This window comes from Triturus cristatus, chromosome 8, assembly GCF_964204655.1.
Source record: "Triturus cristatus chromosome 8, aTriCri1.1, whole genome shotgun sequence".
NCBI classification, from domain to species: Eukaryota; Metazoa; Chordata; class Amphibia; order Caudata; family Salamandridae; genus Triturus; species Triturus cristatus.
The window spans coordinates 1,517,151,691-1,517,223,779 of NC_140591.1; positions in this window are offsets into that span (position 1 = coordinate 1,517,151,691).

Here is a 72,089-nt window from a genome sequence, read left to right on the forward strand (position 1 = left end):
AAAAGAGGGGTCCACCCTGAAACCTAGTGTTTGTTGCATGTTCATCACTATCTCAAATGGAGGTTTCGGAGGCAGAGATTCCTTTGTGTTGATTCTCATGTTGTGGAACAGGCGTCTGCATCAACCCCAGCTTTCTTTCTTTCTGAAGATATCTAAAAACATGGCTGTTTTGACATCCCATAGTTAAACCATTTGATGTTCGAGTGGTCTACGAAATCTAATGATAACTAAACACAGCATAAAATAAAGTAGGCTATATTAGGGATTAATAACATCCTTAAATTCCACAATAATTTAGTTTTACGGCTATAATCTCATGCCATTTTGTCAAACAAGGACAGCACCTTCTTGGATGGTTTCCAATCACTCAGAAGCTCACAGACGTCTCTTGTGAAGACCCCTGTAGTCCAGAAAATTGGACCTCAACCCAATAATTTTCTGGTTGTGCCTTTAGTATCTGGGACTCTGTCCCTTCTGCTAACTGGGCAAATTCTTGCTCTTCAGTTTTGAAAATAGCCTTGAATTGCCTCCTTTTGTTTAGAGGTATATCCATGTGATTTATGGTAGAGAGGCATGTAGGGCAGTAGAGTGGAAAGGCGTCACATAGCGTTGACTAAATGCCATAAATTGAAGTGGCGTCTTGTAAATTACAGTGGAGTGATGTGTCATAGAGTGGTGGAAACTATAGTAGAGTAGAGTAAAGTGTTGTAGAGGCGAGTAGAGTACATGGTTTTTCAGCCTAGTGTAGGGGCATAGAGTGGAATACAGTGTGGTATAGTGGCACAGAAATTAGTACAGTCTTATAGAGTGGAGTTGCAATTAGTGGAGTAGAGTGGAGCAGTGTAGAGTTATACAGTAGCAAAGAGTTGTTTAAAGTGTTATTTAGTGGCGTAGAGTGGAGCAGAGCCCAGTGAAGTGGTATAGTGTAGAGTTGAACAGTGTTTTGTAGAGTGCAGTGGGGTAAAGTGGAGTGGCCTGAAATTGCATGCAGTGGAGTAAAGTGTTGTAGAGTGGAGTGGTGTGTCATAGAGTGGAGTGGACTGGTGTGGTGTAGAGTGTTAGAAAGTATCATAAAGTGGACTAGGGCGGAGTGCCACAGAGTGGATTACAGTGCTGTACAGTGGAATAGAGTAGAGTGCGGCACAGTATGGTAGAGTGGGGTGACATAGATTGTCACAGAGTTGAGTGACATAGAGTACTGAACCATGGAGTGGTGTAGACTGCATTAGTGGAGTGGAGTAGAGTGGAGTAATGTCTCATAGAGCGGAGTATACTAAAACAGGGTGGAGAGGCATAGAGGAAGTTGTATAGAGTGTTGTAGAGTGGAGTAGAGTGTCGTGCAGTGTCATAGTGGAAAGAAGAGTGTTGGAAACGTGCATTCGTAGGAGTACATTTTTGTGTAGTGGAGTGACAGAGTGAAATATTGTGTGGTAGAATGGAGTGTTGTAGACTATTGTTGAGTGGAGTGCAGTGTTGATAACTAGAGTACAGTGGAGTGGTGTGGAGTGGAATTTGGTAGAGTGGAGTGGCGTGCACTGGAATAGCATAGAGTGGAGTGATGTAGATTGGAGTATGGTGGAGTGGAGTGGCATAGAGTGGAATTGCATACAGTGAAATAGCGTACAGTAGAGTGCCGTACAGTGGAGTGGCATTGAGTAGAATAGCATAGAGTGGAGTTACATACAGTGAAATAGCATCAAGTAGAGTGGAGTGATGTGCAGTGAAGTGTCATAGAGAGAAACAGTGTACAGTGGAGTGGGATAGAGTGGAGTAGCATACAGTTGAATAGCGTACAGTGGAGTGGTGTGCAGTGAAATAGCGTAGCGTTGTGTAGCATAGAATGGAGTGCTATACAGCAGAGGGGTGTATACTGGACTGGTACAGAGTGGAGTGACATAGCGTACCTTGGAGAGGCATAGGCCCACATGCATCAAGCTAATTTGAAATCGCAAACGTTGCGAATCGGAAAAAAATGCTGCTTGCGATCTCCAAAGAGCTTCATCCAATGCATGAAGCAAATTCGCAGAAAACCTTCTTTTTTCGCAAAATTTGCAATTTCCTAATCTCTGAGTCTGTAATAGCGATTCTGTATTACGGAATCGCAAATAAGAAATCGCAAACTCAAACGCAACAAGAATTCGCAAATACAGAATAAGGCATGAATCACAAATTGATCTCCTAAATAAGAAGAAATCATATCAGGTGGTAAAAATTTCACATACAACAATCAGGTGTGAATCATTGGCAAACTACTTAAACAGTTCCAGAATGCATCAGAGTGTCTCACAATGGCAGCGCTCTACATCATAGTGAGGAAGATGAGGCTAAGAGCAGCAGCACAGAGAAGAAGGAGGATACAGGAGAGAAGTGTGTGCGTCACTTTGCTTGGAGGAAGAGATTTATGATAAATATAGGCTGAATGCTACCACAATCTTAGATCTCATTGCTGAGTTAGACCCAATACTGCAGCATCAGACTCGCAGGACACATGCCATGCCCACCCATGTGAAGGTCTTATGCTCACTGCATCTCCTAGCTTCAAGAACCTTCCAGGGAGTAATTGCAACAGCTGGCGGTGTCTCTCAAAGTGCCCTATTGCGCTTTTTCAATGCTTCCCTAAATGCCGTGTTGCAGAGGATACACCACCACATTAGGTTACCCACAACACTACAGGAATTGATGCAAACCAAATTAGATTTTCATCAGGTTGCAGAATTTCCACATGTCATTGGTTGCATTGATGGAACGCTTGTACCCATATGTCCCCCCTCAGTGAATGAACATATCTACCAAAACCGCAAATAATACCATTCACTGAACATTCAAGTAATCTGCAATTCAAAAACAATAACCACAGACATATTGGCAAGTTACCCTGGCAGTGCACATGACTCCTACATCTTCAGGCATAGTGGCATACACAGACGTCTGCTGGTGGGTGAATTTGCAGAAGGATATTTGCTGGGTAAACAGATATCTTACTATCTTGCACACCTGTCTGCCATGGAGACACTAGCAGTACCTGATGTATGTCTATTTTTCACATCCTGTAGGTGATAGTGCATACACTGTGAGGTCTTTCATCCTCACTCCCTATCTAAATCCTACAACATGAAGGGAGCAGCGATACAATCATGCACACATTGCGACATGCAATGTTATTGAGAGGATATTTGGTGTTCTCAAATCCAGTTTTCGCATCCTCCACAAAACCGGTGGAGCTTTACAGTATAGGCCGGAGACACGCTGTTAAATCGTCGCTACATGTGCTATGTTGCACAAAGTTGCAACCGATAGGGGCATTTCCGTGGAAGACTCTGATAGCAAACCAGAAAAATAATCCAGCCAAGACAACCACACCAAGCAACACGCAGTCCAGATGCAGCAGAGGGGAGATGGGCAGAAATCACGCAACATTACTTCTAAGGTGAGTAATCAAGACTCAACACATTTTTTTCGTAAAGGTTTATTCTGATAGGTGGGTAGTTGTGTTGATGCACACATACCATTGTCAGACAAGCACACTGTGGGTGCAGACAATTCCAAAGTAATTGTCTTGGCACTGCAACATCAGTGTGAAAGAGAGTCATTTTTCTAGTTACGTCACCAGATTGGTACAGGTCCAATTCACTACTTTTTCCTGCCACACACTCCTATGGCCCTGTTTGTAGGCTCTGCTACCCCCGTCATTGACCCCTCTGTGCCGTCTTGACTCCTGGTACTGCGCTTCCTGTCATGTGACACTGGTACCAGTAGGCTGCTCAGGCTAGAGCCCTCCTCACTGTCCCCGCTGCACGCATGTGGCTTCCACTAGCTGCTGCAGTCTGTAGTCCTTCCACAGCAGTGGTGACCTGGATGAGGCCCCTGGCAACATCCCGGCAGCAGTGGGCCATCTCCACCTGCATGCTGACTGCACACCTTGAAAGCTGAGCTGTGGTGTGACTCAGCCTATTAATAACCCTGGTGTAACTTTGCATGCGTGCATTTGTGACATGCTCTGCCTGAATGACCCTGCACATATCCTCAATGGCAGTCGCAACACGGTGTATTCTCTCATTGCTCGCCCTGTGCCCTTCCACTACTGCAGTAGTTAGCTCCCTCAGGCAGTCATGAATACAAACCCATGTGTATTGACATTGTTCCCAGTTGACCCTGCATGTGGCGGATATTCTTCCCTTGCAGGTGCTGGACCCTCAGAATCTTGGACTCCAGGACACTTGCGGTGGGTTTGCCATCGTCATCAGCAGGCGTGGGGATTGCCCTTGGCCTTTGCCTGCGGAACTGTGCCACATTGTGGGCTCTGGTGTTGGTGATGGTGGGATATGTGCAGGCTGCTGTGTGTGGGGTCCTGTGTTGCTGTCCTCATCACTCTCCAAATCAGGGAGTGGTTGTACTCTTCTCCTGCGGTGAGTGGGAGCAGGTATGGGTGAGGATGTTGGCATTTCTTGTCTCTCATCATGCTGTTCCATGTCTCCCTCTGACTCATGATCGTCAGCCACATCACTGTCCTGCGCTGCATCTGTGATTGGAACAGAGCAAGTTCAGTTAGTTTTTGTTTGCACTTGTTTGGAACATTGCACCTGCACAGTTATATTAAATCTACTTCTGTCATGTGAAAAGTCTACTGTTGTCACTTCCTTGCTGTACTCTGCTGCACTAGAGCTTTGTTGGTCCCTCCATGCCTTGCCGTTACATTTGTCTGCATACAACTCCCAGAATGCATTAGGGTGTTGCAAGTAAAAGGTGGACTGGATTCAGGTGTGCTCCACTATGCAGGGTATGCATTTGGGGCAGTTTGTGATTACATTTTACATACAAACATGTTTAGCTGTGCTCTTACCTTGGGAAGTGCCCGCATGTCCTGAGGTGTCGATCTGTGTCACAGCAACAACTGCCTCTGACTGCAAAGTGGATTCCACCATATCCTCCAGTGGGGTGCTAGGGCGCTCGCTAGATGGTCCCCCTCCTGTTTTCTTAGCTGTGGCTAGCCTGTCTGCCACCCTCTCTTTGGCACGGCTGTGAAGGTCATACCATCTCTTCTGCAGGTTAGGTATGTCACGGTGTGTCATCCCCACAGCATTTACCTTAACTTGTATCCCAAGCCAAATCTTCCTATTCACTGACTCTGCAACATGCAGGGATTGTTTCCCAAACAGCTGGTCATGTCTCTGGATAACTTCCTCAGTGAGGATTTCAAGTTCCTTGTCACTGAACTTGATTTTTCTCTTCCTGCCTTCTCCTTTTTGTTGTGCCTTTTCAGTGGCCATGGTGTGTTTTTCTCACATCTCCTGTTCAGCAACACTTCCTCCAGGATGTGCTCCACCAGTCTTCCTCCTCCTCTCCCTGTGTACAGGTGTTTTGAATCTGTGAAAGACTTCCTGGTTTGTGTTGTCATCACAATGCAGCAATATGGGTAATTCGCAATTTCCGATTCTGTAATTGCGAATTCACAATTATAGATTCGGAAAACACGGAATCGGTAATGATATTTGCAATTTTTACCGAATCGCAAATATTTACCGATTTCATTGCTGCATTCGATTTTGTGAATACATAATAGCAATTCCTTAATTTTTGCTATTATGGAATCGCAAACACAATTTTTGATGCATGTGGGCCATAGAGTGGAGTGATGTAGAGTGGAGTGGCGTAGAATGGAGTGGCACAGACTGGAGTGAGGTATAGTGCAGTGGCATACAGTGGAACAGCATACAATGAAATGGTGTAGAGTGGAGTAGCTTGGAGTAGAGTAGCTTAGAATGGAGTGGCACAGAGTGGAGCTGCAAAGAGTGGCGAGAGGTACAGTGGAATTCATACAGTGGAACAGGGTACAGTGTAGTGGCATTGAGTGGAGTGGCATAGAGTGGAGAGGTACAGACCGAAAAACCATAGCTCGCTCTGGTGTAGAGTGGAGTTGCATTCAGTGGAATATCGCAGCATGGAGTGGCGTACAGTGGAGTGGTGTAAGTTGGAGTGGCGAAGATAGAAGTGACATAGAGTGGAGTGCTGCACAGTGGAAGAGTAAAGTGGAGGGTTATAGAGTAGAGTGCGGTGGAGTTTAGTAGCATACATAGAGTTGAGCAGCTTACAGAGAACCACTCTAGTACCTACAAAGTAGCCCGCTAGTTAAAGGAAAAAGAAAATATATATAAACAATGAAAAATACATTGTAGTGCACTACATTAGTGAAATATAATGTACTACAGTGTATTTCTAATTTTTATACAAATGTTATTTGTTTTTTGTTTTTTTAAGTAGTGTATTAGATTGTAGATATTGCAGCCGTATAAATGTTTTGAAGACAAAGAAATATGTAAAGAATCGAAAATACACTGTAGTACACTATATGTGAAATATAGTATTGTACAGTGTATTTAAATTATTTATTTTTTTACATTTTTAAGTACAGCGTTACTTACTAGGTAGTAAATGGTTCTCTGTAAAAGAAATTTAAAATATAAAGAAATGTATAAATAATTTTCCTTCCCTATTACCACTTTCACAAAGTGGTAATAGGTAGGGAAAAAAATATAAAACTTAATACTTACTTACCTATATTTAATGCCCTAACCCAGAACACAGCCAAAGTGTCCTTAAAACAACATGGCTCCCTTTAATGTTTGTAAAAGGAAGTTTTTAGCCGATCATATAATGTTATGTCATTGGCATGTATCGTTGTAGTTTCGCGAAATGTTGTTAAACTATTGCGCAGCAGGTATCACTAAGTTAAAATGTTATATAACTTTAAAAGCACTTGCCCTACTTACATGTACTACCAGTAAGGATCCTCTCTATACCATCATCTGTATATCATATTAGTTAGATACCATTGATATGCTCATAGGAGAATAAATAATAGTTACCATTTAAGAAACTACTTATACCTGAGCATGCTCGATAGTGTATTTATAGCCATTTCAAGATGGTGCGGATGTAGTATGCCATTACGGTGCAAACGGTATATTCCACGTTGCACAACACATGCATATTGAGGAAATGATAAAAACAGTTAATTTTTGGGTCTCTGCTCATTGGTCTCTCTTCATATGTGTTTATTGTATTAATAATCTTAACAAACACTCAAGCAAAATCCAGGCTCGAGAGGAGGAAAGATGGATATTGTTAGAAATGGGGGTCTCTAGTTGGCAATGGCTGGCCACTGTCCAAGTAGGGACCCTTCTTCCTAAGTCAGAGTAAGCAGCCTACACCCTTTGACAACCCCTGCTCAACCCTGTGGTAACGTAGCACGAGTAGCTAGGCTTATCTCAGAGGCAGTGTGTGAAGCATTTATGACCATACACAGTAATATAATGAGGAACACTACAAATGGACACCACTCAAGTAGTTATGAAAAATAGGTATTTTTATATAGACTTAATCACAAGACCAATAACAGTAAAAATCCACAATACTATAAAAATATAATTACTTTAGAAATGCTGCAAGGAAAAATAGTTCAGGATGCACAAAATGATGTTTAGTTCAAGGCAGGGGTATCTGCGACCCTTTTACTCACAAAGTATCTGGTTCCTGGAGCAAAGCAAAAAAAATGTCGCTAAGGTGTTGTAGCGATAAATTTCCTCACGCTAACCAGCGATGCGTTGAATCCTTACCGCGAGGGAGGATGATGCGCTGGGTTGCGGGCAGGACAAAAGCGACAAACTTCCTCACGTTAAGCCGGTGATGTGATGAAATCCTTGCCGCGAAGGGAGGATGATGCACCGAGCCTGTTGAGTGTGCGATCTTGCTGCGTTGACAAAGATGGCGTTCCGCGAGGAAGCGACGATCCGGATTCGATGCGGGGAAAATGGCAAACGCTCGGCGTCCGCGCTGCGATGATCCTGTTGCGATGATTTCCAGATAGCAGGCGTTTTCAGGCCCGCAGACAGGTACTGCGACGATCTTCGGATAGCGGGCGTTTTCAGGCCCGCAGACAGGTGCTGCGACGATCTTCGGGGTTAGCGAGCACTCGGCGACAGCGGAGCGGCGATCTTTCTCAAGCTCACCAGCTGCAGCGGCTCGCTAACGGAGGTTAGCGACGATTTTCAGCACTCTCTTCTCAGCAGTAGAACTAGAGGCCCTGGAACACACAGGAGCCTCACCTGCAGATAGTAATCCTCGCTGGGAGGACACAGGAGGCTGATGGTGGAGTCTGATGTGCCTGAGACTCCAGCAGGAGGCTAGCTCTCTCCTAGCCCTTGGGTGATTGCTGTAGCACAAAAATAAAAGTCCACTCAAAGTTCTTTTCCTCTTCCTGAAGTCCAGTAGTAACAGCTGCAGGCCAGTCCCAGAAACAGCACACAAGGCACAAGGACAGTCCTTCTCTTGCAGATTCCTGTAGCCACACGGACAGAGGTTCTTCTTGTTATCCAGGAGCAATACAAAATGTAGGGGTTTGTGAACAAATATTTATACCCCCAAAGTCTTTGTTCTTAGGGGTCCCAAGTCTCTGAACCCAGCCAGAACCAGTTCTGCCCAGCCCTGGAGCACTTTGTTGATCAGGCTGCATCCTTCCTTTCAGAAAGAGGGGGTCTGCCTCAGACGCACAGTGGGAGGTGGAGCCAGCATTCACCTTGCCAGGCACAGTCCTATTCAAGTGCAGGAGCTACCCCTCCCCTCACACCAAGGCAGGTCGCTCTATTCAACCCAGGTCTGACTCAGCCTGCCCTGTCTCTCCAAAACCAGACAGCCAATACACATCATAGCAGAGCAAACTGGAAGGCTTAGGCAAGAAAGTACCTATACTCTAAAAGTGGTAGTTTCAAACACAGAATATAAAAATAACCTTTTCTAAAAGATGTATTTTAATATTCTGAGCTCAGGCATACTAGATTCGTTTTTCTACCATGTTCTGTGGGTCAGTTAGGACTATAGAATGTAATAGCCCAGACCTCCTATTCTGGCCTATGGAGAACAGGTAGCCTTACAGTAGTGAAAAACGAAATGGGGTGTAATTCACTACTAGGACATGCTACATACATCAGGGCATGTCCTACCTTACACATACAATGCGCCCTATCATAAGGGGGGCTTACAGGATGCCAAGGGAAGGTTTAGGGGCTGGGAAGTGGGTGCACTTCACAGCCAAGATGGCAGTTCTGGACTGCATGCAGACACTGCAGTGGCAGGTCTGACACACACTCTACAAGCTGCTTCTGTGGGTGGCACAAAGCAGTGCTGCAGGCCCACCAGCAGCATTCGGTTTACCAGCCCTGGGCACACACAGGCCACGCTACTAGGGACTAACAGGTAAACCAAATAAGCCAATCATGGATGTACCAATTCATATGTCATCTTTACAAAGGGAGCATTCGCGCTGTGGCACTGAATGGCAGTGGCACAGTGCCCAGAGCGTCTATAACCAGCAAAAACAGAGGAGACACAGCAAAAAAATGGAAGGGAGACTCACGCCAATGGTGCCAGGTCTAACACACGTCCCCTCCAGCTGAAATGTGGGGAGAACTACCCATCTCCTGGGAGGTTCTCATCACTAAGGCGGAAAAATCTGGACAGACCATCAGCATTGGCGTGTTCTGTACCAGGGCGGTGTTCCACCGTAAAGTCCATACCCTGTAGGGAAATGGACCACCTTAACAACTTGGCATTCTCACTCCTCATCTGCATTAACCACCTGAGGGGCCTGTGGTCGGTCTGAACCCGGAAGTGAGTCCCAAACAGGTATGGTCTCAGCTTCTTCAGCGCCCAGACCACAGCAAATGCCTCTCGCTCGATCGCACTCCACCTCTGTTCCCGTGGAAGTAACCTCCTACTGATGAAGGCTACAGGTTGGTCTAGTCCCTCCTCATTCATCTGTGACAGAACAGCCCCCACCCCATGCTCTGAAGCGTCTGTCTGGACAATAAATTCCTTAGCAAAGTTGGGCGCCTGGAGTACGGGTGCTGTACACATGGCAGTCTTGAGAGCATCAAAAGCTTTCTGACAGGTGTCAGTCCAGTTCACAATCTTGGGCTGCTTCTTGGAAGTCAGCTCAGTCAAGGGGGCAACAATGCTGCCATACCCCTTGACAAACCTCCTGTAATAACCCGTGAGTCCTAAGAAGGCCCTCACCTGGGTCTGGGTCCTTGGGGGCTCCCAAGCTAGGATGGTCTCAATCTTGGGCTTGTAGAGGGGCCACCTGCCCACTCCCTACCTGGTGTCCTAAGTACACCACCGAACCCTGCCCAATCTGGCACTTACTGGCCTTGATTGTGAGGCCTGCTCTGCGCAGCGCCATCAACACTTCCCAGAGGTGGCGTAAGTGGTCCTCCGATGAGGAACTAAATACGGCAATGTCGTCCAGGTAGGCGGCACTGAAATCCTCCAGCCCAGCCAACACCTGGTTGACCAACCTCTGAAAGGTGGCAGGGGCATTCTTCATCCCAAAGGGCATCACACGGAACTGGTAGTGCCCATCTGGGGTGGAGAATGTGGACCTCTCCTTGGCCCCATCAGTTAAGGCGATCTGCCAGTACCCAGACGTTAGATCAAACGTGCTGAGGTACCGGGCAGCCCCCAACCGATCTATGAGCTCATCAGCTCTGGGGATGGGGTGCGCGTCGGTCCTCGTGACCGAATTGAGACCTCGGTAGTCCACACAGAACCTAAGTTCTGGAGTGTCACCAGGCGCTGCAGCCTTTTGTACCAAGACCACGGGGCTGGACCAAGGGCTGCTAGAGGACTCAATCACCCCCAGGGCAAACATTTTGGAGACCTCCTCCTTAATGCAGGCCCTTACCCTGTCGGTCACCCTGTAAGCCTTGTGCTTGACAGGAGGACTGTCCCCGGTGTCTACCTCATGGACGCACCAGTCAGTGACACCAGGTACCAGGGAAAATAAATCTGGGAATTGCCCCAACAGCTGGTGGCAATCTCTCTGCTGTTCTGGGGTCAGTGTGGTGGAGAGGACCACACCCTCCACTGACCCATCCTTCTCTCCTGCACACAGGAGGTCAGGAAGAGGCTCACTCTCCTCCTCCATCCCTGCATCTGTGGCAAGAAGCATGCCCACTTCAGACCTCGCAAAGTGGGGCTTTAGGCGATTCACATGCAGGACCCGCAGGGGGTTCCTGAGAGATTTAAAGTCCACCAAATAGGTAACTTGACTTTTTCGCTCCACCACCTCAAATGGACCGGTCCACTTATCTTGGAGCGCACAGGGCTCCACTGGGGCCAGTACCCAAACCTTTTGACCAGGTTGAAAGTTGAAACTCGACCAGAGTGGCATTCTGGTCGTGCCAACGTTTCATCTCCTCCTGGCTAGCTTCCAGATTTGCCTCAGCAATGTTTCTGAAACGCCGAGTTTGGTTCCTGAAGGCCAGGATGTAGCTAAACACATCCTGGGGAGGTTTCCTGGGAGATTGCTCCCAGCCTTCCTTGACCAAACTCAGAGGCCCTCTTACCGGATGGCCATAGAGCAGTTCAAAGGGGCTGAACCCTAAGGACTTCTGTGGCACTTCACGGTATGCAAACAACAGGCATGGCAAGAGGACGTCCCACTTATGCCTCAGGGGCTCCTCTAGGCCCATGATCATGCCCTTCAAGGTCCGGTTGAATCTCTCAACCAGACCGTTACCCTGGGGGTGGTAAGGAATGGTGAACTTGTAAGTCACCCCACACTCCTTCCACAGAGACTTCATATACTGGGAGATGAAGTTGGTCCCCCTGTCGCTCACCACCTCTCTGGGGAACCCCACACGGGAGAAGATCCCCATCAGTGCACGTCCCACCACGGGGGCCGTCACTGTCCTGAGCGGGATGGCTTCAGGGTACTGGGTGGCATGGTCCACCAATACCAGGATGTACCTGTTGCCCATGGCTGTCTTGGGGTCCAGAGGCCCCACAATGTCAATGCCCACTCACTCGAATGGGGTGCTAACAACTGGGAAGGGTTGGAGTGGGGCTTTGATCTTCCCCCCACTCTTCCCACTTGCCTGGCAAGTCTCACAGGTCCTACAATACGTATCTGAACTCTTGCGCATCTGGGGCCAATAAAAGTGGGTGACCAGCCTTTCAAAGGTCTTGGTCTGCCCCAGATGTCCTGCCAATGGAATGTCATGAGCCAACCCCAGTAGGAAGGTTCTGAAGCACTCGGGTACCACCAGCACACGGGCTGACCCCGGCTCAGCAACCTTAGGCTCGCTATACAGGAGACTGTTCTCCCAATAAATAAGATGTGAACCGGACGTATCACCTGCTGCCTGGGCCGCAGCCTGTTGCCGCATACCCTCAAGAGAGGGGCAAGTTCTCTGCTGTTCACAAAACTCCTCCCTGGTGGGCCCCCCTTCCTGCTGCCACTGGGTCAGCTCAGGCAGGTCCCCCAGGTCGGTACTCTGCTCCCCGGTAGGCTCCAGGGCATACCCCTCAGGGCCTGCTCCCTCCTGGGCCGTGGGAACCAAGGGGGCCGGTTTCCCGCGCCCCCTGCCCTCTCCCTCTAAGGCAGGGACCTGGGCCATATTCTCAGGCTCCAGGTCTTTCTCAACACTCTCTCTGGCTGCCATGGACCGAGTGGTAGCACAGGCCCACTCAGGCAGTCCCAACATTTGCAAGTGAGCTCTCCTCTCCACTGTAGCCCACGGTGAGTTCTCTAAATCATTGCCCAACAGACAGTCCACAGGCATGGCGGGCCTCACAGCCACCTGAAGAGTTCCTGAGACCCCCCCCCCCACTCAAAGGGAACCTGAGCCACCTCACATTGGCTCTCTGTGTTGTCTGCAGACACTACTGGGTAGAATGCATGGGGCACAACCTGCTCTTTGGACACCAACCGGGAGCTGACAGCAGTGACACTGGCTCCTGTGTCCCTCAGAGCCTCCACTCTATGGCCATTGATGGTTACCCACTGCCTGTATTTTTTAGTGTTATCAGGCAGTGCAGGCTTAGGAACCATTTCAAAGTCTCCTAGTGAGACAAGGGTCAATTCTACGGGGTCCCACCCACCTGGGGCACCCATCTCCTCCTCTCCCAGGGCTACACTAGCAAGCTGGCGGGGCGGTGCACGGGGTGGTGCAGGAGTATCCTTTTGGGGACACTGGGGGTCAAAGTATCTGTGGCCCACCTGGCCACACTTAAAACAAGTAGGGGGCCTCCTTGGAACAGGATTACCTGTTGGAGGCACTGGCTTCCTATCTGGGGGAGGCTGGGATACCACTGCCTGGTTCCCTTGGTAATTATCTTGGGGCCCTCGGTGGAACTCCCTTGGTTTACCCCTGTCCCCCCCACCTCTCTGCTGGGGACCCTGCCCACCTTTGGCGAAGTCTCCCACTGGACCCTTGCGAACCCGGGTGCTCACCCAGCGGTCCGCCTCCTCAGCAAGCTTCCTAGGGTTAGTCAGCTTGCAATCTATCAGATGCTGGCGTAGCTCAGGAAAACAGTTACTAGAAAAATGCAATCAGGTCATATAGTTGCTCAAAAGTTTCTACTTTGCTGCCTTTTACCCAGCGTTCCATTGCTCTACCAAAAAAAGGCACATATTCAACCCACGTGGTACCCTCTATCTTCTTGCAGGTTCTAAATCTCTGCCTGTACATTTCAGGGGTCAAACCATAGCGGGTAATCAAAGCTTCCTTCATGTGGGCATAAATCATCCTACTTTCAGGGGGTAGGTCCAACAAGGTATCCCTCCCCTCACTCACAAAGCGTCCCCACAACCCCGCTCCCCAATCCTTCTCAGGGACCCGGTGGGACACCATAGCTAATTCATAAGCGGTAAACCATTGCCCAATATCCTCACTTTTATGAAAATCCTTAATAACCTCTTTAGGTATATACACTCTACTCTCAGTATGCACTACTGGTATGCTGCCACCAGAGGGGGAGATCTCAATACTCTTGGCCTTAATCTCCAACTCCCTCAAAATTCTCTCATGTTCAAATTTCATCTTCATTATCTCAACTTCTAACTTCTTATACTCTAGGTCTCTCTGACCATCCAATTTGAGCTTAGCCATCTCCATATTATGCCGCCTATCTCTCTCCCTGTCCTCCATCTCTACTGGCGACAGACCCCTTGAGGACACACTAGTGCCCGGGCTGGAAACTGCTTTATCCCCTACCAAATCTACAATTTCTTCCTGCTGCTCTCCTGCATTCTCTCCCCCCTCCACAGGCCCTTCCTCATTCCTAGGGGCATCCCTGGCTTCTAGCCAGGCCTTCAATGCCTTGTAATACTCTTCCCTTTTAGTGAGACCTGTGATAGGGACTGTGAAGCGTTTGCAAAAATATTTGAGCTGCTTGGCATTGTAGGTGTCTAATTTCTCTTCTTCCCAGGAGAGATCCTCAGAGGCATTGGATCTGGGCTTGCCCATTGTAGCAATAACTGGCAATAACGATCAAAAATAGAATCAAAAAATCTCAACAACGTACGTGGTTATGTTATGGTCTGCACTCACTAGTAGTGTACACTATAATTACTGTATGCAATCATAAATGCAAGTCCAGATCCTCACCGCTGACCACCAATGTTAGAAATGGGGGTCTCTAGTTGGCAATGGCTGGCCACTGTCCAAGTAGGGACCCTTCTTCCTAAGTCAGAGTAAGCAGCCTACACCCTTTGACCACCCCTGCTCAACCCTGTGGTAACGTAGCACGAGCAGCTAGGCTTATCTCAGAGGCAGTGTGTGAAGCATTTATGACCATACACAGTAATATAATGAGGAACACTATAAATGGACACCACTCAAGTAGTTCTGAAAAATAGGTATTTTTATATAGACTTAATCACAAGACCAATAACAGTAAAAATCCACAATACTATAAAAATATAATTACTTTAGAAATGCTGCAAGGAAAAATAGTTCAGGATGCACAAAATGATGTTTAGTTCAAGGCAGGGGTCTCTGCGACCCTTTTACTCACAAAGTATCTGGTTTCTGGAGCAAAGCAACAAAAATGTCGCTAAGGCGTTGTAGCGATAAATTTCCTCACGCTAACCAGCGATGCGTTGAATCCTTACCGCGAGGGAGGATGATGCGCTGGGTTGCAGGCAGGACAAAAGCGACAAACTTCCTCACGCTAAGCCGGTGATGCGATGAAATCCTTGCCGCGAAGGGAGGATGATGCACCGAGCCTGTTGAGTGTGCGATCTTGCTGCGTTGACAAAGATGGCGCTCCGCAAGGAAGCGACGATCCGGATTCGATGCGGGGAAAATGGCGAACGCTCGGCGTCCGCGCTGCGATGATCCTGTTGCAATGATTTCCAGATAGCGGGCGTTTTCAGGCCCGCAGACAGGTACTGCGACGATCGTCGGATAGCGGGCGTTTTCAGGCCCGCAGACAGGTGCTGCGACGATCTTCGGGGTTAGCAAGCACTCGGCGACAGCGGAGCGGCGATCTTTCTCACGCTCACCAGCTGCAGCTGCTTGCTAACGGAGGTTAGCGACGATTTTCAGCGCTCTCTTCTCAGCAGTAGAACTAGATGCCCTGGAACACACAGGAGCCTCACCTGCAGATAGTAATCCTCGCTGGGAGGACACAGGAGGCTGATGGTGGAGTCTGATGTGCCTGAGACTCCAGCAGGAGGCTAGCTCTCTCCTAGCCCTTGGGTGATTGCTGTAGCACAAAAATAAAAGTCTACTCAAAGTTCTTTTCCTCCTTCTGAAGTCCAGTAGTAACAGCTGCAGGCCAGTCCCAGAAACAGCACACAAGGCACAAGGACAGTCCTTCTCTTGCAGATTCCTGTAGCCACACAGACAGAGGTTCTTCTTGTTATCCAGGAGCAATACAAAATGTAGGGGTTTGTGAACAAATATTTATACCCCAAAGTCTTTGTTCTTAGGGGTCCCAAGTCTCTGAACCCAGCCAGAACCAGTTCTGCCCAGCCCTGGAGCACTTTGTTGATCAGGCTGCATCCTTCCTTTCAGAAAGAGGGGGTCTGCCTCAGACGCACAGTGGGAGGTGGAGCCAGCATTCACCTTGCCAGGCACAGTCCTATTCAAGTGCAGGAGCTACCCCTCCCCTCACACCAAGGCAGGTCGCTCTATTCAACCCAGGTCTGACTCAGCCTGCCCTGTCTCTCCAAAACCAGACAGCCAATACACATCATAGCAGAGCAAACTGGAAGGCTTAGGCAAGAAAGTACCTATACTCTAAAAGTGGTAGTTTCAAACACAGAATATAAAAATAACCTTCACTAAAAGATGTATTTTAATATTCTGAGCTCAGGCATACTAGATTCGTTTTTCTACCATGTTCTGTGGGTCAGTTAGGACTATAGAATGTAATAGCCCAGACCTCCCATTCTGGCCTATGGAGAACAGGTAGCCTTACAGTAGTGAAAAACGAAATGGGGTGTAATTCACTACTAGGACATGCTACATACATCAGGGCATGTCCTACCTTACACATACAATGCGCCCTATCATAAGGGGGGCTTACAGGATGCCAAGGGAAGGTTTAGGGGCTGGGAAGTGGGTGCAATTCACAGCCAAGATGGCAGTTCTGGACTGCACGCAGACACTGCAGTGGCAGGTCTGAGACACACTTTACAAGCTGCTTCTGTGGGTGGCACAAACCAGTGCTGCAGGTCCACCAGCAGCATTCGGTTTACCAGCCCTGGGCACACACAGGCCACGCTACTAGGGACTAACAGGTAAACCAAATAAGCCAATCATGGATGTACCAATTCATATGTCATCTTTACAAAGGGAGCATTCGCGCTGTGGCACTGAATGGCAGTGGCACAGCGCCCAGAGCGTCTATAACCAGCAAAAACAGAGGAGACACAGCAAAAAAATGGAAGGGAGACTCACGCCAATGGTGCCAGGTCTAACACATATTTTAAGCATACTGTGGGGTATCTTGCTATAATATCAAATATAACTTAGAAGATGAAGACATATATTTCTTGTTTTCTTTTCTATATGAGTGAGTTAGGTTGACACTAGCAGTAACAGTATATAATGATTTCATATTGACGGACAATATTTGAATACTGGGAGTTGAATTAAGCATACATTCAGATAGGGGCGTAGCCGAGCTACATACCTAGATGGCCATGTAGCTTTGGAGCTCCGCCAATCTCCCTGGAGATTTGGCTGTCCTGAAGGTCGCAGTATGTCATCAGTCATGTCACTGACCATGTCATGAGTGATGTAATATGTGACATCATCAGCAGTGCATTGCAAGGGCGCAAGTTATAGTTAGCTCTACTAACTATAACGGCCGAATTTCTCTGGTTTTGTATGAGTGAAATGTCCAACTAACTCTAACATCCCTGAAACCTGTGTTTTTTCAGTGAATGTCTAAGGTTTTTTAAATGCTAATTTCTAACTATAACGTCCCTGAAAACTATGGTTTTTTTCAGTGAATTTCAAAGGTTTTTTAAATGCTAATTCCGAACTGTAACGTCCCTGAAACCTAGGTTTTTTTCAGTGAATTTTAAAGGTTTTTGAAATGCTACAGAGGTAGGACATGTGCAGAAAGAGGAAGAAAAGCACAGTAAGAAGCGAGAAATGCAGAAAGAGGCAACAGATGTCCAGAAAGACGAAGAGAGGTGCAGAAAGAAGCAAGAGATATGCAGAAAGAACCTTGTAGCAAAGTCATCCAGTGTCCCCATCTTTTTGCTGACTGGTGCTGGTGGTAACTGACTGACTAACCAGGCCAGAAGCCAGTGCTATGCTGAAAGACACTTAGAATATGGTGAAAACACCTACATATGCTAGAGGACACTATGGGTTGGGGTACCCCTGTGATTGGCATGACCTCCCCTGTAAGGCCCTAGTTCATAATAGAGCAGGTACATTAAAATTACCTCTAAGTTAGGGGTGCAGAAAGAGGCAAGAGAAGTGCAGAAAGAAGCAACAGAGGTGCCAAAACAGGCAAGGTAGGTACAGAAAGAAACAAGTGAAGTGCAAAAAGAGGTAAGAGAGATGCACGAAGAGGCAACAGAGGTACAGAAAGAGGCAGGAGGGGTACAGAAAGAAGGAAGAGAAGAGCAGAAAGAGGCAAGAGAATTGCTGAAAGAAGCAACAGAGGTGTAGAAAGAAGCAAGAGAAGTGCAGAAAGAGGCAAGTGAGGTGCAGAAAGAAGCAAGAGAAGTGCAGAAAGGGACAAGAGAGGTGCAGAAAGAGGCAAGAGAGATACAGAAAGAGGCAAGGGAAGTGCAGAAACAGATAGGAGAAATGCACAAAGAGGCAAGAGAAGAGCAGAAAGAGACAAGAGAGGTGTCGAAAGAAGTGAGAGAAGTAAAGAAAGAGGCAGGAGGGGTGCAGAAAAAGCAAGTGAGGTGCAGAAAGTGGCACCAGAGGTGCAGAAAGATGCAAGAGAGGTGCAGAAACAAGCAAGAGATATGCATAAAGAGTCAAGAGAGGAGCAAAAATAGGCAAGAGAGGTGTAGAAAGAAGCAAGCGAAATGCAGAAAGATGCAAGTGAGGCACAGAAAGAGGCAATAGAGGTGTAGAAAAAAGCAACAGAGGTGCTAAAAGAGACACATGAGTTACAGAAAGGGGCAAGAGAAGTGCAGAAAGAGGCAAGAGCAGTGCAGAAAGAACCAACAGAGGTGCAAAAAGAGGCAAGAGGGGTGCAGAAAGAGGTAGGGGAGGTGCAGAAAGATGCAAGAGAGACATAGAAAGAGGCAGGAGGGGTGCAGAAAGAAGGTAGAGAAGTGCAGAAAGAGGCAAGTGAATTGCTGAAATAAGCAACAGAGGTGTACAAAGAAGCAACAGAAGTACAGAAAGAGGCAAGTGAGGGGCAGAAAGAAGAAAGAACAGACAGAACCAACAGAGGTGTAAAAAGAAGCAAGAGGGGTACAGAAAAAGGTAGGAGAGGTGCACAAAGAGGCAAGAGGTGTACAGAAAGAGGCAGGAGGGGTGCAAAAAGAATGAAGAGATGTGCAGAAAAAAGCAGCAGAGGTGTTGAAAGAGGCCCGAAGGGTGCAGAAAGAGCAAGAGAAGTGCTGAAAAAAGTAACAGAGGTGCTCAAAGACGCTCGAAGGGTGCAGAAAGAGCAAGAGAAGTGCAGAAAGAACCAACAGACCTACAGAAAGAGGCAAGAGAGGTGCAGAAAGAGGGGAGAGGGGACAGAACGAACCAACAGAGATGCAAAAAGAGGCAAGAGGGGTGCAGAATGAGGTAGGAGAGGTGCACAAAGAGGCAAGAGAGGTATAGAAAGAGGCAGGAAGGGTCAGAAAGAAGGAAGACAAGTGCAGAGAGAGGCAAGAGAATTGCTGAAAGAAGCAACAGAGGTGTACAAAGAAGCAACAGAAGCACAGAAAGAGGCAAGTGAAGTGCAGAAAGAAGCAAAAGCAGTGCAGAAAGAACCAACAGAGGTGCACAAAGAGGCAGGAGAGGTGCAGAAAGAAGAAAAAGAAGTGCAGAAAAAAGCAACAGAGGTGTTGAAAGAGGCACGAAGGGTGAAGAAAGAGCAAACGAAGTGCAGAAAAAAGCAACAGAGGTGCTGAAAGAGGCACAAAGGGTGCAGAAAGAGCAAGAGAAGTGCAGAAAGAAGGGAGAAGGCTGCAGAAAGACACAAGACAGGTGCAGAAACAAGCAAGAGAAGTGCAGAAAGAGGCAAGACAAGAGCAGAAAGAGGCAAGAGAGGTGTAGAAAGAAGCAAACGAAATGCAGAAAGATGCAAGTGAGGTGCAGAAAGAGGCAAGAGAGGTGTAGAAAAAAGCAAGAGGTGCTGAAAGAGACACATGAGTTACAGAAAGGGGCAAGAGAAGTGCCGAAAGAGGCTAGTGAGGTGCAGAAAGAATCAAGAGCAATGCAGAAAGAACTAACAGAGGTGCAAAAAGAGGCAAGAGGGGTGCAGAAAGAGGTAGGGGAGGTGCACAAAGAGGCAAGAGAGGTATAGAAAGAGGCAGGAGGGGTGCAGAAAGAAGGAAGAGAAGTGCAGAAAAAGCACAGAGGTGCTGAAAGAGGCGTGAAGGGTGCAGAAAGAGCAAGAGAATTGCTGAAAGAAGCAACAGAGGTGTACAAAGAAGCAACAGAAGTACAGAAAGAGGCAAGTGAGGTGCAGAAAGAAGCAAGAACAGTGCAGAAAGAATCAACAGAGGTGTAAAAAGAGGCAAGAGAGATGCAGAAAAAGGTAGGAGAGGTGCACAAAGAGGCAAGAGAGGTACAGAAAGAGGCAGGAGGGGTGCAGAAAGAAGGAGGAGATGTGCAGAAAAAAGCAACAGAGGTGCTGAAAGAGGCATGATGGGTGCAGAAAGAGCAAGAAAATTGCTGAAAGAAGCAACAGAGGTGTACAGAGAAGCAACAGAAGTACAGAAAGAGGCAAGTGAGGTGCAGAAAGAAGCAAAAGCAGTGCAGAAAGAACCAACAGAGGTGCAAGAAGAGGCAGGAGGGGTTTAGAAAGAAGAAAGAGAAGTGCAGAAAAAAGCAACAGATGTGTTGAAAGAGGCGTAAGGGTGCAGAAAGAGCAAGAGAAGTGCAGAAAGAACCAACAGAGGTACAGAAAGAAGCAAGAGAGGTGAAGTAAGGGGGGAGAGGGTGACAGAAAGAACCAACAGAGATTTAAAAAGAGGCAAGGGGGTGCAGAATGAGGTAGGAGAGGTGCACAAAGAGGCAAGAGAGGTATAGAAAGAGGCAGGAGGGGTCAGAAAGAAGGAAGACAAGTGCAGAGAGAGGCATGAGAATTGCTGAAAGAAGCAACAGAGGTGTACAAAGAAGCAACAGAAGTACAGAAAGAGGCAAGTGACGTGCAGAAAGAAGCAAAAGCAGTGCAGAAAGAACCAACAGAGGTGCAAAAAGAGGCAGGTGGGGTGGAGAACGAAGGAAAAGAAGTGCAGAAAAAAGCAACAGAGGTGTTGAAAGAGGCACGGAGGGTGAAAAAAGAGCAAAAGAAGTGCAGAAAAAAGCAACAGAGGTGCTGAAAGAGGCACAAAGGGTGCAGAAAGAGCAAGAGATGTGCAGAAAGAAGGGAGAGGGCTGCAGAAGGACGCAAGACAGGTGCAGAAACAAGCAAGAGAAGTGCAGAAAGAGGCAAGACAAGAGCAGAAATAGGCTAGTGAGGTGCAGAAAGAATCAAGAGCAATGCAGAAAGAACTAACAGAGGTGCAAAAAGAGGCAAGAGGGGTGCAGAAAGAGGTAGGGGAGGTGCACAAAGAGGCAAGAGAGGTATAGAAAGAGGCAGGAGGGGTGCAGAAAGAAGGAAGAGAAGTGCAGAAAAAGCAACAGAGGTGCTGAAAGAGGCGTGAAGGGTGCAGAAAGAGCAAGAGAATTTCTGAAAGAAGCAACAGAGGTGTAAAAAGACGCAACAGAAGTACAGAAAGAGGCAAGTGAGGTGCAGAAAGAAGCAAGAACAGTGCAGAAAGAATCAACAGAGGTGTAAAAAGAGGCAAGAGGGATGCAGAAAAAGATAGGAGAGGTGCACAAAGAGGCAAGAGAGGTACAGAAAGAGGCAGGAGGGGTGCAGAAAGAAGGAGGAGATGTGCAGAAAAAAGCAACAGAGGTGCTGAAAGAGGCATGATGGGTGCAGAAAGAGCAAGAAAATTGCTGAAAGAAGCAACAGAGGTGTACAGAGAATCAACAGAAGTACAGAAAGGGGCAAGTGAGGTGCAGAAAGAAGCAAAATCAGTGCAGAAAGAACCAACAGAGGTGCAAGAAGAGGCAGGAGGGGTTTAGAAAGAAGGAAGAGAAGTGCAGAAAAAAGCAACAGATGTGTTGAAAGAGGCGTAAAGGGTGCAGAAAGAGCAAGAGAAGTGCAGAAAGAACCAACAGAGGTACAGAAAGAAGTAAGAGAGGTGAAGTAAGGGGGGAGAGTGTGACAGAAAGAACCAACAGAGATTTAAAAAGGGGCAAGGGGGTGCAGAATGAGGTAGGAGAGGTGCACAAAGAGGAAAGAGAGGTATAAAAAGAGGCAGGAGGGGTCAAAAAGAAGGAAGACAAGTGCAGAGAGAGGCATGAGAATTGCTGAAAGAAGCAACAGAGGTGTACAAAGAAGCAACAGAAGTACAGAAAGAGGCAAGTGACGTGCAGAAAGAAGCAAAAGCAGTGCAGAAAGAACCAACAGAGGTGCAAAAAGAGGCAGGTGGGGTGGAGAACGAAGGAAAAGAAGTGCAGAAAAAAGCAACAGGGGTGTTGAAAGAGGCACGAAGGGTGAAGAAAGAGCAAAAGAAGTGCAGAAAAAAGCAACAGAGGTGCTGAAAGAGGCACAAAGGGTGCAGAAAGAGCAAGAGATGTGCAGAAAGAAGGGAGAGGGCTGCAGAAGGACGCAAGACAGGTGCAGAAACAAGCAAGAGAAGTGCAGAAAGAGGCAAGACAAGAGCAGAAAGAGGCTAGTGAGGTGCAGAAAGAATCAAGAACAATGCAGAAAGAACCAACAGAGGTGCAAAAAGAGGCAAGAGGGGTGCAGAAAGAAATAGGGGAGGTGCAAAAAGAGGCAAGAGAGGTATAGAAAGAGGCAGGAGGGTACAGAAAGAAGGAAGAGAAGTGCAGAAAAAAGCAACAGAGGTGTTGAAAGAGGCGTGAAGGGTGCAGAAAGAGCAAGAGAATTGCTGAAAGAAGCAACAGAGGTGTACAAAGAAGCAACAGAAGTACAGAAAGAGGCAAGTGAGGTACAGAAAGAAGCAAAAGCAGTGCAGAAAGAACCAACAGAGGTGCAAGAAGAGGCATGAGGGGTTTAGAAAGAAGGAAGAGAAGTGCAGAAAAAAGCAACAGATGTGTTGAAAGAGGCGCAAAGGGTGCAGAAAGAGCAAGAGAAGTGCAGAAAGAACCAACAGAGGTATAGAAAGAGGCAAGAGAGGTGCAGTAAGAGGGGAGAGGAGGACAGAAAGAACCAACAGAGGTACAAAACGAGGCAGGAGGGGTGCCGAATGAGGTAGGAGAGGTGCACAAAGAGGCAAGAGAGGTATAGAAAGAGGCAGGAGGGGTCAGAAAGAAGGATGACAAGTGCAGAGAGAGCCAAGAGAATTGCTGAAAGAAGCAACAGAAGTACAGACAGAGGTAAGTGAAGTGCAGAAAGAAGCAAAAGCAGTGCAGAAAGAACCAACAGAGATGCCAAAAGAGGCAGGAGGGGTGCAGAAATAAGGAAGAGAAGTGCAGAAAAAAGCAACAGAGGTGTTGAGAGAGGCGCGAAGGGTGCAGAAAGAGCAAAAGAAGTGCAGAAAGAACCAACAGAGGTAGAGAAAGAGGCAAGAGAGGTGCAGAAAGAGGGGAGAGGGGTGCAGAAAGAAACAAGTGAGGTGCAGAAAGAGGGAACAGAGGTACAGAAAGATGCAAGAAAGGTATAGAAACAAGGAAGAGAAGTGCAAGAGAATTGCTGAAAGGAGCAACAGAGGGCCTTCCACCACGCTGTAACACATGACTATGCATTTTTGGGAACATGTGAGCCGTTTGAGCAGAAACAAGGCTTTTATTGTTCAGATCCACAGATTAGGCAGCAGATGATGGAATATTTGGCAAATGTGGAAAATGTTTAATTATGTGAAACTTGGTGCAGCTGAACAGTCACATAATTCCAGTGGCCCTGCTCATACCTCCAACTAGGTCTAGAAGTGCTCCTCAGTGGTTCCTTCCTTTATTGTGTCTCATTGAGTTTATAGTTTAGCTTCTATGGAAACTAGGAAGAATAATCCTGAGGTTACCACTCCACAACACATACTACAATACCACATATTTACTCTCCAAAACAAATAATCCCACTCCACATAATTCCTATACACTAAATACCACTTACGTTCTATTCACATAATTTCACTGCATAACATACCACATAATTCCACCACATACAATGTACATCCACTCTACACCACAAAACATTAGTAAAAAACCTTTACATTTACAAAGCCAACAGCTCTAACTCTAGCAAATGCGAAACCTATTACATTGCAAATGCTTCTTTAATTAGTAGACACGTTTGCAGAGTGGTGGAAAAAGGGTGCTGGGCCTCCAAACAGCGCTCAGTAATTCTGCTGCTTAGGACTTACAGGAGGTACCTGGAGGGCTTCTTAGCCCCCAAAGTCCCTCAGGAGTAATGTGGACTTCATCCCACATTCTGTAGTCTGCCAGGTGGCGTGTTTGCAGAGTGGTAGAGAAAGGGGGCATAGCCTCCGAAGACTTCTTAGCAATCACACTGTGTGGGACTTACTGGAGGTAACAAGAGGGGTAGTTGGCCCCCAAGGAGATCCTGGGGGGCCAACTACCCCTCCTATTACCTCCATTAAGTCCCACACAGCAGGATTGCTAAGTTCTCACAGCAGGCCATGCCCCATTTGCCCACCACTCTGCAAACATGCTTCCTGTTGCGCTCTTGGATGGGGATTGAAGTCCCCTTCCCTGCTGGGGCTCCTTTGGGGCCAACTAGTCTATCTCTTACCTCCAGTAAGCCCCACACAGTGGGATTGCTGAGAGGTGGACAGAGGCCATGCCCGCACATTATGGTTAAAGCCACGGGGAAGTGGCAGTCCCCGGGGCTGTGGGGGCCCGTGGGCTGCCTATATAATTATACATTGCCCCCGGGACCTGGCCCACCCGGGGGCTTAAGGATAAGGAAGCACGGGAGGCCGCGCTTCATTTTGTTTTGTTTTTTTGGCTGGATTCGCACACCGAGCACGATTTTGACCTAGGGGTCAGGGTGTTTCTACACTGCCTCCTTTTCTTGATTTTTATCTTTATTTTACTATTTTCTTGTGACTCGGTTACCGAGTCACAAGATGGCTGCCAACACACTCTGGTTTAGAATGTTGGCAGCCAATGAGAATCAAGCTCGTTCTCTGAAAGATTTGAGGCTCCTCGGTGCTCAGCTATCAATATTTTTATTTTTTTAATTTCTCAGGAACTACTAAATGGATTTACACCATTTAAAATAAAGGTTGCTTTCTGAACCAAAAGCTACCTTTTTGCCAAATTTGCTGTAATTCCGTTCAGCAGTTCGGGCTGTAGTCTGTTCCAAACTTCCCTATGGAAATTAACATGGGGAAAACGCTTTTTGTAACCCCCTTTTTTTCTCAGCCCCGCTTGACGAATCACCCTGAAACTTTCATGACAGGAATTGACTGGAGCTGGTCATTAGTTTGGAATATTTCACAAAGATTCGTCAAATAGCGCCAAAGATATTGGCTAACGAAAAAACGCTTTTTGAGTAAACAAGGTCCTAACCATAACTACCAGTAGGTAATATATATATATATATATATATATATATATATATATATATATATATATATATATATATATATATCCAATTACCGCTGGTGCACAGAGGAGACGATGGACGTCACAGTTCCAGAATCACGAGCGGACACGGACCTTCGTTAAAGTGCGTATTTATTTAGTTAGGTTTGCCGTCATAACGTTTCGGCTCAGCAGAGCCTTGATATATATATCATCATTCATCATTTAGGTTGGTGACAGCTACTGTGTGTCTTCTCTACATCTCTGCATTTTTTATTTTATTTTATTTTAATTTAATTGTATTTGTTACTCTAATATGACTAATCTCCACTCACATTTGTTACATGATCTAAGTTGAGACTAGGGTGAATACTCGTATAAATAAGTATTTTAATCTATAGAAATATTGTTGTCACAGTATGGAGTTTATCACTGTATATTTCTATTACTGCTTAGTTCACATTATCGGTCTGTAAGAAGATCTGGGTTTGAGTTTGCACCACCTCACAGATATCACTGCTTACTTGGTGGCGGATTAAGAGAATATAAGAAAGCATATAAACATTAACTAGAATTATTATTGTTTCTATTGTAGCCCTGATGAAGTCATCTGTAACAATACCGTAAGACGAAACACATGTTGGCTAATAATCTTTCGCTACAAGTTTATGGTGTAATTTTCATTGGACATACAAGAAAACTAAAAATCAAGAGATAACAGCAACTACAGCGTTGCATGGACTACTAAGGGGCATATTCTCAAGGATCTATAGCCGAGTTATTGGTACTTTATCGAAGCCAAAGTCGCGATAAATTAATCGCCCCATTCACAAGCTGGTAATAACAGCCCATATCACCAGTTTACCTGCGATAGCAGTCGCAAAACACATCGCCACAGATGACCCTGGCAACTAACGCTAAGGATATGCAGAGTAGGTGCTCACGTGCAAAAAGCTGGAACAACATTACTTCGCAACATTCTCAACGACCAGCCACATCGGCAAAAAGATCACAAAATATGCAATAAGGCTTGTTAGCTGCAGGATTTTAATACCTACTCTTACCTGGTGTAAAGTCGGACGACAACCGGCACCAGACAAGGGAGCACAGCCCAGAGCCTCACATGAAGAACAACAGATGCCCTGGAGCAACTGAACATGCAGACCAGAGCCCCAATATGGCAACAACACCCACCACCACCACCCCCAGGACCCCACCACGGGCAACCCCCACCCTCCCCCTTTGGACAAAGATATTGCACATCAACTCTACAAAATCATGAACCAAACAATTCGCCTGAAGTCGCACAGTCACAACATCTAACATACATTTGTGGTCAGAAAAAGGAGAATCATACATTCTTCTTAGAATATCAAATAATTTGTTTATTACAGAATAAACCCAAAACAACAATTCTGAAGAGTCATGGCGGGTCCTCTCAGGATATTCTGTAAGTCACAGCCTGCAAGACAAAAATCTACATAAGAAGGTGTGTCATGAGTTCATCAAAGTACAGAGAGAGAGCGAAAGAGAGATAGAGATAGAGAGAAATAGAGAAAGAGAGGAGAGAGAGAGAGAAAGAGAGAGAGAGGGAGAGAGAAATAGAGGGAGGAAAAGACAGTGCCAAAACTGCGGACCCAGGCCTCACTGCTCACCAGCTACCACCTTTGTGTCTCCAACCGCGTGCCGGTATAAACTGCAGTCCCCCAGGTCCCTTATCTGAAACTGTTTCCAGAGACATGAATGGCAGAGTCCATACAGTTCCACATGCCATCATCGCTTACCCGCCCCTGTGCACACAGGCTGCTGCACCCCAGCCCCTCCCGCCGCCCAGCGGTGATTGCCTGCCCCTGTGTAACCAGGCCTCACTGCCCACCTTCCGACACAGGCGTGTCTCCAAGAGGGCCCACCACATGCCGGTGGGAGCTCCATGCTCAGGCCCCCGACAATGGCACCCTCCACATCATGCAGCCCCGCACCACGGGCCACCAAGTCACACACTTGATTCTGGGTCTTGATTTGCAATGACAGAGATCATATCAGTGCACACGGCATCATCGCAGGCTGCACACCTGCTCAGCTCTTGAGGTGCCACTAACTCTGTGAACCGCGAGACAACGCCACATGGCGGTAGGCCCGAACTGCCAACTGGCTCAGGCCTACACTGCGGTCCAGCAGGGCTCACACTAATCCTTACCAGTCCGGACCACCAGGACAGCGCATCATCACAGGCTGCAACACTTTAGGTGCCCCTACCTCAGTGCACCGAAAGACACCGTCCCGTGGCAGTGTGCCTGTGCCTGCCGCAGTGTATCCGGTGCCACCAAGTCTGTGCACTGAAAGCCATGGACCCTTTATGATTGAGTCTCGTGGTGCGGACGCCATCCTGTCTCACCCGGCACTGGGCAATGAGGGTGGCAGGGCCCTAGGCCCTCATGCATAAATGATAACCACACGGAGACACCCAGTTAGAGAGTGGAAATGGCATCCAGCACATGCGCCAGGCCCTTTTTATTGGCTGGGTCACATGTCCTGTGACGAATGTGCTGGATGGGTGTGGTGTGGGTGTGAACCAGCCATGAGGGAGTGGCTGACAACTATACCTGTGAGCAGCAGATTCCTACAGGGAAGACCTGGGACATGTAGCGTTGTCCCCCCCTAGTGAGCGTAAGCAGAGTGGGCTGGCCTGTTGTATGCCAGTCCAGCCTAAGGGTGTGAACAATGGCTCTGGTCGTGGTTCCGTCCTGGGCTGGAAAAGGAAGTAGCTAATGCGTGTATCTCCGTTGTAGTGTCGGCGCCACCTGGACCGCAATCGTCAATGTGTCACCCTGTGACCTAAGTCCCACAACATGAGCAACATGGACGTAAGGGGGAATCACTGACCCTACATTCATCCATACTTCCACACTTGAAAGATCATGGACATGACACATCTGTGTGAATATGAATGTTTATTGCACATTCAGTGGAGTGTTGAAGCTGAAACTGTACTGGGCCATGCAAACCCCACTTTACATTGTTGGGCCGTGGAGGGCCAGTCAGAGTCCTTCAGGGAATGACAAGTACATCAGAAGAGGAGGAGTTCAGTCTGCAGTCTGATAGCTGTGTCATTGGTGACCACACAGAATATGGCAGTCCAGGTCGAGGTCCAAGGTGAGTGTCGCAGAGTGGATCGGGGACAGTGGAAGGTGATGATGCAGAGGGCAGAACCAAGCAGAAACAGGCCATATGGCGGAGATGAATGTTACTGCATCCTTCTGACCACTAAGGCAGATTCATCCGCTTCTTTGTCCTCTGCTGTTGCATGTGGCTCACATGTGGGTGGTGGTGTTCTGTCTCCAGCACTCTGTGGCAGTGACACCTCAGGGGCCGGAGGTGGAATGTCTGCCACACTGTGTGGCACTGACACATGAGGGGCTAGAGATGTGGATGGAGTGGTAGCAGCAGCTTGCATCAGCGCCAGTCCGTGTGGCAGCAATGCCATGAGGAGGGTCTTTAGGGCATTGAGGGACCCAGCTACCTCTCGCTGGTGTGCAGCCATGGCAGCTGCTCTTTCCACCTGCATCCGCTCCATGTTCTCCATGATCCTCCGCATGTGTCCCTACTCCCGGGCAGGATCGCTGGAGCCACTCTGACTAGACAGGCGTTCTTGTCTCAGAGTCAGCCATGGTTCGTTGGAAGGCATGGAGCGGACTGTGGGTGTCTGTTAGGGACTGTGAGTGGTCCCTGATGGGACTTACACACCCATGTATGGTGTCTAGTTTGGCTGCCATGCGGTCGAACCCCACCTGTACCTGTTCAGCCAGCTTCTCCAGGCATCCCAACACATGGCGTTGGAAGGCCATGTGTTCGTCATGGGGATCCTGGGAGGCAGCCATGGTGGTGGGTGCTGCCTGCTGTGTGTTCCGTGCAGGGGGTGGGTTCTCCGGGTAGCAGCTGGGCTGCCCTGCTCCTGGAAGTGGGCTGCGGAGGCTCTCCATGAGCTGTTGGAGGGCGTTGAAGTCGAAGGTGTGGTGGTCCTCTTTGTCATCAGAGAAGAGAGGTTCGGCCATCTCTACAGGAGGTGTTGGATTTCCCCCTGCAATGTGAAGGGGAGATGCAGTTTAACATTGTGTTCACATGTATGTTGAGGCATTGTACATGTTTACATTCAGACTGCATGACAGTGTACATTGTGACTGTTTGGGGGGAGCTGCCTATTTGATGCGGGACAGTGGACATTCCGACAACATCACGGATGTGTGTTTGTACTTGTACATTGTCAACTTACATTTCCCTGAAATGCCAAATGTGATTGGCCAGTTTCTACACACAAGCGGCACCAGTTGTGTCCTCTGTTCTGTACCACATCGTTGTCAATGTTGATGTGCTCAGCAAGTAATGTATCTGTGACGCATTTTGGGGGAGTTGCCCCTGCAGCTCTGATTTAGCTGCCCCTTATCCTTCACATGCGGTGTGCCTCTGACTTCTGTGCTTCTTCAGTGCTGAGATGTTGCATACTTGGGTGCATTGGTCTCTTGGTGGGAGTTGGGGGTCTGGAGCATGGTTTGTCTGCAAATGTGCTTTGCTTAATTGTGCATGTGTGACATTGTGCCCATCTCCTCCCCAGTCCCTGGTCGTTACTCACCCTGTTGCTGTTGTGTCCGGTCATGTTGAGCAGTGTCCGGGCCCCCAACTCCTGCAACCATCTGCCCATTGATGACTGTGGACACCATTTCCTACATCTCGTCTAACTCCTCCTGTGGCGCTGGACTCCCACCTACAGTCTGCATTGTTGCCTTCCAGTTGTTTGCGAGTTTCTGCTTGGTTTTGTGCTTCACATCATTCCAGCACCTCTTGACCTCTTCCATGGTCCTCTTCAGCACTCCGACTACATTCACCTTGTCCACGATCGTCTGCCATATTCCATGTTTAGTTGCCAGTGACACAGTGGAGGTGATGAACAGTAGTTGATGGTGTTCTACCACCTCCGTTATCAGAATCTTGTTTTCCTGCGGACTAAACCGCTTCTTCCTACTCTTCTTGTCCTTGCCCTTCCCTGACCCCGGGGTCCCAGGCTGGTCCTCAGGGGGTCTTGTGGGGTTCTGGTTGTTCTCTGTACTTGCTCCGGCTACCTCCATTGTGCTTCGCTGTTGTTTGGCTTTTGTTTGTATATTTTTTTCCACTTTTATAGTGCATTTTCCCGCATGACGCGTGGATTTTGTAGGCCAGTGGCTGGTTTTCGCTGATTTTTGTATCGTGATTGGCATCATCGCTACTATTTTTTTGTTTTTGCTGTGTCGCATTGGTTTTAACGCGTTCATTTGATGCGTTATCGTGACACTATCGCATGGTACTGCTGTGTTGGGAATACCACGTTAACACGGCGTTATTTTCCCGCGATAGACTGCGATGTGGAGAGTTGCGTTAAGCTAATTTTGTGGTTGTTATCACACGTTCTTGAGAATTTGCCCCTAAGTCTTTGGATGTCTATTTGGTACTCAGAACTCTTTTTGTGCAAATTATACTTTGGGGGAATTCTGTCCTCGTATTTGGAAAAGTAAAGTAGCCTCTACCAGTTCTTGAAACACCACTGTGTATATGTTACTTTGGAATACTATAATACACGGACTTGCGTAGTCATCACCCTGCCACTATCATTTGCTTGCATCTGTAACATTGGGTTTGCGGCATTCGTGCATACACCAATTGGTTTGTACATTTCAGAATAATGAGTTAAAGGGAGGATCGGGATAAATTCGCTGAGGATCTGTTAATGCAGGCAGAACAATAAATAAAACTGTTACACATGGTAATTCCAAATCGAGGTACGGTCTAAAGATTAAATGTATTAGACTAGAGAGACTCAAGAAATCAGAGATTTCAAAATGATGGGATGGTGCAACCCTTGAACAATACCAGAACCTGAATAGGGTTCCATGGGGATGACGCTCACAGATTTTTCCAATATATAACGATTTAGACGAAGATTTACTGTTACTCTGGGTGAAAGAGATCACTAGCAACTCTGTCAATTTAATGAACATACTGAAAGAGAATGCAGAGAGGAAAGTTAAAAAAGTATTACAAGAGGTAGATACCATTGAGAAAGAGATTTTAGAGCCTAACCTACCAGATGTCACCAAGAAAAAGTATGAGATTCTGGGAGCTTTTCTCAATAGATATGAAGAAGTTATAAAACAAAGAAAGGCGAGGAAGTTGAAGATGGATAATATAGATTATTCTAGTGGCAGAGTGTTCACATTTGCCAAACGATTTGATCATTTAGTCAAACATGATACGGATGTAGGAAGGAACACATCACCCTCTTTAAGTGGAAGGAGTGCGACCTCCTCAAGTAATATTTCAGGCAGTGGAGACAAAGACATAGGAGAGGGTACATCTAATGCAGCTATTGGTAATACAATTTTAAGGGAGGTAATGAGGATCAGAAATGGTGTTCAGAACTCTTTTTGTACCATAATCTCTTATCCTGTCAAAAGTTAAAGTAAATCTGAGTGGGCGTTTGACTGCTACAGGTGAGTACAAAGTTGATGGAAAATGCATGGGTGGCCAAATGCATTTTGGCCCCCCCCCCATTTTTCAATGAACTCCATTTGCTGAATCTCAGTGAAACTTTGCATCACATGCCATTAGACACAGCTACAGCCCAAACTGCTAAACAGATTAACACCACACTTGTCAGAAAGCTAGATTTTGGTCCACAAAGAGTGCTTTTTGTGATTTGGTGCAGATCAGTTCAGGAGTTTTGAGCAATTAGTGCTCAAACACTTTTTATATATATCACACCACGAAGGATCCGCAGAGCCAATATAATGCTGAGATCTGATTGGTGGCCACAGCATCAACCATTTGTGGCAGCCATCTTAGAACTCAGGACTGAGTCCAGAGTCCTAAAGAAAACTCCAAAGAAAGACAAGCGGCAGTGTAGGGATAACCTGACACCCTAGGCCTGGAACCAGAAACTTTTTGATTTTGTGAATATTCGTGAAGGATCCATGAATCCATGGGAAACAAAGCATGGGTATTAAAAGTCCCCCGGAGTGGACCAGGGCCCGGGAGGACAGCAGATAGGGAAGGGGGGACATGTCCCTCCTCCCTAAGCCTCTAAGAGGCCCTGAGAAACCCAACACCCAGGGACGATATTTTCATATTTCCTGAGCCTAAAAAGGCACTAGAACCCCATCTCCCTGAGCCTATTTCTTTAAAAACGTGGAGGGGTTGGTATGGCCACCCATTCAGAGTCTTAAAAAGAGCCGGGGACCCCATCCCCTGGGGCTGAACTCAAGTTAAAAAGGACAGGGGCTGCACAGGCCCCTTGCCTCAGCCCCTAACGGCCCCAGGGACCCCATCCCCTGGGTCCAGCTCTACTACTCTATTCTGGGGAGCCCAATACTAGATCAGAGTAGTTTACCTGCCCACACTAGCGCAGGCAGAGAAACATATGTTTGATCCAGTTGACAGGTGCGTTCTTTAATATGCCGACAGGTGGAAGCAAGCATGCCTTCCCTGCCTGCATTAGAGCAGGAGATTTTTACAGAAATATGACCACGAACACCGAAGGGTTGTGCCTTTAAGATGCTCCCTGGCTTTGGATCACTTCTAAGTGAATATCCCTGTTTTAGCCACCCTGTGGGAAACCTCACCTTTAACTCCGCACACCTAGTTCACACTGCCATTGGAAATACACCCTAACCTACTTGAAAACTGGAATCACCACGACAATCCCGGTTCAACCGCTCCCGTGCATGACCTAGCTAGAGGCGAGCACCCGAAGGTCCGAAGAGACTCTCAAACTGATGGAGTATTTTTCCACCCGTTTAAATTTCCATGTTCCATATACAAGTGGAGATGTTGCAGTCTATGCTGCCTCTTGCCTGCCTGAGAAGATTATCTGCAACAGTAAATTATTTAGCCTGCCATCTTGAAAGGAGAGGATACGGGAGTCCTGCCGCCCATTGCCCGACCCTGGTCCCAACATCACCCTGACCTTGCTTGAAATGAACCTCTTAACACCTGTGGCATTAACTGGACTGTGGACGGGTTTTGTGCCTGTTTTTGGCCCTGCTCCACATATAAGTGGAGCTGCTGCAGTCTCTGCTGCTTCGCACCACTCAACTGTTTGCCTGCCCAATTTGTGGTGACGATAATCAACAGTGAATAAAAGAGCCCGCAAGCCCATTTCTACCTCCACGCCCCAAATCTCAGAGGGGCCACTGCAGTCTCTGCTGCCTCTCAGCACTTCCCCGCTTGCAAGCCCAAGGCACAGCAGCGACTATCAACTGTGTTTTCAAGAGCTCGCTGGCCCATCTTTGCCTCTTTACTCCACATTTAAGTGGGGCTCTGGCAGCCTTTCATGTCACACACCACTCTCCTGTTTGCCAGCACGAGGAATAGCAACAAGCAACAAAGATGCATTGAAAGAGCCAGCTATATAGGAAGTTGAGCAAGCCCCCAAACACTGGTCCTGATATTGCTCCCACTCCGACTTTACTAAAGGTAAGCCATTGAACACAAGAGGAAGCTCTCAGACTGCACGTGGGTTTCTTGCCCATTCTTTTACCCTGTGGCTTGCATGGGTGGTAATCCAGATGGGATTTTTCATCTGGTAATGCCATGCTTGGACCCTGTCTCCCATAACCCGCCCGAGACCCTGTGATGATGGCACTGCTAGAACTACTCACAAAAAATAGTTTGCTTTACATCGCTGTCTTGGTTCATGATTATGATCATACTCGACCCCTGTTGCTGTGCCTCCCCCCCCGGTTTTCAACACATGATTAGGCGACAATTGGATGTGAAAAGAAGAGTCACCCATCTTGGCTAGAAAGGCTGTTGGGGTCCAAATGCCCATCTTCTGACCCTGATCCTGTTGGTTGCTGTCAAACACCACAAAGCCCCTGAAATGCCACTGATTGCTTGCAATGCTGCCGTGACTTGACCAGAATGTTTGCAATGCCCTGTCCTCTGTTGTGAGGTGCTGCACTCCTCCCCAATCTCCCTCCCTGCTTTACACCACATATGTACCAGGTACATGGAGAGTGCACAGTTGGCCCAAGGGTTGTTTAGCACTTTCAGGCCTTTTATCTGTGCAAATGATAAACTCAACATTTGATAAAGTGCTCTCCCTGGGGCCGGATGGAAGGTAAGCACAGAGTTCATAAAGGAGCACTCAGACTCTGATCTGGTCCTTGTTGCTAGGGCTCACTAATTCCAGCATGCCCTGCTCTGCACCTTAGAAGTATCAAGGATTTGCATGAGGCGTTCAAGGCTTATGTATGATTTTCTACGAGGACTGCATAGGCAGACATTAGCAAGTAGTAAATCAGGGCATGATGAGAATAGGCATGTGAGCTATAATCACTATAGAAGTGCCTCTTCGCTTCAAAACTTCAACTCATTGTTCACTGTGAAGCAATGCTCCTGCACAGTGCCCTTGCCAGCCCTCAATTCTCGGCTCATCCTTACCTCACCTGAACTTGGTGGATTGCGGCAATCGAAATTTGAATCATAAACTCGCTAAAAGCTACCAAATCATTGATAAAAACAGACCCAGGGAGCTCTACAACATAATTAAACAACAAACTAGCCTTTCCTCCCTAAACAAAATAACAGCCACCAATGAACTCTGTGAAGAAATTGCTAACTTCTTCACAGATAAAGTTGTGAAATTTGGGCGATCCCTCATCCAAGTCACAAATCTGACATCCCTACCAACCTTCTCCACTGACTCACAACCCACCACAGAAGCTCCCCATCAAGACTTAGCAAATGACTTAATTCCCCAAGAAAATCGAAAGTGAACTATGATCCCCTTCAACTGAAAAACCATGAAAATTGGTCTGACTCCAGACCTATGGCAGAAAGTGAAGTCTTCAAAGTATTTGCTAACTTGAAGTCCACATCCCACACTACTGATCCCCTCCCATCCACAATAGAACAGAACTTCAACCATATCATCTCCCCATTCTGGACAAAAATAATCAATGCATCTGTCTCCTCAGGTCATGTACCTGACTCCCTCCAAATAGGCCAAATCATACTCATGCAAATAACAGGGGTGAGCCAGAATGACCTCATTAACCTCACACCTATCACCAACCTCCTGTTCCTAGGCAACACAATGGAGAAGTTCATCCTACTACAATTCAACCAACATATAGATGAATTCAAAATCTATGACACCTTCCAATCAGGGTTCAGGAAAGGGTATAGCACAGAAACTGCTGTGCTCAAATCTCTGATGACATTTCCAGGCCCTTAGATGAAGGTGACCCCTGCCTCCTAATCCTACTCAGCATTACTCAAGACACTCAAGACCCGCACTGCGTCAATGGCACATTCCTGAGATGGTTCTCATCCTACCTGCAATATCGCTCGCAACAAATAAAAATTAACAACGGTCTTATGAAACTCACATTAGTTTCACAGGGTGTACCCCAAGGCTCAATTCTCTCCCCATCCCTTTTCAATCTCTTCATGGAACCCTTCACTGAACCAAGCAGGGGTCAAATATCTATATGCCGATGACACCCAACTCTACTACACAATTAAATCATCCAGTGACATACTACATCTGAATGCTACACAACTCAAGATATAAACTTGGCTTAACCCCAACCACTTAAATTTGAACCCCAACAAAATAGAACTATTACTTTTCTCCCCAAAAACAATCCTCCACCAGTCTAAGAAGGACTAGAGAATTTGGATGCTCTAAATTGTTCTCTGACACTATCTAAGTCCTTTGGCATTAACCTGCACAAAAACATGTCAATGAAGGAGCACATCTCAAGAAAATCCAACCGTTCATTCCCCCCGGATGATTTAAAGACAGTAGAGCAATCTTTAGTACTCAAATAACTTGACTATGGCAATGCCATCTTCACTGTAAGTCAGAAAAGTCACCTTTTTCCCCTAAGAACAGTTCTCAACATGACTGCCCAGCTCCTAACAGGTATTAAATAGTTTGAGCACATCTAACCTGTCCTCAAGAGCCTCAGTTGGCTTCCCTTTGAAGGAAGAGGCATCAACAAGACTACTTGCATCACCCAAAAAGCCCTTCCTACACATAACCCCAAATATCTAGAAACCAAACTTTTGAAAGCAGGGAGAGGCAGGACTAAGGAGAAGCTCCAAGTCACTTCTTCCCATACCTCCTAAACTGAAAAACAAATCTTCCTAAACACGCTCATTCTCAGGAAATGAACCTAGGATCTGGAACTCCCTAAAGATCTCCGCTGCAACCCCTCCTGTTCCTTCTTCAAATGTGACCTTAAATACCTACTGTTCAGCAAAAACTGCTAAAAACACACAAACCGAGCTATGTTCACAAAGCTCACACCCAAACCGACTAGACCAGTTGCGGTGGTCAATTAATTGTTTCAGCTATTCCTCTGGCATTTACTCCATTTACTTATGTTGTTCTGATCTTCATTAATTGTAACTACTTTAACTGCTGAATGCTTTACTTTGTCTGTATTTATATGTAAAGTGCTCTGATACATTTGGGTCTAGAAAGCGCTAAATAAAACCTAAAAATAAATATTAAATAACCATTGTACCGCTGCAGAACAGGTAAACAGAATTGAAATTACTCCTGCCTGGAGGGGGCATGCTAAAACAGCTGATCCCTCTGGGTGAGAGGAATGCCAGTACCAGCAGCATGCAGGGAGCTGGTTGGGTTGCTCTGAGGATCCCCACACGGCCCCCTACTTGCTGCACTGTGGGTGTCCTGTCTGGGCACCATTGCCTCTACCTATAAATAAGGCAGGCCCTGGGAGATGGGGTCACTGGGGCCATAATTTGCTTGAGGAGAGGGGGCACAGAGCCTGCTCTCATTTTAATGACATGTGGAACCGGTGGATGGAGTCCCCTGGTCCCTTAGTATGCATTTCCACCCAAGCAGATTGGGTGCCTGATTCCTAATAAAGCTCGAGAGGTGTGCTACACACCACACCTTTGTAACGACATTCTGCCCCCAGGGTCCCCAGGGCCTAAGAAGGCTCAGGGTGGGGGACTGCACTGCCCCTTCCCCATTTTAACAGCATGAGGCCCCAGAGGAAGGGGTCCTAAGGTCGACTATTGTCTCGGAGAGGTTGGCCTCTTGGCCAACCCACTGCTTCACATAACCGAAGGCCATGCACAGGGTGTGGTTGGCTGACTGGGAAGTTGGACCCAAGCATGGCCCTGCAGCCAAACCCATACTGCACAAGGCTGAAGGTTGTGTGCAGCATGGGTTGGTTGCCTGCAGGGGATTGGGTGCAGGGAGCACAGCACAGGGATGGATGCCTGCAGGGGATTGGACGCAGTACCTGGCAGCTGGTCGGGCCTGTGGCCAACCCTCCACTCTGTACAGTTAAAGACTGTGCGCAGTGCAGGGTTGGCTGTTTGTGGTGGGGTCACAAGTTATAGTTGCTTTAAGATGCGAGTTATAGTTACTGGAGCTCACTATGACTGGTGGATTTCAGTGGTTTTGTAATTTATAATTCTCACTTAAATTGAACATTACTTTAACTGTTGGCTTTTTCAGTGTATATATATATATTTTTCCCCAGTGTGTGTGTGTGTGTGTGTGTATATGAAAACTCTGTGAACTGGAACAGGTGGGTGATCATTATATCTGGGGGCGGAGCGAACTTGCACTATTAAGCAGGCAGCAGGATTCAGGCACTGCGATGGTGGAAGCCTCTATAATACCTGGGCGCTGATAAAGGCAGATTTAATGCCAAAATGCATTCGCCAAACACTTTGAAAATAAAGTGCTTCCATAGTTTCCCCCTTCGTGGCCACTGCTCATTTGTAATGAGGTTTTTCTGAAGATATTTTCACATCAGCCAGAGACGCGCCACAGAGGCCCCCGCATTGAAAGTTGGCCCGGACTTCACTTGCTCTGTTTTGGCAGCGTTTTGGGAGTTCCAAGGGATTGGATTGGTCTGGGCCAGCCACGGAATTCGGGAAGAGATAGGGCGGTTGTGAGGTTATTAACCTCATGCTGGGTGGTATGTACTGACATTGCTACCCCCACTGAAAGTACTCCAGGATTTTGAGGCTGATGCGGTTTGGGGACCCGAGGAGGCACTCTGATTTCAAGACAAGCAGGAAATGAGGTTTATTACATCGCAGATTCCCCTGCACTCCGCCGAGACATTTCTCATAAGAACTACCCCACGCACTACCTACCTGGTAATGAAACTGTGCATTCTGGGCTTTTCAGTTCACGAAAACTCCATGAACTGGAACAGGTGGGCGATCATTATATCTGGGGGCGGAGGGAACTTGCACAATTAAGCAGGCAGCAGGATTCACGTACTGCGATGGTGGAAGCCTCTATAATACCTGGGCACCTATGAAGGCAGATTTAAAGCCAAAATGCATTCGCCAAACACTTTGAAAATAAAGTGCTTCCATGGTTTTCCCCTACGTGGCCTCTGCTCTTTTGTAATGAGGAGTTTCTCAAGATATATATATATTCACTTAAAAAACCATAGGTTTCACACATGTTATAGTTAGCTGGACATTTCACTCGTAAAAAACCATTGAAATTCCCCCGTTATAGTTAGTTCAGATAACTATAACTCGCGCACCCGCAATCCACTGCTCATGACGTCACATATTACATCACTCATGACATGGTCAGTGGCATCACTCATGACATCACTGATGACATCATCCTTGTGATAGAGTGGCGGTCGCGCGAGTTATAGTTATCTGAACCCATTAGTTTTGAAAATTTCGCAAGGATTCGTCAACCGGCGCCAAAGTTATTCAAAATATGATTTTGAGATTTCCTATGGAAACTTGGTCCTAACTATAACTATGTACTGGCGACCGCCAGTAGATTTCACCAAGTTCCCTCGACTGTTATTCATCGACAAGAGGGACACGGACACCAATTTTGTGCAGAATCGCTCCTTTATTTAGCTGACGCTCAGCATTGCAACATGACGCATTTCGCCCATCAACTGGGCTTGATCACATGACGAGCTCAAAGTCCATCATTGCTTTTATGCACCTTTGCCATGTTAACATCACGTGATTAGTGAAGACAAAAGAAATACTTATATACATTTCATTGTTATGGGGGCGATTATAGTACACAATGATTCTCTCTTTATAGCAAAACCAAAAACTAATTCATACAACAATGATTATGGGTTCAATCCATTGTGAAATTGAAGCCGCACAGTGCAGTTGCCCAACCTAAAAATAACACCAAAAATGATTTGTTTGAATACAAAGCTATAGAATCAACCTGTTACATGGAGAAAACCATTAATAACCAATACATGAAGACGCGTTAAAAATACATTTTGATTGAAAAACCTTAGAAACAATTATGAATGTAAAACATATCAAATGCATTCATATAGGTATATTACACCTAGTTCACAAGTCCATCTGTTAAAAACATATATTGTAGTATGTATGTGTCTTAGTTAACCACTTCATTAAGTACTGTCATGAACTGAACTTATAATCAGCCTGTCAGATTTATTGAGGACCTACGAATCCCAGCAAACAATTTAGTTATCTCACCTTCTAGAACATACTAAAGGAAATGGAAATAGTTAAATGCAAAGCAGCATGCCCTTTCAGCTAATCTGGGAGCACAGTGAAAGCCTGTGACCAAGGAGCAAGGAGCAAGTCTCTTAAATGCGTAAGGCAGTAAGGCAGAAAATAACTCTGAAAGGGAAATGCCGGTTGCTGGTATTAAAAATGATTATTTTGAATTTGTCTGCAGTGGAGTGTGTTTTTAAATTGGGGGCACTTTTGTATAAAAAGGTGGCGTGGCCTTGGACCACTCTCAGCAATCCAGCTGTGTGGGGTGTACTGGAGATAACAGGAGGGCTACTTGGCCCCCAGGAACCCTCAGGAGGCAAGGGGAGTTATCCCCAATCAAGAGTGTGCCAGGAGGTACGTTTGCAGAGTGGTTCAGAAAGGGGGCATGCCTGTGCCCACCTCTCAGCAATCCCACTATCTGGGGCTTACTGGAGGTGTCAGGTAAGCTAGTTGGCCCCTAAGGACCCCGAGCAGTGAAGGAGACTTCAATCCCCATCCAAGAGTGTGCCAGACAGTCCGGCTATGAGAACTTAGCCATCCTGCTGTGTGGGACTTACAGGAGGTAATAGGAGGAATAGTTGGCCCTCAAGGTTGTCGTTGGGGGCCAACTACTCCTCCTGTTACTTCCAGGAAGTCCTACACAGTGAGATTGCTAAAAGGTCTTCGGAGGCCACGCCCTCCTTTTTCCACTACTCTGCAAACACGCCTCCTGGCACACTACGGGTTGGGGGATGAAGTCCACTTTACTCCTGAGGGATGTTGGGGGGCCAAGACGCCCTCCTAGTACCTGCTGTAAGTCCTACACAGCAGAATGTCTGAGCGCTGGTCGGAGGCCCAGCCCCCTTTCTGCACCACTCTGCAAATGCTACTACTACATTTAGTTATTAATTAGCATTTAAAAAACATTTGAAATTAATTGAAAAAACATAGGTTTCTGGGACGTTATAGTTAGTAATTAGCATTTAAAAAACATTTGAAATTCACTGAAAAAACCATAGGTTTAAGGGACATTATAGTTAGTTGGACATTTCACTAACACAAAACCAGAGAAATTTGGCCGTTATAGTTAGTTGAGCTAACTATAACTCGTGCCCCCAATGCAGTGCTGATGACACCACATATTACATCACTCATGGCATGATCAGTGACATCACTGGTGACATCACTGATGACATCTAAAATGACATCACTGATGACAGCACTGATGACATCATCCAGTGACTAAGTGTTTCTAAAAAGTTTACAAATGTTATATATATATATATATATATATATACACCAAGGTGTATTGAAGAATGAGTGCGCGTATGAGTGTCTGAATGGATGATTTATTGGGTGCGTGACTGACTGTATAAGTGAGTGATTAAACATGTCTTAGTGAACCCTAATCTGTGTGAACGCCTGTATCAGTCTGTCAGTTGGTGAGCAAGTGGCTGCATGGGTGGGTGAGTAGCTACATGAGTATCTATATGGGTTAATGATTAGTTGTCTGAGTACTGGTATGGGTGCCTGAGTGTCTGTGTGGGAGGGTGGAGGGTATGTGACTCCCCGCATGGATGTGTTAGTTGGTGATTCAGTGGGTGTATGGATTCATGAGTGCGTCTGCGAGGGACTGTATGGGTGAGTGTGTGTGTCTGGCTGTGTTGGAGAGTAAATGGATGTCTCAGTGGTATTTGTGTGAGTAACTACATATGTGAAAGGCAGTATATGTTAGTGTTGGAGTATATAACTGACTATATGTGAGAGTGAGTGATTGTGATAATGGCTGTATGGATGAGTGTGTGCTAGTGTCAGTGATTGTATAAGAGAGTAAGTATGTGTTAGTATCTGTATTAATAAGTGAGGTGGTATGTGTATAACTGTATTGGTGAGTAAATGGCAGTGTGATTGAGTCTTTGGATGACTGACTTGGTGTGTGAGTAACTCTATGGGTGAGTGGTGATGTGTGAGTATCTATTTGGTGTATAAGTGCATATATCAGTGGCTGTATTGGTAAGTGACTGCATGTGTGAGTGGCTGTATGGGTGAGTGAGTGAATGTGTGTAGACCAATGAATCAGTGAGTCAGTATATAATAAATGGTATTGGTGTGTCTATGGTTTCGAGAATGGTAGTCTATATTTTAGAGTGGGTGCATGAAAGGTTATATTAGGGTGTGAGGAGGTGCATCAGATATTAACCTGATGATGTCATCAGTGATGTCATTTGAGATGTCATGAGTGATGTCATATGTAACGGCATCAGCTTTTGCATTGCGGGGGTGTGAGTTACAGTTAGCTCAATTAACTATAACGGCCGAATTTCTCTGGTTTTGTACGAGTGAAATGTTCAACTAACTATAACGACCCTGAAACCTATGTTTATATATATATATTTTACCGACTGGCGGTCGCCAGTAGGTAGTTATAGTTAAAACCTAGTTTCCGTAGGAAAAGCATTTTTTGATTTGCTAATAACTTTAGCATCGTTTGACGAATCTTTGCAAAATTCTCTATCCAGGTCAGCTCCTATCTTGAAAGTTTAGGGGTGATTCGTCAAGCGGTGGCTGAGAAAAAAGGGCGGTCTAAAAACGCGTTTTCCCCATGGTAATTTCCATAGGAAAGTTTGCAACGAGCTACAGCCCGTACTGCTGAACGGAATTACCCCAAATTTGGCAGAAAGGTAGAGCTTGGTTCAGAAAGCGACCTTTTTTTTAAATGGTGTAAATCCGTTCAGTAGTTTTTGAGAAATTCAAAGAATAAGAGTCAAAAAAATCAACTTCCCATAGGAAACTTTGTGCAAGGCTAGAGCCGAAACTACTGAACGGAATTACTCCAAATTTGACAAAAAGGTAGTGCTTGGATCAGAAAGCAAACTTTTCTGAAAATGTTGTAAATACGTTCAGTAGTTGCTGAGAAATTAGAAAAATAAAAGTTTTGATATCTGGGCAGAGCCTAAGTCCCGAGCACGAGCTTCACTGTGATTGGCTGTCAACACTCCAAACCAGGTAGTGTTGGCAGCCATCTTGTGACTCGGTAGAAGCGAGTCACCAGAAAACAGAGAAACAAAGGTATAAAACAAGAGAAGGGGGCAGGTTAGAAACACCCTGACCCCCTAGGCCTGCTCAGGGGGTCCCAGAAGGACCCTCAGGGCCATACAAAGCATTTAAAAAGAATAATAATAATATCGGCACAATTCGCGCTGGGGTCGCGGGCACCCATGTTTTATTTTAATGAGACCCGGGGTGGGCTAGGTCCCGGGGGCATTTCTTAAAAAATAATAGCAGGGGCTCACTGGGGCTGTGGGAGCCTGCTGGGGTCCCCGCAGACCCGAGGCTTCACTCATGTTGGGAGGGGTGTTGCGTGGTCTCCCTCCTGGAGTCCTCCATGTGCTTATAACTTTGGGGTCGTTTGACGAATCTTTACTACATTTTCCAAAAAGTTTCTCTTTTTTGATCAGCTCTTATCTTGAAAGTTTAGGGGTGTATTGAGGATGTACAAGGTTGGTTGTTGATTGAAAGCAAGTTTATTGCAAGATATTTGCACCCACGACCGGAGCCATCCAGCTGCGAAGACATATTACAGGGTGATTGGTCAAGGGGGGGCTGAGAAAAAAGGGGGGTCCGAAAAAGTGCTTCCTAATGCATTTTCCATAGAAACTTTAGACAAAGCTACAGGTCAAACTGCTGAACGGAATTATGCCAGATTTGGCAGGGAGAAAGGTCTTTGTCCTAAAAAAGCGCGCTTTTGTTGAAATGGTGTAAATCCGTTCAGTAGTTTTTGAGTTATTAAAGGAAAAAATATATATATATCTGGACGGTGCCTAGCTCCCAAGCATGAGCTTGCCTCTGATTGGCTGTTAACACTTCAAACCAGGAAGTGTTCTCTGATTGGCTGCTAACACTTCAAACCAGGAAGTGTTAGCAGCCATCTTGTGCCTCCCATCAAGTGAAAATATAAAAGAAAGGTCACAGGGGCAATTTAATATACCAGAGCTCTGTCTGTGGGAGATCCCCTTTTCACGCTGCATCTCCCTACATCAACAGGTAACGCACCCTTTTCCCCCATCAACAGCATACCTCCAACAACATTCTTGGGCCCACAAGTCTCCCTCTTCGAACCATTTGTCGGCTCACAGTTCTTTGGGTTTGAGTTCGCAGGCCCGCAGTTGTATCTGTGAAGCCAAGACTGGAAGTATATTGCAGGTCTCTCTCTGCGAGATACGCTCTTCACGGTACCTCTCCCCACATCACTGTTCAGCTGTTATCCCTTTGGAAGTCGTTGGCCCGCACCTTTCCCTATACCAGTCGGCCCACAGGTGTTCCTCTGCGAGCTGTCCCGCAGGTCTTCCTCTGCAAACTGACGGGCCGCGGTTCTTCCTCTATGAGCCTGCCAGTCGGCTCGCAGCTCTTCATCTACGAACCAGCCCTCCAGCTCGTAAGTCTCTGAGAACAAATGCAATGGAGGCTACGATCATGCAGGTCAGACACCCAACACTGCTCCGACATCCCCCAGAAGGAGCTCCTTGTCCGCCATTCCCCACACCCCAACCCCCCACAAACAAATGTGACAGTCACGTTAAGGAATCTGGAACGTAAAAAATTGTGTAATGTTGTACAATTATTAATAAGAAGATGCTTGTGAGGTTGGACAAATAAGAATCTTAGTCATGTATGGATTTACATATAAACATTTTATTAAAAACAAAACAACAACAAATAAAACTATGTACAGTCATGTCGTGTCATCGCTGAACCATTTGTGAATCACAGCCTGATAGACAAAAAGAAAGATAAGATGATGCATCATGCGTCCAGCAAAGGAGAAAAAGAAAGAGAGAAAAGAGTAAGAGAGAGGGAGAAAGAGAGTAACAAAGAAAGAGTGAGAGAGAGAGAGGAAGACCAAGAAAGAGAGAATGAGTGAGAGAGAGAAAGAGAGAGATACAAGGAAGAGGGAAAGAGAGAAACAGTGTGAGAGAGAGGAAAGAGAGAGAGAAAGAGTGAGAGAGAGGAGGAGAGAGAAAGAGTGAGAGAGAGGAAGACAGAGAAAGAGTGAGAGAGAGAGAGGAAGACAGACAAAGAAAGAAAGAGTGAGAGAGAGAAAGAGAGAAAGAGAGAAAGAGTAAGATACAAGGAAAGAGGGAGAGAGAAATAGTGTGAGAGAGGAGAGAGAGAGAGGAAAGAGTGAGAGAGAGGAAGAGAGAGAAAGAAAGAATGAAGTGAGAGGAGGTGAACAACCATTACAACGCAACTTTTACAACGTACTGCCATTACAACGAAACTGTTACAACGCAAATGCTGTGACAACGCATGCCATTACAACGCAAGTCTTTACATCGACTTGCACTAGATGGCGTGCTAACATTAAAAATAGTGTAGTTTACTATCCAAACACCTTCCCTACTGCAACGTGGACTGGAGTTAGAATAGTAAATTACCCTTTTTTAATGTTAGCACGCCATCTACTGCAAGTCGATGTAAAGACTTGCGTTGTAAAGACTTGCGTTGTCACAGCATTTGCGTTGGAAAAATTCGTTGTAACAGGCATGCGTTGTAAAAGCATGCGTTGTAACATCATACATCCGTGAGAGGAAGAGATAGAGGAAAAGAGAAAGTGTGAGAGAGAGAAAGGAAGAGATGGAGAGGGAGAGGGAGTGTTGACACTGGAGAAAATCTTCCCAGCTCACCTTTGTGCCAACGGTGTGTCTCCACCCACGTGCCGTGACATAGTGCACCCTCAAGTTTAGTCATCTGAGAGATAGTTTAGAATTAGTAATTGCAGAGTACATACAACTGCACACGCCTAATTCTCTGTTTCGCCAATGCGCACTCAGGCTGCTACAGCCCATCCACTCACACTGCTCTGAGGTGTCTGTGTGCTCTTGTGCTCCCAGGCTGCTGCACCACTATCCACTCCCACCGCCCAGAGGTGACTGCCCGCCGCTGCGGAAAAGAAGCCTCTCTGCTCACCTTCCGCCACCTGCATGTGTGTGTAAGAGGGCCCACCACATGCCGAAGCAACTTTCTCAGGCATTGTCAGGATGGCCACGCATCTTCGCATGTTCTACACGCGTTCAGCTGTGGTGGTGTTGGAGGGACGTTGATTCATGAATCACAGCCTGTTAGGTAAAAAGCAAGATAAAATTGTGCGTCATGCATCCATCAAAGGAGAGAGAGAAAAGAGAGAGAGAGAGAGAGAGAAAGAAAGAAGAGTGAAGAGGAAGAGAGAGAGAAAAAGAAAGAAAGAGTGAGAGGAAGACAGAGAGAAAGAGTGAGCGAAACGAAGAGAGAGAGAAAGAGTGAGAGAGAGAAGAGAGAGAGAGAAAGAGTAGAGAGAGAAAGAGTGAGAGTGAGAGAGAGAGAAGAGTGAGAGAAAAGAAGAGTGAGAGAGAAAGACTGAGAGAGAGGGAGAGAGAGAGAAAAAGAGTGAGAGAAGAGGAAGAAGCAGAGAAAGAGAGAAAGAGTGAGATACAAGGAAGAGAGAAAGAGAGGAAAACAGTGTAATAGATGAACAGAGAGAGGAGAACAGTGTGAGAGACTGGAAGAGAGAGATAGAAAGGGTGAGAGAGAGTAAGAGAGAGAAAGAAAGAATGAGAGAGAGAGAGAAAGAGACAGAGAAAGCGGAACATGTGTGAGAGAGATAGGAAGAGATGGAGAGGGAGAGGGAGTGTTGACACTTGAGAAAATCTTCACAGCTCACCTTTCTGCCAACAGTGTGTCTCCAACCACGTACCGGGACATAGTGAACCCTGAAGTTTAGTTATCTAAACATAGTATAGAATTAGTAATTGCAGAGTACATACAACTGCACACGCGTAATTCTCTGTTTTGCCTGCTCACTCAGGCTGCTGCTCCCCATCCACTCCCACTGGTTGGAGGTGTCTGTGCGCTCTTATGCGCCCAGGATGCTGCACACTATCCACTCCCACCACTCAGAGGTGACTGCCCGCTGCTGTGGAAAGAAATCCTCTCTGCTCACCTTCTGCCACCGGCCAGTGTGTAAGGGGTTCACCACATTCCGAAGCAACCTTTTCAGGTGTTGCGTATTCGCGGTAAAGCAGAGCGCACAATTCAAAGTGGATGTTGATTGTCAGGATGGCCACGCATCATTGCAGGTTCCACACGAGTTCAGCTCTGGTGGCACTGAGTGCTGGAAGTTCTGTGTTTGGGGGGCCTCAATTCGTGAATCACAGCCTGTTAGATAAAAAGCAAGATAAGATTGTGCGTCATGCGTCCATCAAAGGAGATAGAAAGAAAGATAGAGAGAGAAAGAAGGAGTGAGAGGAAGACAGAGGGAAAAAGAAAGAAAGAGTGAGAGGAAGACAGAGAGAAAGAGAGAAAACAGTGAGAGTGAGAGGAAGAGAGAGAGAAAAAGAAAAAAGAGTGAGAGGAAGGACAGAGAGAAAGAGTGAGAGAGACAAAGAGAGAGAGAAACAGTGAGAGAGGAAAGAGAGAGAGAGAGAGAGAGAGAGTGAGGAAGAGAGAGAGAAAGAGAGAAACAGAGTGAGAGGAAGAGAGAGAGAAAAAGTGTGAAGGAGAGAAAAGGAAGAGATAAAGAGGGACAGTGAGTGCCCATACTGTGGACAAAACCCTCACAGCTCACCTTTACACCACCGTTGTGTCTCCCAACCACATTCCAGGACCTAGTGGAGCCCTCAAGCTCCCACATCTGAAACATTAATACAGAATTAGTTATGGCAGAGTATATACGACTGCGTACGCCTAAATCGCTGTTCCGCATTTGTGCATCCAGGCTGCTGCACATCATCCACTCCCGCCGCCCAGAGGTGTCTGCTCACCCCCGCACACTCAGGACTTACTGCTCACATTTTCGCGGACAGGGCACCCTGCATATCATGCAGCCCTGCTCCGCAGGCCACCAGGTCTCACATTTGGTGCTGGGTCTTGATTTTGCCATGGAAGAGGACATACCAGTGCACCGGGCTTTTCATTGCAGGCTGCACACCTGTTCAGCCCTTGCGGTGCCACTAACTCTGTGACCAGCGAGGGGATGCCACGTGGTGGTAGGACTGCACTATCTGATGACTTAGGCCTACACTGAGGTCCAGCAGGGAACACAAAACCTGAGCTGTCCAGACTGCCGGGATGGGCCATCACTGCATGCTTCACACCCGCTCAGCAGTTACGGTACCCGTACCTCAGTGGACCGAAAAGTCACCATGCGGTGCCGGTGTGCCTGTGCCGGCTGCAGTGCATCCAGTGCGAGCAACTCTGAAATGGCGTCGAGCACATGCGCCCGGTCATTTTTATTGGGAGGGTCACGTGTCCTGTGATGCCTGTGCGGGATGGGTGTGGTGTGGGTGTATACTAGCCGTGAGGGAGTGGCTGTGGTGTACTGACAACTAGGGAGTGACCAGCAGATCCTATTTTTCCCGGTTGTGCAGTAACATTTTGGTTTGTGCTAGTTGCCAGATTATAAATATATATACAGCGCTCCAGCAAAGTAGTATGTTAAAGCACTTTATTAGACAAATATTTACTTAGCAGCCTGCTACAACATCAATTCCAATGCATTCACTGCCTGCTTGACAATGTCCCTGCCCCTCCTTCCTTAAAGTAGCAATATTGGGCTATTTTGGGCTACTACTTTTTGGTTGGCTTTGAGCAAGAGAATGCTTAAAAAATCTGGCAACACTGGGTGCCATGCGGGTGTTCTTGTTGTAGTGCTGCCGTCACCCGGGTCGCAAGCGTCAATGTGTCACTCTGTGAGACAAGTCCCAGAACATGGCCAACATAGAAGGGATGGGGAATCACTGACCCTACATTCATCCATAGTTCCACACAAGAAAGATGGTGGACATGACACATCTGTAGGGATGAAAATGTTTATTGCACATTCAGTGGAGTATTGTAGCTGTAGCAATACAGGGCCATGCAATGTCCAAATTTCAGTTTTTGGGACATGGAGTGCAGTCAATTAGAGACAAGCTATTTGTCGGAGTTAGGCTGTGCCAACATATGTACTTATACAATCACTCCGCCAATCCCCACGCACTTATGAATTCCCTATACACTCTCCATGCAGTACTCTAATCATCCAGTCTCTACATACGTACTTGTACAATGACCGAGACAAAGTTACATAACCACAGTTTTCTCACACTGTCAAAGGTAAGTTGGTTGCATACGCTGTCCAGACCACAATGTAATGTGGTAGAGCCCAGGGGCAGCATGTTGCATACATAATGAACACACGGACACAGATAGATAGTGGAATTGAGATAGGGGCATTAGAAGCATTTAGCGTGTGCGCAGCCAGCGATGATGCGTGGTCTGAGCGGGCCGCACTGGGAGCAATGTCTCTTGCCTACTGGACTGTGTCATCTGCAATTGCGACTCGATCTGAATTGTGAGCCCTGCAGTCCGCAATGTAGATGGAAGGCAGTAGTCAGCACAGACATCGAGGAATGCTTTTTGTCACTTCCTCTTGACAAAATCCGAGGACATAGAGTACAATTCTGTCTGCAATTAATAAATCATGTCTCAATGTAAATTGTGAGCTCAGATCAGTGATGTCATCAGTGATGTCACTGAGCATGTCATGAATGATATATTATGTGACGTCATCAGCTGTGCATTGCAGGGGCGTGAGTTATAGTTAGCTCAACTAACTATAACGGACGAATTTCTATGGTTTGGTATGAGTGAAATGTGCAACAAACTATAACGTCCCTGAAACCTGTTTTTTTCCAGTGAATGGAACAAAATGGAAATCAGCACTCACACGGATTAATTCATTCATTTAATGAAAGATGTGCAAACAAACTCGTTTCGGCTGTCACTTTCCTCAGTGTCAACAGGCGCGCTGGAAACAACGACATCGGAAATACTGCTACCGGTGAGAAACAAATCTTGAGATGTCCGTTATGCAAGCATAAATCTAATGTAGGACGTAACATTGGTTTTAAGGTTTCAATTACTGAACAGACCATGTATGAAATTAATATTGCTTATTCATCAGCAATTATAATACAATATAAGGCTTTTATATTTGTTTGCCTTTTAATGTGATTTTTCCCTACTGTGGTCAAGAAACATTGACGCATCCTGGGTATAATACAATTTAAAACTTTATATATGCTGCCCGTGTATTGATATGCAATTCATGGCAAGGAACTGTGCCGAATATAATGTGATTTCAGAAACTACAAGATGACGATGAGGGAAATCCAATATGTAAACTGTGCCGTCTTTGATGTCAATGAAAATGTTTAAATATGTCATTTTCTCCGGCGCGCCTGTTGACACTGAGAAAGGTGACAGCCGAAACAAGTTTGTTTGTTTGCACATCTTTCATTAATTGAATGAATTAATCCCCGTGAGTGCGATTTCCCTTTTGTTTGGGACAACAGAGCTGTGATAATTACAGCTGGCTCATCCCCGTGGTATCTGACACCCGTACGAGAGTGCACGGAGAAAGGTGGTCGGAAGTAGAGGATAAATATATACATACGTACGAGCAGCAGAAATGAGGCATTGTGGTAATTGTGGTCGAGGTAACTGCAAAATTATGAAATTTGAGGCATGAAATGATGGTGAATTGACAATACTATATTTACACAAAATGAACCTATAAGCAAAGAATACTTTCCATCATGGCCCAGTTAATTCATTTAATATTCGAAAAATGCAACTCACTGCTGCTTTAAATTCTATGTGGGCTATTAGTCCGTTCTCAATGTTTATGGCTGTTGAATATTTAAAAAGAACCAATGAACTTATCCAACGATTATGAGCATTTGACAAAGACTCGCACGTGTTGAAACGCGTCATGCCCTCTGTTTGCCTGAAAATAAAGGACTTTTCAAAGCACTGATGGTGTGGCCTGCATCACGTTACTAAATAGTACGTGTTTCTTGGTGGAATATATATATATATATATATATATATATATATATATATATATATATATATCTGAAACCAAGTTTTAGAAAACAAACGCCGCACTCTTCCTGGATATTTGAAGAAGTTTAATTTGCTCTTCACCATGGTGAAGAGCAAATTAAACTTCTTCAAATATCCAGGAAGAGTGCGGCGTTTGTTTTCTAAAACTTGGTTTCAGATACATTTGCGAGGTTTGTCCTTACCCCGCCGCCGGCACCAGCTAACGAGTGTTCCTCCCGCAAGGACAGTTTGCTTGATTGATATATATATATATATCTATATATATATATATATATATATATATACATCTACATATAAATGTATATATTACAGCTCCAATAATCCATGCCAATCAAGCACGAAAAGAAAGAACTTGCGGGGGTGAGTTCAATAAAGTTTATTCCATGAACTCCTGCAAAACAGACGCGTTTCAGCTATCGCCTTCATCAGTGTAATCAGGAGCGCCGGAAACTGGCAATTTTTTTTATCTCATTTTCTTTTGACTTTGATTTTGATCATTTGATCTAAGGGTATTGACGGCATTGCATGAAGAAAAAGCTTTAGTGGTCATGTTTCAAAAAGTAACTGTCTATTTACACTGTTTATGAAGGGGGACAAGAGGCAGACTACTGTAATGAGTAGACATGATGTATAACAGTTTAAAGGCAATAAGGGTGCAGGCCCATACAGGGCTCAATGAATTGATAATAATCTAATGTTGGTTATATATATATATATATATATATATATATATATATATATAGATGCCCATTTAGTGCTCTATGGCCATTTTTAGCCATTTGTATCTGGACTATTCCCACATTTTATTGCATCAATTATTACCACAATGTAGAGCTCAGGGTAGTATTGTCATTCTGTCATTTTAACTTTCTCGTGCTTGTAGGCATCTGCACTTTTCTACTCACTGTATATTTTCTATGTGAATTTGCTGCTATTCGTCCAACTGACAACCAATTTTGGTTTCTAGGTCTGAGTTGTTTTCCATGTTTCATTTTTTTACCAACAGTCTAGGGGCACTTGCCCAAGAGTCTTCTTTATTCCCCGATTATTATTCTTTTTTTCAGTATTTACAATATCGTGACATAAAATATTTTAAAGGATTCTTTATTTACTTAAATAATATCTTTTAATGTTTTCCCGCTTTTACTGATCATAGGGGTTCAATACATTAATTTTACATTTTAATTATTGTATTTTATATTTATTATTCTAGCCTGTTTGTTTTATGATTGATGGCATGGACTATATCTTTTTATCAAGATTACTAACTCGACCTGTAAAAGATTTTAGTTTATAGTATGTTTTCTATTTCTATTACATGGTTGGTAGTTTTGGCGGCACTCACTGTTATTTAAACTCTATGACCCTTGTACATGTCATGTGATCAAGACCGGTTCTCCGGTCGAAACGCGTCATGCTGTTGTACGAAAAATAAAGCACTTTACCTGATAGCCACGGAGTGGTCTGTTCCTGCTGCTTGCATCATTGGGCATTCTGAAGGACTTTGGAAACCATTGAATTTCGGCGGTTTGACTGTTTCCGCTTTAAACGGACCCTCTTCTCGCAAAGCGGCTGGTTTCTAGCAGTCATCATCGTTTTCGATTTTATGAGTGATCCGGAAGGATTTTGTTAACCAGCCCCCCGCCACCTGAGAAGGAAAAGAGGATTGGCAGTTCCAGAGCGGCGTCATCGGAAGGTCTCAACCGGAGGTTTGTGAGGTTGCGGAGGTTACCCGCGACCCTTTGTTTGCTGATCGAGGTGAGCCGTTTCATTGTGCAGCTTCCTCTCATACCTCAAGGACATTAGCGGGTGAGAAGATTGTGGCTTCATATATCTTGTGAGCCGTTGATTTGCAATTACTCAACTTTGCTCACGTTTCTTTGTGCATAACTTTTTTCGTGAATCTGCCGTCATGGCAACTGCAGCTGACGTGCTCAAGGATCGTGAATTAGTAGCAGATGCTTTATTCTCTAATATACCTGATGTCAACACTGTGGATAAAGGTGGCATTGTTATAACTGAGAAGAATGATGTGACATCTAAACTTAAAAGACTTGAAAAACTGCTTCGTACAGAGCTTACTAAATGGTGGGAAAAGAAATCCCTAGAGAAATACAAAGAAGTGGGGAGAGTACCACGTGGGTTAAGAGTTCTCATTGCTCCTTCTTTTGAGAACCCCAACCCCCTCATGTTGAAAGAATGGGCGTCCAACAACCTAGAGGCATCAATGAATATGGTCTGTATCCTCATTAAATATGCTGAAATTGACAGGTCTGATATTGTTCGTCAAATTGATGCTTTAAATACTGAATTAGATGCCAGTGATCAGCAAGAATTAATCATCAAGACGCGAGATGAGATAAAAAAACGTCTTGACAAACATGAACAAACAATCAAAACGCGTAAAATTTTCAAATTTGCACGCGACAAAGCTGATTATGAAAATGGCCGCATTTTTACTTTTTCTAAAAAATTTGAATCTGTGAAACGTCAGGCCATGAGCAATAAAGCACCGACTATTCAAATCCAACAAATCAACACTCCTGCAACATCGGATACTGACCTAAGTTCAGTGATCAGCAGCATTGACTCTGATGAAAGTTTGGGTGCGGCTGGCCAACCAATTTCAAGCGGCTTTACCCCTTCTGAAGAGTTGGGGTTTATAATAGAGGACAGACGGCATACCTTAAGACCGAGAGCACTACAAGAGATGAAAGACGGCGCAAGCGGAACAAAAGTCGGAAACAGAGGAAGAGGCAGAGGCAGAGGCGGCGCAATGAGGAAAGCAAGAGGGAGAGGGAATCTTCAGGCGATGTAAATGAACCCATAAGCACTAAAGAGACTAATACTGTTATTAATTTGACTGATTTAGATCTCAATGTTGCTGAAACTCAACTATTATCTTTGGGTTTATCCTTTTGCCCTAAAAACAATTTCAAATATATACAATCCCGTATTGATGTTTTCAAATTCATACGCAAATTGAAATTGATGAAACACTTTAAGTTAAATAAAATCACTAATGTTGCCAGCAATATTATTGCCGACTCCCTTCCTAGTAAAAACATCCTGATTTCTGATGTATCCACCCTCAAAACTCTACAGTCTCTCTCTGATATTGGTGATAATACCTGTGCCAATACTCAGGAAGAATTGACCTCTATGGGGATATTTAATAGCTGTGCAGGCTCTAGCCCTTTCTGTCCTCGCTCCACATTTGTTCCCATGATGCCCAGGGACGCTATTGATGTGTTCAGTGATCGTATGATTGATGATCTTAAACAACTTAATCGCTCCAGTTCTTTACATTTGAAACGGCGGAGCTATACTGAACTTCAATACTCCAAACTTATCCGTAAAATTAATGACCATGGTGACATTGTTGTTAACAAAGCAGATAAAGGTGGAAATATAGTCTTATGGCCACGGGATATGTATATAACTGAGGCTGAAAGACAACTCAGTGACTCCCTTTGCTATAGGAAGGCCTCCTTCTCTGAGCTCAATCGTGTTAAGGATAAAATTCATAGACTTTTATCTGATTGGAAAGGACAGGGTTTAATTAACAAAAAGGAGTATTTATTTTTGAAAAAGGATCACCCTATTACTCCAACCCTCTACCTCCTACCAAAAATCCACAAAGGTGTGTCTCCTATACCGGGTAGGCCTATCATCTCTGCACAGAATGGTTTGCTCGAACCCATTTCTAAATATGTTGATTTTTTCCTGCACAGTTATATGGAATCCCTCCCCACTTACATCAAAGACACTGGAGATTTCTTGTCTAAACTTAACACTGTTGTTTGGAATCCGAATTACATTCTCATTGTCATGGACATTTGTTCACTTTACACTTCTATCAACCACTCTGATGGTCTTCGTGCTATTCAATACTATCTTTCTGGTAGAAACATCAGTCATTATGAACACAGTAAGATGTTAGTCCAAATGATCGAGTTTTGCCTCTGCAATAATTATTTCCTCTTTAACAATGAGGTTTTCCAGCAGTTGCGGGGCGTGGCCATGGGGGCTTGCTTCTCCCCCAGCTACGCATGTTTACATGTGGGCTGGTGGGAGAAGCATGTCCTCGGCCGCGCCTCACCAACATGCGATCAAGGCATTGTTCACATGTGGCGTTTCATTGACGATGTCTTCATCGTTTGGAACGGATCTAGAGAAACTGCTGAGAATTTTGTGGCTAACATCAATACTAATGATCTCAATTTGAAATTCACGGCTACCATTAGCAAAGAAAGAGTGGAATTCTTAGATGTGGAAATATATGTGGTCAACAATGAAATTCATACCAGATTACATAGAAAGAGTACAGCAGGTAATTCTACCCTTCATGCGTCAAGCTCCCATCCGCAACATCTCATCAGGAGTATACCTTATGGGGAATTTCTTAGAATTCAGAGAATTTGCAGTAATGAAATAGATCGCAAAAAATATCTTGATGAATCTTTTCATAGATTCCTGGCTCGTGGTTATAAAAGTGATATCCTTCATGATGCCATGCGTAAACTTAGTAACATTAGAATTGACTGTTCTCAAGCCTCCAACACCAGTGTTATGATTCCCAAGGCCATTAAACCTTCTATTCAAGAAGATATGACCATACGTCTTATCACCACCTATAGTTGTCATGAGAAAAAAAATTAGGAATATTCTCAAGTCCAATTGGCCTATCTTGAAAACTGACATAACTCTTGCCCCCCTTATTCCTGAACTTCCTGGAATAACCTTTAGAAGAGCACCCTCTATGCGAGATGCTTTAGTTAAAGTCAGTCCTGAATCTTGTAAATCTACCAATTGGCTTTCTAACCGTAAAGGTTTTTTTAAATGTAGCTCATGCAGGGCCTGTAAGTTTGGTGTGAATACCTGTGATTATAGCGATGCCTTCAGTAATAATGTTAAGAGAATTGAAGGTTTTTTCACTTGCAAAACGGACTATGCAGTCTATGTGCTCCAATGCACTTGCCATCTCCGTTACATTGGCAGCACCAAACTACAAGTGTTTAACCGAATCCTGCAACACCTCAGAGCTATTGTCAATTCTGATCCTAGCTATCCTGTGGCGCGTCATTTCAAACTAGTTCACCAGAACAATCTAAAAGATCTCAACTATTTTGTTATTGACGCTGTCCCGATTTCCAAGAGAGGTGGCGATAGAGAGAAGAGGCTTAGACAGTTGGAAAGCCACTATATTCTTCTGTTAGATACCAAGATTCCTAATGGCCTGAACACTGGGGAGGACCTCCATAATTTTCTATAATGTATAATTCTCTGATCTTGACCTATTTGTATTGCGCTAGTTGTTTGAACTGATGAATTTACTTGATTGAGTTTTTAGATGTACCTTGATTACTTGCATTTTCTTCTCTTATATTATTCCACGTCATTTTTAGTATTTATACTACTTTTCTTATCCAGCTATGTTTTTATCTTGATCAATTTTACTCCATGTGTATCGTTTTAACCGGTTTTATCTTTTGATCTTATCGGTTTTAGACTGATGCTGGTGGGGTGCTTTTGGTTATGTTATCCTCATGGCTGGTGATCTTTATGATCTTGATGCTATTCTACTATTGTCTCCAAACCTTTTTTTGCCTAAGATTTATTACAGGTATCTGTCCAGTTCCTTATGTCTCTCATTAGGACTATTTAATATTCTAATTCATTTTAGAGTATTTATTCTGTAATTTTTTGCATTCGCCAATGTTTACATTAATGAATTCATTCATCCTATTCTCTGGTATCTGGACTATTCCCACATTTTATTGCATCAATTATTACCACAATGTAGAGCTCAGGGTAGTATTGTCATTCTGTCATTTTAACTTTCTCGTGCTTGTAGGCATCTGCACTTTTCTACTCACTGTATATTTTCTATGTGAATTTGCTGCTATTCGTCCAACTGACAACCAATTTTGGTTTCTAGGTCTGAGTTGTTCTCCATGTTTCATTTTTTTACCAACAGTCTAGGGGCACTTGCCCAAGAGTCTTCTTTATTCCCCGATTATTATTCTTTTTTTCAGTATTTACAATATCGTGACATAAAATATTTTAAAGGATTCTTTATTTACTTAAATAATATCTTTTAATGTTTTCCCGCTTTTACTGATCATAGGGGTTCAATACATTAATTTTACATTTTAATTATTGTATTTTATATTTATTATTCTAGCCTGTTTGTTTTATGATTGATGGCATGGACTATATCTTTTTATCAAGATTACTAACTCGACCTGTAAAAGATTTTAGTTTATAGTATGTTTTCTATTTCTATTACATGGTTGGTAGTTTTGGCGGCACTCACTGTTATTTAAACTCTATGACCCTTGTACATGTCATGTGATCAAGACCGGTTCTCCGGTCGAAACGCGTCATGCTGTTGTACGAAAAATAAAGCACTTTACCTGATAGCCACGGAGTGGTCTGTTCCTGCTGCTTGCATCATTGGGCATTCTGAAGGACTTTGGAAACCATATATATATATATATATATATATATATATAGATGCCCATTTAGTGCTCTATGGCCATTTTTAGCTGTATTTGTCTATAGCATTAACTTGCAATAAGCAGCTTTATTTATGATAGGTAGGGACGAGGATCCGCTTGCAGAAGCCACTTCGTAATAGAATTGCCTGACGCGTTTCGAAGCTCCATATGCTTCTCTTCAGAGGCTTGAATGGAGACGGTGTGTGCAAATGCTGATCCCACTTCGCCATTTTTATATTGCACACCTACCAATGGGAAGTTCGAATAAGACTGTGCATTGTGGGAAATGAGGTCCGGATAGCACACAAATCTTATCCTGTATGGACCCTGCAAGTGGACTTGTCCTCAATACTGTTTGCCGCTGCTGGCCCACATTGCCTACATGATAGTTACCATGTCGGGTGGCCCTCATAACATTACGGGGTGGTGCACACTCCGCGGCAGGACGGCCATGTATTACTTTCTGCTCCAAAGGTTGTCCACCAGGTGAGTAGCACTCGATCAGCAGCTTTATTTATGATAGGTAGGGACGAGGATCTGCTTGTAGAAGCCGCTCCGTAATGGAATTGCCTGACGCGTTTTGAAGCTCCATATGCTTCTCTTCAGAGACTTGAACGGAGACAGTGTGTGCAAACGCTGAACCCATTTCGCCATTTTCATATTGCACACCCACCAATGGGAAGCTCGAATGAGACTGTGCATTGTGGGGAATGTGATCTGGATAGCACATAAATCTTGTCCTGTATGGACCCTGCAAGTGGACTCATCCTCAATCCTGTTTGCCGCTGCTGGCCCACATTGCAGACATGATGGTTACCATATCAGGTGGCCCCCATAACATTACGGGGTGGTGCACACTCCGCAGCAGGACGGCCGCGTTTACTTTCTGCTCCAAAGGTTGTCCACCAGGTGAGTAGCACTCGATCAGCAGCTTTATTTATGATAGGTAGGGACGAGGATCCTAAAAATAAATAATAAATAACCATTGTACCGCTGCAGAACAGGTAAACAGAATTGAAATTACTCCTGCCTGGAGGGGGCATGCTAAAAACAGCTGATCCCTCTGGGTGAGAGGAATGCCAGTACCAGCAGCATGCAGGGAGCTGGTTGGGTTGCTCTGAGGATCCCCACACGGCCCCCTACTTGCTGCACTGTGGGTGTCCTGTCTGGGCACCATTGCCTCGACCTATAATTAAGGCAAGTCACTGGGGCCATAATTTGCTTGAGGAGAGGGGGCACAGAGCCCGCTCTCATTTTAATGACATGCGGAACCGGTGGATGGAGTCCCCTGGTCCCTATAAGTTTCAGGGAGGGGGGCACATGCCCCACTCCCCTCTTAGTATGCATTTCCATCCAAGCAGATTTGGTGCCTGATGCCTAATAAAGCTCGAGAGGTGTGCTACACGCCACACCTTTATAACGACATTCTGCCCCCAGGGTCCCCAGGGCCTAAGAAGGCTCAGGGTGGGGGACTGCAATGCCCCTTACCCATTTTCGCAGCATGTGGCCCCAGAGGAAGGGGTCCTAAGGTCGACTATTGGCTCGGAGAGGTTGGCCTCTTGGCCAACCCCCTGCTTCACATAACCGAAGGCCATGCACAGGGTGGGGTTGGCTGAATGGGAAGTTGGACCCAAGCATGGCCCTGCAGCCAAACCCATACTGCACAAGGCTGAAGGTTGTGTGCAGCATGGGTTGGTTGCCTGCAGGGGATTGGGTGCAGGGAGCCGAGCACAGGGATGGCTGCCTGCAGGGGATTGGACGCAGTACCTGGCAGCAGGTAGGGCCTGTGGCCAACCCTCCACTCTGTACAGTTAAAGTGCGGGGTTGGCTGTTTGTGGTGGGGTCACAAGTTATAGTTGCATTAAGATGCGAGTTATAGCTACTAGAGCTCACTATGACTGGTGGATTTCAGTGATTTAGTACTTTATAATCCTTTGTAGTCACTGAAATTCTCACTTAAATTGAACATTACTTTAACCGTTGGCTTTTTCAGTGTATATATTTTTTTCTCCCCAGTGTGTGTGTGTGTGTGTGTGTGTGTGTGTGTATATGAAAACTCTGTGAACTGGAACAGGTGGGCGATCATAATATCTGGGGGCGGAGCAAATTTGCACTATTAAGCAGGCAGCAGGATTCAGGCACTGCGATGGTGGAAACCTCTATAATACCTGGGCGCTGATAAAGGCAGATTTAAAGCCGAAATGCATGCGCTAAACACTTTGAAAATAAAGTGGTTCCATAGTTTTCCCCTTCGTGGCCTCTGCTTTTTTGTAATGAGGTTTTTCTGAAGATATTTTCACGTCAGCCAGAGACGCGCCACAGAGACCCCCGCATTGAAAGTTGGCCCGGACTTCACTGGCTCTGTTTTGGCAGCGTTTTGGAAGTTCCAAGGGATTGGATTGGTCTGGGCCCGCCACGGAATTCGGGAAGAGATAGGGCGGTTGTGAGGTTATTAACATCATGCTGGGTGGTATGTACTGACATTGCTACCCCCGCCGAAAGGACTCCAGGATTTTGAGCCTGATGCGGTTTGGGGACCCGAGGAGGCACTCTGATTTCAAGACAAGCAGGAATGAGATTTAATACATCGCAGATTCCCCTGCACTCCGCCGAGACATTTCTCATAAGAACTACCCCACGCACTACCTACCTGGTAATGAAACTGTGCATTCTGGGCTTTTCAGTTCACGAAAACTCCATGAACTGGAACAGGTGGGCGATCATAATATCTGGGGGTGGAGCAAACTTGCACTATTAAGCAGGCAGCAGGATTCACGCACTGCGATGGTGGAAGCCTCTATAACACCTGGGCGCTGATGAAGGCAGATTTAAAGCCGAAATGCATTCGCCAAACACTTTGAAAATAAAGCGCTTCCATGGTTTTCCCCTGCGTGGCCTCTGCTTTTTTGTAATGAGGAGTTTCTGAAGATATATATATATATATATATATAGGAAGGTGCCCAGACACTGACACTCACCGCACATAGGTCACCTACCCTTCCTTCCCTCCTTCACTCATTGATCACTGTGACTTATAGACATTGTTTCTTTTGTGACAGGACAACGTGAAGACTGCAGTACAGTCATATCACTATTCCAACACAGATGACATTTAAGCAATGTATCTTTGGTTTATTAACTGACGTTATTTTTGTCTTTTTGCTATAACATGCGATTTGATTTGTCTGTTTAGGTTTATTTACTGTTCATTAATCGACCTAACTCACGCTGTTATCCTTGTCCGTTGGCTATTATATGCGATTTGATTTGCATATTTAGCGGTCACTTGGCTGAATATCTTCACCATGATTTTCATATGAGGATATTTATTTGATGATATTGCGCAGCAACTGGCCAATTACCACAATTTTTGCACTATGCAGCAATATGAATGATGTTTGATTTGTCTTTCATGTTCTTTCACTGGTCACTTGACCGAATATCTTCATTACGATGTGTGCATGAGGACATTGAGTGACTATTGGTCAACTGTTACTTGGACTTATATGCACTATGCAGCAATACTTATAGTGTCCACTACATGCCAGTCATTTATTTTGTGGCAGGTTACATGTTAACAGGACTCACTCGTACTGTACTGTGTAGCAATGTGACCAACAAGACACTTCTGGATGGCCGCCCGACAAGCGATACACCTACGCTTTATTTTGTTCATTTATGATATTCAGAATATGAACATTTGCATACCTTTACACAGCACAAGGGAGCATTTATATATTGGGTTATGCTCTCATATGTTCAAATTCTGATAAATTGTATACAGCTTATCTGCATTTTTTCAACCTTGCGAGATATGATTTTGCGGCAAGTTTATTTGACTGAATTTTCTATCTATCAAATTAATATGGTTATATACTTAACCAAATGTTTAGATGTGGCAAATTTCTGATGATATTTGCTTTATTTATGAGATATGTGGTTTAAGTACATAACATTCCAAGATGTCTGCTGCTTTCTCGTTTGCATTCTTTTCACCACATGTCCCTTGTCTATGTTGCTGAATTAACTTTATCAGTCACTGGTTTGCACACAATCATTCACGTGAACAAGGCTTTCGAGCTGAAATGCGTAGTGAATTAAACACCCTTTACGATATATTTTTCGTCTGTGGTTTGTTCTTCTGAGAGCGTACGTGGAACTGCTTTAGCATTTTGGATATATATATATATATACACATTTCACCAAGTTCCCTCGACTGTTATTCGTCGACGAGCGGGACACGGACACCAATTTTGTGCAGAATCGCTCCTTTATTTAGATGACGCTCAGCATGGCAACATGACGCGTTTCGCCCATCAACTGGGCTTGATCACATGACAAGCTCAAAGTCCATCATTGCATTTATGCACCTTTGCCATGTTAACATCACATGACTAGTGAAGACAAAAGAAATACTTATATACTATTCATTGTTATGGGGGCGATTATAGTACACGATGATTCTCTCTTTATAGCAAAACCAAAAACTAATTCATACAACAATGATTATGTGTTCAATCCATTGTGAAATTGAAGCCGCACAGTGCGGTTGCCCAACCTAAAAATAACACCAAAAATGATTTGTTTGAATACAAAGCTGTAGAATCAACCTGTTACATGGAGAAAACCATTAATAACCAATACATGAAGACGCGTTAAAAATACATTTTGATTGAAAAACCTGAGAAACAATTATGAATGTAAAACATATCAAATGCATTCATATAGGTATATTACACCTAGTTCACAAGTCCATCTGTTAAAAACATATATTGTAGTATGTATCTGTCTTAGTTAACCACTTCATTAAGTACTGTCATGAACTGAAATTATAATCAGCCTGTCAGATTTATTGAGGACCTACAAATCCCAGCACACAATTCAGTTGTCTCACCTTCTAGAACCTACTAAAGGAAATGGAAATAGGTAAATGCAAAGCAGCATGCCCTTTCAGCTAATCTGGGAGCACAGTAAAAGCCTGTGACCAAGGAGCAAGTCTCTGAAATGTGTAAGGCAGTAAGGCAGAAAATAACTCCGAAAGTGAAATGCCGGTTGCTGGTATTAAAAATAATTATTTTGAATTTGTCTGCAGTGGAGTATGTTTTTAAATTGGGGGCACTTTTGTGTAAAAAGGTGGCGTGGCCTTGGACCACTCTCAGCAATCCAGCTGTGTGGTGTGTACTGGAGATAACAGGAGGGCTAGTTGGCCCCCAGGGACCCTCAGGAGGCAAGGGGACTCGTCCCCAATCAAGAGTGTGTCAGGAGGTAAGTTTGCAGAGTGGTTCAGAAAGGGGGCATGCCTGTGCCCACCTCTCAGGAATCCCACTATCTGGGGCTTACTGGAGGTGTCAGGTAAGCTAGTTGGCCCCTAAGGACCCCCAGCAGTGAAGGAGACTTCAATCCCCATCCAAGAGTGTGCCAGACAGTACGTTTACAGAGTGGTAGGCAAAGGGGGCGTGGCCGGCTATGAGAACTTAGCCATCCTGCTGTGTGGGACTTACAGGAGGTAATAGCAGGAATAGTTTGCCCTCAAGGTTGTCGTTGGGGGCCAACTACTCCTCCTGTTACTTCCAGGAAGTCCTACACAGTGAGATTGCTAAAAGGTCTTCGGAGGCCACGCCCTCCTTTTTCCACCTCCTGGCACACTACGGATTGGGGGATGAAGTCCACTTTACTCCTGAGGGATGTTGGGGGCAAAGACGCCCTCCTAGTACCTGCTGTAAGTCCTACACAGCAGAATGTCTGAGCGCTGGTCGGAGGCCCAGCCCCCTTTCTGCACCACTCTGCTAATGCTACTACTAGATTTAGTTATTAATTAGCATTTAAAAAACATTTGAAATTCATTGAAAAAACATAGGTTTCTGGGACGTTATAGTTAGTAATTAGCATTTAAAAAACCTTAGAAATTCACTGAAAAAACCATAGGTTTCAGGGACATTATAGTTAGTTGGACATTTCACTCGTACAAAACCAGAGAAATGTGGCCGTTATAGTTAGTTGAGCTAACTATAACTCGTGCCCCCAATGCACTGCTGATGACGCCACATATTACATCATTCATGAGATGATCAGTGACATCACTGGTGACATCTAAAATGACATCACTGATGACAGCACTGATGACATCATCCAGTGATTAAGTGTTTCTAAAAAGTTTACAAATGTGATATATATATACACCAAGGTGTATTGAAGAATGAGTGTGTGTATGAGTGTCTGAATGGATGATTTATTGGGTGCGTGACTGACTGTACAAGTGAGTGATTAAACATGTCTTAGTGAACCCAAATCTGTGTGAACACCTGTATCAGTCTGTCAGTTGGTGTGCAAGTGGCTGCATGGGTGGGTGAGTAGCTACATGAGTATCTATATGGGTTAATGGTAGGTTGTCTGTGTACCGGTATGGGTGCCTGAGTGTCTGTGTGGGAGGGTGGAGGGTATGTGACTCCCCGCATGGATGTGTTACTTGGTGATTCAGTGAGTGTATGGATTCATAAGTGCGTCTGCGAGGGACTGTATGGGTGAGTGTGTGTGTCTGGCTGTGTTGGTGAGTGAATGGATGTCTCAGTGGTATATGTGTGAGTAACGACATATGTGAAAGGCAGTATATGTGAGTGTTGGAGTATATAACTGAGTATATGTAAGAGTGAGTGATTGTCATAATGGCTGTATAGATGAGTGTGTGCTTGTGTCTGTGATTGTATAAGAGAGTAAGTATGTGTTAGTATCTGTATTATTAAGTGAGGTGGTGTGTGTATAACTGTATTGGTGAGTAAATGGCAGTGTGATTGAGTCTTTGGATGACTGACTTGGTGTGTGAGTAACTCTATGGGTGAGTGGTGATGTGTGAGTATCTATTTGGTGTATAAGTGCATATATCAGTGGCTGTATTGGTGAGTGACTGCATGTGTGAGTGGCTGTATGGGTGAGTGAGTGAATGTGTGTAGACCAATGAATCAGTGAGTGAGTATATAATAAATGGTATTGGTGTGTCTATGGTTTCGAGAATGGTAGTCTGTATTTTAGAGTGGGTGTATGAAAGGTTATATTAGGGTGTGAGGAGGTGCATCAGATATTAAGCTGATGATGTCATCAGTGATGTCATTTGAGATGTCATGAGTGATGTAATATGTAACGTCATCAGCTGTGCATTGCGGGGGTGTGAGTTATAGAAAGCTCAATTAACTATAACGGCCGAATTTCTCTGGTTTTGTACGAGTGAAATGTTCAACTAACTATAACGACCCTGAAACCTATGTTTATATATATATATTTTACCGACTGGCGGTCGCCAGTAGGTAGTTATAGTTACAATCTAGTTTCCATAGGAAAAGCATTTTTTGATTTGCTAATAACTTTAGCGTCGTTTGACGAATCTTTGCGAAATTCTCTATCCAGGTCAATTCCTATCTTGAAAGTTTGGGGGTGATTCGTCAAGTGGTGGCTGAGAAAAAAGGGCGGTCCAAAAACGTGTTTTCCCCTTGGTAATTTCCATAGGAAATTTTGCGACGAGCTACAGCTCGTACTGCTGAACGGAATTACCCCAAATTTGGCAGAAAGGTAGCGCTTGGATCAGAAAGCGACCTATTTTTAAAATGGTGTAATCCGTTCAGTAGTTGCTGAGAGATTAGAAAAATAAACGTTTCGATATCTGGGCAGATCCTAACTCCCGAGCACAAGCTTCACTGTGATTGGCTGTCAACACTCCAAACCAGGAAGTGTTGGCAGCCATCTTGTGAGTCGGTCGAAGTGAGTCACCAGAAAACAGAGAAACAAAGGTATAAAACAAGAGAAGGGGGCAGGGTAGAAACACCCTGACCCCCTAGGCCTGCTCAGGGGGTCCCAGAAGGACCCTCAGGGCCATACAAAGCATTAAAAAAAAAATAATAATAATATCGGTGCAATTCGCGCTGGGGTCGCGGGTTCCCACGTTTTATTTTAATGAGACCCGGGGTGGGCTAGGTCCAGGGGGCATTTCTTAAAAAATATTAGCAGGGGCTCACTGGGGCTGTGGGTGCCCGCTGGGGTCCCCGCAGACCCGAGGCTTCACTCATGTTGGAAGGGTTGTTGCACGGCCCCCCTCCTGGAGTCCTCCATGTGCTTATAACTTTGGCGTCGTTTGACGAATCTTTACTACATTTTCCAAAAAGTTTCTCTTTTTTGATCAGCTCTTATCTTGAAAGTTTAGGGGTGTATTGAGGATGTACAAGGTTGGTTGTTGATTGAAAGCAAGTTTATTGCAAGATATTTGCACCCACGACCGGAGCCATCCAGCTGCGAAGACATATTACAGGGTGATTGGTCAAGGGGGGGCTGAGAAAAAAGGGGGGTCCGAAAAAGTGTTTTCTTAATGCATTTTCCATAGAAACTTTAGACAAAGCTACAGGTCAAACTGCTGAATGGAATTATGCCAGATTTGGCAGGGAGAAAGGTGTTGGTCCTAAAAAAGCACGCTTTTGTTGAAATGGTGTAAATCCGTTCAGTAGTTTTTGAGTTATTAAAGGAAAAAAAGATATATATATCTGGACGGAGCCTAGCTCCCAAGCATGAGCTTGCCTCTGATTGGCTGTTAACACTTCAAACCAGGAAGTGTTCTCTGATTGGCTGCTAACACTTCAAACCAGGAAGTGTTAGCAGCCATCTTGTGCCTCCCATTGAGTGAAAATATAAAGGAAAGGTCCCAGGGGCAATTTAATGTACCGGAGCTCTGTCTGTGCGAGATACCCCTTTCACGCTGCGTCTCCCTACATCAGCAGGTAACCCACCCTTTTCCCCCATCAACAGCATACCTCCAACAACATTCTTGGACCCACAAGTCTCCCTCTTCGAACCACTTGTCGGCTCACAGTTCTTCGGGTGCGAGTTTGCGGGCCCGCAGTTGTATCTGTGAAGCCAAGACTGGAAATATATTGCAGGTCTCTCTCTGCGAGATACGCTCTTCACGGTACCTCTCCCCACATCACTGTTCTGCAGCTATCCCTTTGGAAGCCGATGGCCCGCACCTTTCCCTATACCAGTCGGCCCACAGGTGTTCCTCTGCGAGTTGTCCCGCAGCTCTCCCTCTGCAAACTGACGGGCCACGGACCTTCCTCTATGAGCCTGCCAGTCGGCTCGCAGCTCTTCATCTACGAACCAGCCCTCCGGCTCCTAAGTCTCTGAGAACAAATGCAATGGAGGCTACGATCATGCAGGTCGGACACCCAACACTCCTCCGACATCCCCCAGAAGGAGCTCCTTGTCCGCCATTCCCCACATCCTCACCCCCCACAAACAAATGTGACAGTCACGTTAGGGAATTTGGAACGTAACAAATTGTGTAATGTTGTACAATTATTAATAAGAAGATGCTTGTGAGGTTGGACAAATAAGAATCTTAGTCATGTATGGATTTACATATAAATCATTTTATTAAAACAAAACAACAACAAATAAAACTATGTACAGTCATGTCATGTCATCGCTGGACCATTTGTAAATCACAGCCTGTAAGACAAAAAGAAAGATAAGATGGTGTGTCATGCGTCCAGCAAAGGAGATAAAGAAAGAGAGAAAGAGTAAGAGAGACAGAAACAAAGAAAGAGTGAGAGAGAGAGGTAGACCAAGAAAGAGAGAATGAGTGAGAGAGAGAAAGAGAGAGATACAAGAAAGAGAGAAATGGGGAAACAGTGTGAGAGAGAGGAAGAGAGAGAGAGAAAGAGTGAGAAAGAGGAGGAGAGAAAGAGAGAGAGAGAGAGAGGAAGACAGAGAAAGAGAGAAAGAGTGAGAGAGATAAAGAGAAAAAGAGTAAGATACAAGGAAAGAGAGAGAGAGAAACTGTGTGAGAGAGGAAAAGAGAGCGAGAGAAAGAGTGAGAGAGAGGAAGAGAGAGAAAGAAAGAATGAGAGAGAGGAAGAGACAGAGAAAAAGAGAAAGTGTGAGAGAGAGAAAGGAAGAGATGGAAAGGGAGAGGGAGTGTTGACACTGGAGAAAATCTTCGCATCTCACCTTTGTGCCACCGGTGTGTCTCCAACCACGTGCCGGGACATAGTGCACCCTCAAGTTTAGTCTTCTGAAAGACAGTATAAAATTAGTAATTGCAGAGTGCACACAACTGCACACGCCTAATTCTCTGTTTCGCCAATGCGCACTCAGGCTGCTACAGCCCATCCACTCTCACTGCTCGGAGGTGTCTGTGCGCTCTTGTGCGCCCAGGCTGCTGCACACTATCCACTCCGACCACTCAGAGGTGACTGCCCACTGCTGTGGAAAGAATTTTCTCTGCTCACCTTCTGCCACCAGCGAGTGTGTAAGAGGGTCCACCACATTCCGAAGCAACCTTCTCAGGTGTTGTGTACTCACGGTAAAGCAGAGCGCACAATTCAAAGTGGATGTTGATTGTCAGAATGGCCACGCATCATTGCAGGTTCCACACGAGTTCAGCTCTGGTGGCACTGAGTGGTGTGAGTTCCTTGTTGTGGGGGCCTCAATTCGTGAATCACAGCCTGTTAGATAAAAAGCAAGATAAGATTGTGCGTCATGCGTCCATCAAAGGAGATAGAAAGAAAGATAGAGAGAGAAAGAAGGAGTGAGAGGAAGACAGAGAGAAAAAGAAAGAAAGAGTGAGAGGAAGACAGAGAGAAAGAGAGAAACAGTGAGAGTGAGAGGAAGAGAGAAAGAAAAAGAAAAAAGAGTGAGAGGAAGACAGAGAGAAAGAGAGAAAGAGTGAGAGAGAGAGAAACAGTGAGAGAGAGGAAGAGAGAGAGAGAGAGAGAGAGAGAGAGAGAGAGAGAGAGAGGGAGAGAAAGAGTGTGAGAAAGAGGAAGAGATAGAGAAAGAGAGAAACAGTGTGAGAGGAAGAGAGTGAGAAAGAGTGTGAAGGAGAGAAAAGAAGAGATAAAGAGAGACAAAGAGTGCCCATACTGTGGACAAAACCCTCACAGCTCACCTTTACACCACCGTCGTGTCTCCAACCACATGCCGAGACCTAGTGGAACCCTCAAGCTCCCACATCTGAAACATAATACAGAATTAGTTATGGCAGAGTATATACGACTGGGCATGCCTAAATCGCTGTTCCGCATTTGTGCATCCAGGCTGCTGCACATCATCCACTCCCGCCGCCCAGAGGTGTCTGCCCGCCCCTGTGCACCCAGGACTTACTGCTCACCTTTTCGCGGACAGGGCACCCTGCACATCATGCAGCCCTGCTCCGCAGGCCACCAGGTCTCACATTTGGTGCTGGGTCTTGATTTTGCCATGGCAGAGGACATACCAGTGCACCGGGCTTTTCATTGCAGGCTGCACACCTGCTCAGCCCTTGCAGTGCCACTAACTCTGTGACCAGCGAGGGGATGCCACGTGGTGGTAGGCCTGCGCTATCTGATGACTTAGGCCTACACTGCGGTCCAGCAGGGAACACAAAACCTGAGCTGTCCAGACTGCCGGGATGGGCCATCACCGCATGCTTCACACCCGCTCAGCAGTTACGGTATCCGTACCTCAGTGGACCGAAAGTCACCATCCGGTGCCGGTGTGCCTGTGCCGGCTGCAGTGCATCCGGTGCAAGCAACTCTGAAATGGCGTTGAGCACATACGCCCGGTCATTTTTATTGGGAGGGTCACGTGTCCTGTGACGCCTGTGCTGGATGGGTGTGGTGTGGCTGTATACTAGCCGTGAGGGAGTGGCTGTGGCGTACTGACAACTAGGGAGTGACCAGCAGATCCTATTTTTCCCGGTTGTGCAGTAACATTTTGGTTTGTGCTAATTGCCAGATTATAAATATATATACAGCGCTCCAGCAAAGTAGTATGTTAAAGCACTTTATTAGACAAATATTTACTTGGCAGCCTGCTACAACATCAATTCCAATGCATTCACTGCCTGCTGTATACTAGCCATGAGGGAGTGGCTGTGGCATACTGACAACTAGGGTGTGACCAGCAGATCACTGCAATGAAAATCTGGGCCATTGTCCTTCAATGTAAGTGTAAGTAGAGTGGGATGGCCTGGTGTATGCCAGTCCTGCGTGAGGCTGTGAAGAAAGAATACGGAGCTATGGGCGTGGCTCCATCGTGAGCTATATGAGGAATCAACTGATGCGGCACTGTTGCCATATTGAGCTAGATTACGCACAATTGGGCTATATTTTTCCCGGTTGTGCAGTAACATTTTGGTTTGTACTAGTTGCCAGATTATAAATATATATACAGCTCTCCAGCAAAGTAGTATGTTAAAGTGCTTTATTAGACAAATATTTACTTGGCAGCCAGCTACAACATCAATTCCAATGCATTCACCGCCTGCTTGACAATGTCCCTGCCCCTCCTCCTTAAAGTAGCAATATTGGGCTACTGTGGGCTACTTTTTGGTTGGCTTTGAGCAAGAGAATGCTTAAAAAATCTGGCAACACTGGGTGCCATGCGGGTGTTCTTGTTGTAGTGCTGCCGTCACCCGGGTCGCAAGCGTCAATGTGTCACTCTGTGAGTCAAGTCCCAGAACATGGCCAACATTTAAGGGATGGGGAATCACTGACCCTACATTCATCCATAGTTCCACACAAGAAAGATGGTGGACATGACAAATCTGTATGGATGTAAATGTTTATTGCACATTCAGTGGAGTATTGTAGCTGTAGCAATACAGGGCCATGCAAAGTCCAAATTTCAGTTTTTGGGACATGGAGGGCAGTCAATTAGAGACAAGCTATTTGTCGGAGTTAAGCTGCGCCAACATATGTACTTATACAATCACTCCGCCAATCCCCAAGCACTTATGAATTCACTATACACTCTCCTTGCAGTACTCTAATCATCCAGTCTTTACATACGTACTTGTACAATGACCGAGACAAAGTTACATAACCAAAGTTTTCTCACACTGTCAAAGGTAAGTTGGTTGGATACGCTGTCCAGACCACAATGTAATGTGGTAGGGCACAGGGACAGCATGTTGCATACATAATGAACACACGGACACAGATAGATAGTGGAATTGAGATAAGGGCATTACAAGCATTCAGCGTGTGTGCAGCCAGCGATGATGCGTGGTCTGGGCAGGCTGCACTGGGAGCAATGTCTCTTGCCTACTGGACTGCGTCATCTGCAATTGCGACTCGATCTAAATTGTGAGCCCTGCAGTCTGCAATGTAGATGGTAGGCAGTAGTCAGCACAGACATCGAGTAATGCTTTTTGTCACTTCCTCTTGACAAAATCCGAGGACATAGAGTACAATTCTGTCTGCAATTAATAAATCATGTCTCAATATAAATTGTGAGCTCAGATCAGTGATGTCATCAGTGATGTCACTGAGCATGTCATGAATGATATATTAAGTGACGTCATCAGCTGTGCATTGCAGGGGCGTGAGTTATAGTTAGCTCAACTAACAATAACGGCCCAATTTCTATGGTTTTGTATGAGTGAAATGTGCAACTAACTATAACGTCCCTGAAACCTATGGTTTTTGTCAGTGAATATATATCACAGCTCTGTTGTCCCAAACAAAAGGGAAATCAGCACTTACAGGGATTAATTCATTCATTTAATGAAAGATGTGCAAACAAACGCGTTTCGGCTGTCACTTTCCTCAGTGTAAACAGGTGCGCTGGAAACAACGACATCGGAAATACTGCTACCAGTGAGAAACAAATCTTGAGATGTCCATTATGCAAGCATAAATCTAATGTAGGACGTAACATTGGTTTTAAGGTTTCAATTACTGAACAGACCATGTATGAAATTAATATTGCTTATTCATTAGCAATTATAATACAATATAAGGCTTTTATATTTGTTTGCCTTTTAATGTGATTTTTCCCTACTGTGGTCAAGAAACATTGACGCATCCTGGGTATAATACAATTTAAAACTTTATATATGCTGCCCGTGTATTGATATGCAATTCATGGCAATGAACTGTGCCGAATATAATGTGATTTCAGAAACTACAAGATGACGATGAGGGAAATCCAATATGTAAACTGTGCCGTCTTTGATGTCAATGAAAATGTTTAAATATGTTGTTTTTTCCGGCGCGCCTGTTGACACTGAGAAAGGTGACAGCCGAAACAAGTTTGTTTCTTTGCACATCTTTCATTAATTGAATGAATTAATCCCCATGAGTGCGATTTCCCTATTGTTTGGGACAACGGAGCTGTGATAATTGCAGCTGGCTCACCCCTGTGGTATCTGGCACCCGTACGAGAGTGCACGGAGAAAGGTGGTCGGAAGTAGAGGATATATATATATATATATATATTCACTTACAAAACCATAGGTTTCACACCGGTTATAGTTAGGTGGACATTCACTCGTAAAAAACCAATGAAATTCCCCCGTTATAGTTAGTTCAGATAACTATAACTCGCGCGCCCGCAATCCACTGCTCATGACGTCACATATTACATCACTTATGACATGGTCAGTGGCATCACTCATGACATCACTGATGACATTATCCTTGTAATAGAGTGGCGGTCGCGCGAGTTATAGTTATCTGAACTAACTATAACGGGGGAATTTCATTGGTTTTTTTTACGAGTGAAATGTCCACCTAACTATAACCTGTGTGAAACCTATGGTTTTTTAAGTGAATTTGCAAGGTTTTTTAAATGCTAATTCCTAACTATAACGTGTGTGAAACCTATGGTTTTTTAAGTGAATTTTTACGGTTCTTTAAATGCTAAGTTTTTTTTTTTAGGTTTTTCACCGTGTGCGCGCACCCCGTGATTTTTTGAAAAAAAATAAAATGTTTTTTTCACCCTTCGGGGTCCTACAGGGACCCCCTGACAAAGACTAGGGGGTCAGGAACTCTCTACCCTGCCCCCTTTTCACGTTTGCCACCTCTCGTTTTTCACTGTCGCACCAACTAAAACAAAATGGCGGCCGACACTTCCTGTTTTCGACCGATTCGAACGTTGACTGACATGTAACCACCAATCAGAATTACGCGCGCGCACGTTAGGGTGCGCGCACGGTGAGCGCACGGTGCGTGCATATAGATATATATGTACTTTTAAATGCAATTTTCTCTGGAAATACTGAACAAATTAACTCCATATATGCAAAAGGCACATGCCTGACCTGAGGACTACC